Here is a 72,089-nt window from a genome sequence, read left to right as displayed (position 1 = left end):
CCAGATAAAATGGCTTAGTGAACTAACGCAGGAGGAACAAAAACATTCTGAGGGATCATAAGTACTGGAATACTGGAAAAATAAAAGGAAATTCTGGAACGATATAAGAAGAGGTTGTATTATTCATCATTGAGAAATCGAGCGAAGGGCAATGTTAAGTAAGCCATTTGGAAAATTGGCGAATAAATTGATTAAAATAATGAGGATAAGCTGATTAGTGATTAGATTTCGATTCAAGTTTGAATCCAGATACGGCCCAACTTTGGGATACAAAAATGTTGTTTGAGTATGAAAGGCGTGTGATCACCAATTCAAGGGCAATGGTATGTAAAATATTGTTATGAATTAGGGGAAGAGGAATATCTAGATCCAGGTAGATCTGCATCGGTAGGTACTCGACTGTCGTGATAGGGAATCTACCTGCAATAAGTTCTAGGTTTAGCCGTATGTCGGAATAAGTTGTATCTGAGTCCCCGCCACGAGGGGGCGGGTCATGCTAATTAGTACAGGGATTATGGGTAAAATTCCCTCGTGTGTTGTTCCCTCTGTGAGCAACCCAGTGTCCCTTATGGCAATGCACTCATATACATTAGATAGATCCATTAATGCACACATTAAATAATTCCCCGCCGCCACAATGACTTTGGAAGAACCAACAAGCAATAGCCACGCCCAGGAGAACGTGTGATTGGTTGGGGTAAGAAGCTGGCCACTGATTGGTGAAAGGAAGGTGGAAGGAAGCGGCACACTGATTGGCCACCGACCATGGACACCTCGGCCAATCAGTGTGGAAGGCGCGAACATTTGGCCAATCAGTGCGGAAGGCGCAAAATCACTACTTAAAAGCAGGTCGCTGATTAGAGGGCAAGGGCCGGTGATGCCAGAAGGCGGGAAAGACCACAAAGAAGTGAGGGACTGGTTGGTGGAGGAAGAGAGCCGACGTCACACCACGGGTTGAAAAAACGACTAGCTCGTGGGCATTCTGGTCTTCCCTGGGTTCTTCGTGGGCTATTGGTGCTTGGTGTTGGTCTTGGTGCTCTTGGTGCTTGGAGCGAGGCTTGGTGCTACGAGCAAATGGGACCTCGCGTGTGACCGACGAGCGGGCGAGCGAGGCGTGCCACTGAGCAGACGAGACCGGGGCGAGCGGGTGGCTCGGGGCCTGGCAGCGGGTGAGCGGGGGCACATCGAGGCCTTTCTTCACGCCAACCGGAGCCGCGTTGGACGACGGACGCTGCACATCCAGACAGATAAGTACAGACGCGCAAACAACGGTTCCTTTAATTCATTCTCCCATCGTGTGTATTTGAAGTGTGTGTGAAAGAGCACTCAATAGGGGGTTTAGTTTGTATCGTCGCGTTCCATTGTTCTCGGGTTCCGTAATAAATCTTTCTTTCTTGTACATTTTACCCCCGTGTTCGTTTTGAGTTCATTCCCTACAGGATCGGAGCTGCCGGTGAGATTGCTACAGGTAAGAGCTTTGGCGCTTCTTCCTCTTCCTTCTTCCTCCCGTGCTAGCATAGTCGAATCCTTCATTGAATAAACGCCTCCATTAAAGTTCGTTTGGCCATTCGCGAGCCCACGGTATTAACCGAGGGCAATCGCGCGACAATATATACAACCATGTTGTGGGGACAGACATATATTCGGGGTAGTTCACATGTTTTCCGATTGGGTTGAGATGTGAACATGTAATGAGTAAATGTAATTAATGTAGCAAAATAATATGTAAATTTGGGACATTTAAAACTTGTGAAAATATGTTTCCAGTGTTCCAAAGAATAGTTGGTGGGGGAAGGACAAAACGGATTCCTAGACACTGGAAAATTGTGACCAAAATTGAGAGCTCTTGGGTTAATGGGATACAAATATATGCATCTACAAGTTGATGGATAAATATAATTTTAGCTCTGGATGATACTGAAACTATGAACAATGTTGGCAATATACAGGGAATGTGACTTGTTGTTTTTGGGGGCAAACATGTGGGGTAAAACAATTGGCTAAGTTTAAAAGATAGAGATGTTTTACAGAACTCTTATGATTATTTATCTATCTATAATTCCAGTAATCTCTGTGTGTATGTATGTTTGTTTGTCTGTGACCGCTGTTTCTCGACAACCACGGGTCCGATATACTTTAAACTTGCCAGGTATATTGCTGGGGACCCGAGGATGTGCCTTTTCAAGGTTTCATATTAATCGGACAAGTAGTTACCGAGCTATGTCCAAAAAACGATTCAACCAATCAGAGAGCAGCGAGCTATCACGTGTGCCGAACGTGCCGAACAGACTCTGCCTCGGACGGCACATTTGAGAGCATATTCATTTATTTCACGTTGGCAAACTATGTTGGCGTTCAACTATGTTTTAAAACTAATTAAAACTAATTTGCGATTCTTTCGCTTTCCTGCGCGTTTGTGCACGCTATGGCGATTTCTTTACCAAACTCCGCAAGCCGTTCGCTTTGGACCAAACCATTTCATGTAAATAGAGGGGGGGGGGATTGTCACCGTACTCGCAAGCCGTTCGCTTTGGACCAAACCATTTCATGTAAATAGAGGGGGGGGGATTGTCACCGTACTCGCAAGCCGTTCGCTTTGGACCAAACCATTTCATGTAAATAGAGGGGGGGGGATATAATTTTAGATATAGATATAGTACGGGCATGCCCTAGTATAAATAATGGACTATTCCATGGCTTGAGAAAATAGTTGATTTTTAATAAAAAGGAGAGGAGGAAAATACAGATCTTGGCAACAGAATTTGTAAAATAATGAATATTTGATGAGAAGAGAGTTATAATGGGTTAAAAAATAGTGAATTAATTAATACTGCTAAAACCACTGTGTTTGAAAATAGCTGTGTGATGATATTGAGGAAAATAATTGGAAGATGTAATATTGTCATGTAATCGTTGCAGTTATTGATATTTATTTACTTAGTTATTTAGTTACTTAGTTATTGATATTTAGTTGCTGATAAGGCTGATATTTGGGAGAATTGACCTTGCAACTCGAGGAAATTGTGTCCCAGGGCCAGTTTGGGGAATATGAAATGGACATACACTTTATGGATGGAATGGCACTGGAATTTTATAAAGCCTTAACAAAAGTTGCAAAAGGTTTTACACAGGTTAAAGAGCAATGCCCGAACCAGCTACAGAGCAGTGCCAATCTTGACCAACCAGGTGACTGGGTGGTAGTGAAGAATTGGAAACAGAGCACCGCACTACAACCCAGGTGGCTCGGACCTCACTAGGCATCCAAAGAAAAGTTTTTGTTTTTCAGCAACGGAGATCTCCAGAGGCACACCATGTTGCACACCAGCAATGGGGGAATTAACAGGTTTCATGAATAAAGATCAAAGTGGGATAGATTTGGGAAGGTCCACCTGCACAAACAATGTTGTAAATGTCCCTCAAGAGAACCCAAGCCTGTTACAGATTGAGGCCAAGTGTCGCCAAGGACCAAGAGGATGGGTTGGATTGGGAAAAAGCTTCAGTCACCACATGTCATCTCACAGGGATAGGCATCTTTGACCATTTCAGTGTATTTTTGGGTTACTGCAAAATTATTTGGGGTCTTTAGGGTCTTTTTAGTCTTCAGGGCCTTTTGTATATTAGGGGTCTTTTGGATCTTCATGGTATTTTGCATCTTCAGGGTCTTTTGGGTCTTTAAGGGTATTTAGGTGCATTCAGGGGTCTTGGTAGTCTTCAGGGGTCTTGGGGGAATTAAAGGGTCCTCAAAGATCTGAGGGGTTTCAGCAGTTTAATTAAGAGGGTAAAATCAGAGGGTATGAGATGTCTTTCAAATCATTTAGTTTCTCCACATGGATTCATGTTTGTCTGCGGGGACAAGGCATACCCATACCTGCCAGATGATTGGAAGGGGACATGCCATTTCGGTTCAGTGATACCGGAAGTCCTTTTAGTGGATAGCCTCAAGAGCCCTCAGAGAAGGGTTCGCAGGGCAATGTGGGACGGGGACGGACAGACTACAATTTTTGGAGATGGATGGGAAAAAGCATTGGGAATATTTGGGCATAACAAATTGGTTTTCAGGATGGTTCAGCAGGTTGTTTTTTTTGGGGTTCTGAGAGGTCTCACCATAATAGTGGGACGAGTGTTTGCTGTGTTTATAATGAAGCATCTTCTTCAGATGTGCTTGGAGAGATTCTTTTCGAGCTCTTCAGCGCAAATGGCCCAACTGGAGATGGACAAGAGCGAGTATGGGGACGGGGAACTGGATGATCCACCCGTCACTCTAGATTCCGACAAATCCACATTCATGGACGATCCCGACGCTAGGGGCGTTTCTCTCTTATCTTTTTATTTTCACGCCTTGTATGCCAAACAAGAGCGAATGTGCAAGAAATTAACGATCTCATGTTAACCCCAGAGGAACAACACATTCAATATCTCATGAAAATGGAGCTTGATTAACTGGAAGAACAGCAAGGATTGTTGTTGTGGGAGGCGGAGGGAGCCGGTCCTGCAGGGAAGGTGGCAGGCCCTCCAGCAGGGCACATCTTCGTCGAACCAGCCGTTCTCATTGCGGATTGAAGAGTTCATAAAGTTCCATAAACATTATTGTTCTTAGATACTAAAAATTAATTAATACCTGAACAAGAGAAGGGCTTGTCAGAGTCGGTATAATGGGCTATAAATCTCATGTCAGATTGATATAAAAACGTATATATATTTTATTCACATGTGGAATTATATTTCCCACTGCATCTTGGTTTACCTGCACGCGAAGTGATCCCTGAGGGAAAACGCATGGGCCCATTGTTTTAAAGCTAATTCTCCCTTGAATCTCGTTTAAAAGTAACCAGGACACATTCCTGGACCAAGCTAATGACTTGTTTTCACCATCTCTGTGTCTCGTATCTCCCTCGCGTATCGGACAAGAATTCTTCAAGCAGCTGGCTTTCGTATAAATTCGCTCTCTTATCATTTCTAATGACTTTCAACTTTCTTTAACCTCCGGGTGAATTAAAACACCTGGTGAAATGCTATGACGCATATGACCGGGGCGTTAGTTCAGTGGAGATCTGTTATCTCCTGCCTGCGTATTTAAAGGCAGTGCGCTGGGAATGAATTAGAGTTCGTAACTGGTTTCATTCATGCCGGTTGGAATTCCCACATGCGCTTATACTTTACTCATTAAACCAGTGTTTATTCTCAAGTGAAGTGTCTTGGTCTCTTGTTGGAGCAGCAGACACCGCATCTCAACCACCACACCAGTAATCTAAATTGGTTTGTTATATACAATGCCATTTCCACAGAGTATATTGGGAAATAGAGACTCTCAAACTATATCTTCATGTATCCAATTAATCTTGAGTTAAGTACAGAAAATTTTCAAATGCAACCGATATCCTGTTGAGTTACCATCAAAAGGTCCGTTTGGGTGCACACACTTTTAATTAATTTGCAATTCTACAAGAATTGGAACGAAATAATTTCGTTGAAAAAAATAATAAACAAAACAAGTGAGCACAGTTTGATGTGTGCTCTCCGTACCTTCGAGCAGCTGAGCAGCTTTGCTTGCCTCTGCAAGAGGAGAATCACATGGTTCCTGCTTTACATGCTCATTAATCAAAGCATTCTGGGAGGTCTGAAGAGAGTTACTCGGGAAGGTTTCTCCCATCACCAGAGGATCTTCTTCTGCAAACCATGTGACATCAGTTGATTACAGGATCGAAAGGTACAAAAGTTTCATCATTGTGAGGTTTGTTTTTTTACGGCACAGCCCATTGGGCAGAGCCATCTAGAACAGTGTTTGTCCGTCTGTATGTATGTATGTATGTATGTCCCCTCAAACGTACACCAATCAGAGCTGAGAATCTGGCCACATGACAGGGTGATGTGATTAGGTCTGATGTCATTACGGCCGTGCAGCGGCTGACTCTCCACACACCGCCATTTTGATCTATATGCCGTTCAGGCCGAACATGTTATCGCGTGATTCCCCTTGGTTAATACTGGGAAATCACAGATGAAACCGAGCTTAATTGGGTGACAATCAATGGCGGATTTGCTAAACACGCACGGGAGGAAGAAAGAAAGAGGAAGAAGAAGCGGCAAGATTTACCTCACGGTCTGCGCGTGCCAGCGTCTTCACCCTGTGGAAATTAACTCACTAATGAAAACGGAATTATGTACAAAAGGAATATTTATGACACGGAACCCGACAACAAAGAACGCGACAGTAAAAACTAAACCCCCGCGTGAAAAACGAAACCCCCGAGCACCAGGAGAGGATGATCGTTGGCGCCCTACCGTCTTTCCAACGTCCACCAAGCAAAAGTCCAAATGGGAACGAAAAGCAAGAAGGAAAGAGGTCCAAACGGGAGAGAAGGGGGGAGAGGTCCAGGCAGGATGAATCCAAGAACAAGAAGCTTCTAAAATGCTGGTGAGCGAGTTGTTTTATCGCACGCCATCTGACGCGAGGTCTCTCCCTCTCCCAATCAGTGCGTCGCCTCCTCGTGGACTTTAGCGCCTACCGCACGTCGCCGGTGTTTCTCCTCCAATGAGCGCCTCGCTTGTTGGTAGTGCTTTGCGCCCTCCGCACTGATTGGCCAAGTGTCTCGCGCCTTTGGTGTTACGTCATTATGTGGCACGTCATTGTGGCACGTCCCTCATCTTCCCTACTCTCCAATCAGCGACCTGCTTCCAACTCGCCCCTGCCACCTGTCAATCACGAGTCCTTCGGGGCGTGGCTATTGCCTGCCTGATCGATGTTTACTCATCATGCCGGCGTTGTGCGCGGCCACTTCCGGTCTGTTAGTCCCCAAGTCATTGTGGCGGCGGGGGAATTTAATTAATGCGGTGCTCTATTGGGCCTAGCTAATGTATGTGATGTGTTGCCATAAGGGACACCGGAATGATCACAGAGGAATTACCGAGGAATACATACCGAGGAATTAGCATAAACCCTAGAACTACTTAACATGTCCCATTCCTCGTAATGGGGATGAAGATACACCTTAATCCGACAAACCAGGCTCGAGATGTCATTGATTTACATACACCGATGCGATTCTTCTTCTTCGCGACATCGGAGCACCTACCTATGCAGATCTACCGAAATCTATATATCCCACTACCCCACCGACATAACAATATCGTTGAAACTGTCATATATCGCAATCGCCATGCTCTACTATTACGTCTTTCATTCAGTGTGAAACACAAACAAACCGATTGTTAAAATGATCATCAAATATCGAAAGCATCAGCGTTATGTCTCTTCCAACAATACGGTGCCGTACGTATAGGCCTTCGGCGTTATGCTTCACCTTCGGAGCGCTTCAGACAAATTAAGCCCAGGTTTCTTGATACAGTAGTGTATCGTTTCAGCAGTACTGTTTTCGTAATAATAATAATAATATAGTAAATATAACCATAATACTTCAATCCCAATGTCGTGAATGGAAGGTTAATGGATTGAAGCGGAGTATGGTTCCTGATCAATGATAAGTGGTGTTTGGCACGAATATTAACAAGCGTTATGCCTAGGTCCCCCGTCGGTGAAGTGATGCGAGTTGACAAAGTGGAAGACGCAAGGCGGCCATCTTGGATTTTGACGTGGTGACCAAATTTTCAATAGCGTTCTTCCTTATGCCTAAATACACCCACACACCAGATTAGAAGTTGGTACTTCGCTTATTTTTCAAGATATTCCGCTCACAAGGTTCAGACATACATGGCGGCGGCCATCTTGGATTTTGACGTGGCGACACAATTTTCAATAGGGTTCTGCCTTATGCCTAGATACACCCACACACCAGATCATAAGTTGGTACTTCGCTTATTTTTCAAGATATTTCGCTCACAAGGTTCAGACATGTATATGGTGGCGGCCATGTTGGATTTTGACGTGGCGACCCAATTTTCAATAGCGTTCTTCCTTACTAGGGCATGCCCGTACTATATATATATCTAAAATTATATCCCCCCCCTCTATTTACATGAAATGGTTTGGTCCAAAGCGAACGGCTTGCGAGTACGGTGACAATCCCCCCCCTCTATTTACATGAAATGGTTTGGTCCAAAGCGAACGGCTTGCGAGTACGGTGACAATCCCCCCCCCCCTCTATTTACATGAAATGGTTTGGTCCAAAGCGAACGGCTTGCGGAGTTTGGTAAAGAAATCGCCATAGCGTGCACAAACGCGCAGGAAAGCGAAAGAATCGCAAATTAGTTTTAATTAGTTTTAAAACATAGTTTAACGCCAACATAGTTTGCCAACGTGAAATAAATGAATACGCTCTCAAATGTGCCGTCCGAGGCAGAGTCTGTTCGCCACGTTCGGCACACGTGATAGCTCGCTGCTCTCTGATTGGTTGAATCGTTTTTTGGACATAGCTCGGTAACTACTTCTCCGATTAATATGAAACCTTGAAAAGGCACATCCTCAGGTCCCCAGCAATATACCAGGCAAGTTTCAAGTATATCGGACCCGTGGTTGTCGAGAAACAGCGGTCACAGACAAACATACACACAGAGATTACTGGAATTATAGATAGATGCCGCGATACACCCACACACCAAATAAGAAGTTGGTACTTCGCTTATTTTTCAAGATATTCATCTCACAAGGTTCAGACATACATGGCGGCGGCCATCTTGGATTTTGACGTGGCGACCCAATTTTCAATAGCTTTCTTCCTTGTGCCTTGATACACCCACACACCAGATTAGAAGTTGGTACTTCGCTTATTTTTCAAGATATTTCACTCACAATGTTCAGACATATATATGGGGCGGCCATCTTGGATTTTGACGTGGTGACCCAATTTTCAACAGCGTCCTTCCTTATGCCGAGATACACCCACACACCAGATTGGAAGTTGGTACTTCGCTTATTTTTCAAGATATTCATCTCACAAGGTTCAGACATACATGGCGGCGGCCATCTTGGATTTTGACGTGGCGACCCAATTTTCAACAGGGTTCTTCCTTGTGCCAAGATGCACCCACACACCAGATTAGAAGTTGGTACTTCGCTTATTTTTCAAGATATTCAGCTCACAAGGTTCAGACATACATGGCATCAGACATACATGGCGGCGGCCATCTTGGATTTTGACGTGGGTTGCACCCACACACCAAATTTGAATGTGGTCCTTCGCTTACGCACGCACACCCGCACGCACGGACGGATGGACGGACGGACAGACGGACGGACGGACGGCGAGACGGACGGACACACGGACGGAGGGGAAAACCATAGTCCCCCTTTCGCTCCGCGGTGCGACGGGGGACAATAACCACGGAAGTAAGGAATTCGCCACGGTTTTTTGATGGCGATATCATTTTCGAAATAATGATAACGTACGTTAATATTATAGTAAATCTAATCGTAACATTAATCCCTTGGTAGTGACTGCAAACGTACTGGAATTTAAAATACTAGGGCATTGCCCGTACGTGGGTGCCCGTTCCGTGGCCAAAAAAAAAAAAAAACGCTACCTGTACGCTCTACCCCGCCCGTACGCCCGTAAACAAAAAAAGCAACGCTCTTCGCTTCCGCCCTTCGCTCTGACTGAATTGGGAGAAATAATGCGCATAAGAAATCGAATTACGTACCGTAATGGCGGTCAGCTCGTAACGCGCTCAGCTCCGCTCGTCTCACATCGGCCACGCCTACGCAACAGAGCGTTCTGTGATTGGCTGCCGGAAGATAAGTCGTCACTGTCCGGAAGTTCGCAAATCGCAGTTAGGATGAATCGTTTTAATTTAATCGCAGTTTGAATTCGTTTTAAAACATAGTTTAACGGCAACATAGTTGAAAAGCCTTGCCTTGCTGCAAACAGCTGCTGCAAACAACAACAACATGGAAGGCTGCACTGTCCGGAAGTTGGCATATCGCAGTTACGATTATTTTAGTGTTAATGGCCAATTATTCAATTAGCGCCAACGTATTTTGGCTGTTTGCAATTTAATCGCAAGGAAAAGTAGAAAGAGAAGAGGGAAAAAAAGAAAAGCCTTGCATTAACGCATTAACGCTTGCATTGCATTAACGGTTCGGCACACGTGATAGCTCGCTGCTCTCTGATTGGTTGAAGCGTTTTTTGGACATAGCTCGGTAGGTACTTGTCCGATTAATTACAAACCTTGAAAAGGCACATCCTCGGGTCCCCAGCAATATACCTGGCAAGTTTCAAGTATATCGGACCCGTGGTTGTCGAGAAACAGCGGTCACAGACAAACACACAGACACACAGACACACAGACACACAGACACACAGACAGACACACAGAGATTGCTGGAATTATAGATAGATATAATGATCTACATATTAAAGAAGCGGCAGTTTTGTGACCTTTACGTCATTACGTCTATGATGTCATTACGACGGCTGCTCCACTGACCGACATTTTAATTTACAAGTGGGCCTGCACCAGCACACTACGGGAGTTGCAGAAAGGGGCATTCCTCTGAGATATATAGATTACAGTCGATCTATGGTTGGGTCTCAAGAACATTGGGTGTGCTCATTTACCAAGTTTCTTGTGGAGAGATAGCCAAGTGGTTTAAGCATTCGAGTAAGCACGCCATTCAAAACCGTTAAGGAACAGTTGGCTTGGCAAGCTGCTTGGTAAATGTGCACACCTCCAAACCTTGTGGGGTAGATTACAGTAAATCTTCCCTCAGTTCTGCAGATAAAACTTACCTCATGGATGTCGAGATTCCTCCAAATTTCTTTGTTTAATGCTATAAACAGCATTAGCGACTGTTTAAAAAGATAATTATTTGTGTTTGTGGTTTATAATATTTTACAAGCCCGACTCCGCCGCTGTTAGACTTTTGGTCTTGTTTTAAAGTACAAGGTCCAAGGCTGGAAATGGAGCCAGCTGACTGACACACACTGACACACACACACACACACACACACACACACACACACACACACACACACACACACACACACACACACACACACACACACACACACACACACACACACACACACACACCTTTCTGTCAGGTACTTCTCCAAGCATATTCAGTTTCTGCTAGAAGCTTAATGAGCCATTTTGGGTAATACGCCCTTTATAAGTTCACATGCGCTGAGGATCGTTATTCCCAGAGGTTTTTCTGTGAAGGTGCTCCGATCACTCTGGGCGGTTCGATTTTGGACAAACTGAAGAAAACAGGACGAGAATAAGCCATGAATAAAGTGTTGTGGTTTGAAATTATATGTTCTTCCGAGTGAGGATAACATGGCTGGGATGTTCATTTGGATAAATACTGCACTGATGAAAGGGAAGCTTGCATGGTGGGAAACACAACAGGTACCAGGTATGACGGAGCAAGGTGTTTATATTCTGGAAGGAAAGTGTTTTATTAATTATTCAAGTTGAACTATAACAGGAACATTGTTGTTGTTGTTCAAACCTTTGACAAGCGAGGAGGAATCATCCAAAAACTCGGACTCCACCTTCACCTTCACAATAAAATCTGAAAATAAAAACATCACATTCAAACTCAACTTTAAAGAACATTTCTAAACAAAATCACAATCTCACAATAGATATTCAGAAAATTTGTACTTTTCAATCCCATGAAAAATATCTTTTTGAAACAACTTGAAAACAAGTGCAGATACATTCAAAGTACACCGCCCCCATGCAAAATAATTAAATATCCTACAGCGCGGCATTGCCGGAGCACCTCCGGCGCCCGGCAATACCGCAGGGCAGCTCATAGAGGCTGCATTGGGAGGGAGAGGTGTACAATAATTGATTGATTAATTGTATAATTAAAATCAATAAAAGATTATCACAAAATATTTTCTTAATCAATTGGCTAATAGGATAACGAAACCACTCATGCTTCATCCGAAGATGTATCTTTAAAAAATTTAATTAAATAAGTCATTAATAAAAAAATTAAATAATAAATTGATTGATCAATAAATAATTAATCGATTAAATGATTAATCAATAAATCAAAAATATCCTTGATAGCCACATCACTTGGTCACTCTCATGTCCAAATATTAGCTTCCGAGCTCAAAAGGTGCCTGAGATATTGGCCAAATGAGAAAGAAAATAAATAAATAATTAATAATGAAAATAAATAAATAAGAATCATTAAAAAATTAAATTATTAATCAATTCAGTCATAGAAAACATAAACCACCACCATTTCATCAGAATCTGTAACTTCAAAAAAGAAAAATTTTAGTCATTAATCGAATAATTAAATAATTAATCGATTAATTGATTAATTGATTAATCAATAAATCAAAAATATCCTTGATAGCCACATCACTTGGTCACTCATGTCCAAATATTAGCTTCCGAGCTCAAAAGGTGCCTGAGATATTGGCCAAATGAGAAAGAAAATAAATAAATAATTAATAATGAAAATAAATAAATAATAACCATTAAAAAATTTAATTATTAATCAATTCAGTCATTGAACACATAAACCACCACCATTTCATCAGAATCTATAACTTTAAAAAAAAAAATTTTAGTCATTGATCGAATAATTAATCTATTCATTGATTAATTAATAAATCAAAAATAGCCTTTGCAGCCAAATCACCTGGTCATTGGCATGTCCAAATATCAGCTTCCTAACTCAAAAGGTGCCTGAGTTAATGGTCAGAAGAGAAAGGAAATTTAATTAATTAAATAAGTACTTAATTAATCGCTAATAATTAAATAACTCCTCAATTTATTGATTAATCAAAAAACCAAAAATACCGTTTTTGACAAAGGACTTGCTCACTATTGTGCCGAAATTTCAGCTTCCTAACTCAAAGGATGGCTGAGATATCGCCCGGACAAACAAGAAAGAAAGAAAGAAGAAAGAAAGAAAGAAAGAAAGAAAGAAAGACAAGTACATATACATTCAAAGTACACCGTCCCCATGCCAAATAATTAAATATCCTACAGCGCGGCATTGCCGGGGCGCCTCTGGCGCCCGGCAATACCGCAGTGCAGCTCATTGAGGCTGCATTGGGAGGGAGAGGTGTACACTAATTGATTGATTAATTGTATAATTAAAATCAATAAAAGATTATCACAAAATATTTTCATAATCAATTGGCTAATCGCATAACTAAACCACTAGTGCTTCATCCGAAGATGTATCTTTGAGAAATTTAATTAAATAAGTCATTTATAAGAAATTAAATAATTAATTGATTACTCAATAAATAATTAATCGATTAATCAATAAATAATTAATAGATGAAATGATTAATCAATAAATCAAAAATATCCTTGATAGCCACATCACTTGGTCACTTATGTCCAAATATTAGCTTCCCAGCTCAAAAGGTGCCTGAGATATTGGCCAAATGAGAAAGAAAATAAATAAATGATTAATAATGAAAAGAAATAAATAATAATCATAAAAAAATTAAATTATTAATCAATTTGGTCAGAGAACACATAAACTACCACTATTTCATCAGAATCTGTAACTTAAAAAAAAACATTTTTTTTGTCATTAATCGAATAATTAAATAATTAATCGATTAATTGATTAATTAATAAATCAAAAATATCCTTTGCAGTCTAATCACCTGGTCATTGGCATGTCCAAATATCAGCTTCCTAACTCAAAAGGTGCCTGAGTTAACGGTCAGAAGAGAAAGGAAATTTGATTAATTAAATAAGTACTTAATTAACCGCTAATAATTAAATAACTCCTCAATTTATTGATTAATCAAAAAAAAAAATACCGTTTTTGACAAAGGACCTGCTCACTACTGTGCCGAAATTTCAGCTTCCTAGCTCAAAGGATGGCTGAGATATCGCCCGGACAACCATGAAAGAAAGAAAACAAGAAAGAAAACAAACAAGAAAGAAAGAAACCAGAGTGAAAACTGAGTACTCTCTTTCAGCGTGCGTCACTGCCCTTTGGTGCCCGGCAATGACGATAGTCAGCGCCTGGAGATGGCAGAGATAAGTGCGGTGTACAATAAAGGAGGGAATCGTTTTGTAGAATCCGAGGGAAGAAGAGGAGGAATCGATCGAACCCGATCAGGAGATCGACACGATCTTGTACGAGGGAACCCGATCAGGACATGGTGTGATTCTCCATCTAAATTATTATTTATTTAAATAGTACACAGCACGCACCCCGCACGGGAACGAGCAGTACGTACCGGGTCCAGACTCTTCATCCCCGGGAGAGCGTCCCGGACTGACCCCGTTTCCTCCATCTGAGTCGCTCCTCCATCCCGGGGGGTTCCCGTCGTATATTCTTACCATTTGGTGGAGTGGAGTAGAGTGCAGTAGAGTGGAGTAGAGTGGAGTGGAGTAGTATGGAGTAGAGTGGAGTAGAGTGGAGTGGAGTAGCGTGGAGTGGAGTGGAGTAGAGTAGCGTGGAGTAGCGTGGAGTGGAGTAGAGTGGAGTGGAGTAGCGTGGAGTGGAGTAGCGTGGAGTGGAGTAGCGTGGAGTGGAGTGGAGTAGAGTGGAGTGGAGTAGCGTGGAGTGGAGTGGAGTAGAGTACCGTGGAGTGGAGTAGAGTAGCGTGGAGTGTAGAGTGGAGTAGAGTACAGTGTACTTGGTACAGTACCGCACACTCCAATAACCAAACCACAACGTGCGAGTTGAGACCGCGCATCACGTGATCTATGAACCGAGTGAATTTGAACAATTCCACTCCGCAGATTCGCCACAGATCGAACATTTTGTTTGTGGAGTGGAGTGTGTGGAGTGGAGTAGAATCGAACAAAAAAATAAAACGAACAAGAATCCAAGGAGGCTATAATGTTTCCAGGTAAGGACCAGGTCGGACTCGATCACGAGAAGCGAGTCGAAGAGATTTTCCTTTTATTTCTCAACAAAACGTCACGAAATAATTACTGCTCCCTATTAAAACCGAGGGAATGTTTTTAACGACGTCCGAGATCTGTGGCGAATCTGCGGATTGGAATTGTTGAGATTGCTGAAAACCTCCTCAGAGATCGTATGAGTTCATGACCTTCACTCAAACGCTGGTGTTACACTGTACAACACTGTACTGTACACGAAGGAACAAGCTCTCTCCAGAGAGGAGCACGTAGCGAATCCCGACGGAGGAAACTCGGGAAGAGCAGCAGGATTCAAGGACAACATCGAGGGAGACTTGGACAATTGAGGGATGCGGGAATGAATGAGGGGCAGGGGAGGACGCAGGGGTCTGAAGGTCAAAAGGTCAACATCGGCCATGTTTCTAAAATTGTCAATTTTCATCCCATAGACTGAAAATTGAAGAGGATTTGCATATCAGGACAGTGAATTCAACCGTCAATTATTTTTGAGGTCAACATCGGCTAAAAGGTCAATATCGGCCAAAGGTCAATAGTTCAGGTGAAATTTCTAAAATCCTCAATTTTCATATGAGTGACTTGCAATTGGACGAGAACTTGCATATCAGGTCACTGAATTCAACCACCGATTATTTTTGAGGTCAACATAGGTCAAAAGGTCAACATAGGCCAAAGGTCAACAACTTCGGTGGACTTTCTAACATTCTCAATTTACATCCGATTCACTCGAAGGATGTGCAAGATCAGTAGAGTCGAGGGTTGCCAGAAACTTCTCCACCTTATCAGGTGTAAAAGACACACCTTCTCAGATTAAAAAAAAAAAAAAAAAATAGGGGCAATAACTCTGGGCGCTCACCTGGTAGAATTAAGCAGTATACTACACTGACTAAAGGTATTTTAAACCAATTACTATGGTTGCTGGAAGACAGGGCAGCACGTACAATCATACCAACGTAATTATAAGATCATAAGACTTTAAACAAACAAAGCAAAAATTACCTATTCAATATTATGTAATAAAAATGATAGAAGTACATTGGGCATCTTGGCATCAATACATGGCAAGATTAGTGAGACGTTTGTGGGCATGAGGAAATAAGATGAGGGCGTGGGCACAAGATGATGTGGGTTGTGTCCATGACACTTCACACATGTTAACAATGCGAGTTGTGCAGTCGCGCTCTGAATGTAGCATGAGCGAGAGTCTAAACGGTCTAAAGGTCTGAAATTGTCTAAGAGATCTGAAAGGTACAAATGTCAAATTAAAAAGCCGAGATGTAGTCACGGTGCAATAGTACATAATTAATAGACGTACCCACAATCCAATGCCACGTAATTAAAAAGTTGAAATAAATAAAATACAGGGGCGTGTTCAGTTATCAAGTAGCTCGCTGGGACTTACCAAGCCAGCTGTTCCTTCTCAATGGTTTTGAATGGAGTGCTTGCTTGAGTACTTAAACCACTTGGCGAGTACTCGACAAGGTCTGGCACTCCGCCCTGCTCTCCAAACTCTCCTCTTATGGTATCCATGGAAATCTCCACGCATGGCTGGCAGACTTCCTCTCTAGTCGTAGTCAACGTGTGGCCCTGAATGGGTTTCTCTCATCTCCTCTTCCTGTTCAGGCTGGAGTTCCTCAAGGCAGTGTTCTGGGCCCTGTGCTTTTTCTGGTCTTCATCAATGATCTCTCCAACTCTCTGGAAAATCCTCTATATATCTTTGCTGATGACTCCACTCTCTGCCGCTCCATATCCCAACCCTAGGATCGGTAGGCAGCATCCTCATCACTCTCTGCAGACCTGGACAATATCACAAACTGGTCAAACAAGTGGAACTTGTCTTTCAATCCTGACAAATCTCACACTCTCACTTTGTCTCTCCGAAAAGACCGACTGGACAACCCTCCCATCTACTTTCTGAACAATCCTCTTGAAGAAGTTCTGTCACTCAAGCTTTTGGGTCTCACGATCTGCCATGATCTTTCCTGAGAAAACCAAATTTCCAAGCTAGCCTCCAAAGCCAGTCACCGACTGGGCATCCTCCATCTTGCGAAGTCCTTTCTGGGCACACCTGAGCTCCTCACCACATACAAGGCTTTCATCCGCAGCTCAATGGAATACTGTTCTCCCCTATGGGCCGGTGCTCCTGCCTCACACATAGCTCGGCTTCACGCTGTTGAAACCAAAGCGTTCAGAATCATTGGAATCTCCCGCGATGAAACTAACTCTGAGGGCCTTTCACTCGCTCACCGCAGGTTGGTGGTCTTTCTGTTGGTGGTCTTTCTGTCTTCCACCGACTCCTCTCCGGCCTTGCTCCCTCTGCTCTGTCTGTGCTCTGTCCCCCAAATATTCCTGCAGGATGCACATTGCACAAGATCTGCCAGCAACCCTCTTTGGTTAAACTGCCAAAGCAAGACTCTCTGCTCACCTTCACTCTTTCATTCCTCTTTTCTCCCGCCTCTGGAATAAACTCCCACACTTCTTCAATCCCACTACTCCCTCCAGGTCTTTAAAACAGCGCTTCACCACCATCTCTTATCTTCCCCCATCCATAACCTTGATCTTTTATATCCCCATTAATCCATCCCAAACCCACCCCCTTCAAATTCCCTGTTTTCTTTCCTGAAAGCCTCTCTAGTGTCCATCTTGTTTATCCTGTGTACCCTGACGCAGCCCTCCCCCTTCCACAGATCTACCGACGTCCCTGTTCTCCACTGTTGTAGTGCTTGTGTGCTTCCCTCTCTTTCCCCCTCTTGTCTCCCGTTCCCTTTATTGTATGTTTTATGTGTCCGTGCATGTTTTCATGTTTAATGTGTTCGCTCTAACACGAGCCTCGACTCTATACAAAAAAAAACAAAAAAAAACGAACGCACTCCCATCCTCACATTCAAACAGTACATAATTAGTATATGTACTCGTATGGGTTGACCAAGGCTTCACCGTGTTTTTATTTTATACATCCTTAATATAGTGGAGCTAATGCGTAAATGGCTATATATACGAGCAGATAACCCGGTTCCACTGGGATGTTGTAACGGAATTCGTTTCCAATAGTGTTGAATATTCAGAGTTTTACAGGAATGTCCGTTGACAGCATAATGGTTATGTGTGACCTCCACGCAATGTAAGATGTGATTTCAGTCCTCAACCTCCCCTCCCAACCCAAAGGCTTCAATCCACCTCCTACCCTGCACACTCAAGCCTTCAAACCGCCCCCCTCTTCCCCTGTGCCACCACAACTCCTCAACCCAGACACAACAACTCACCCTCTCCCCACCCCCCACCAAAATTCAGTCTTTTGGGTCTTTTAGGTCCTCCAGGTCTTTGCGGTGTTCGGAATCTTTAAGGGTAATTTGGGCCTTTAAGATATTGGGGTCTTTTGGATCTTCGTGGTCATTTTGGTCTTGTGTGTTTTGAGTTTTTAAAAGGGTTTTTGTGGTCATCAGAGTCTTTAGAGTCCTCGGGGTATTTTAGGTCCTCTGGGTCTTTTGTATGTAAGGGTTTTCAGGGTCTTCGAGATCTTTGGGGTCATGGTGGTCTTAAAGGGTCTTCAAAGGTCTAACGGCCCTCAGCAGTCTAAAGGGTCGAAATGTACATTCCAATAGTACGTAATTGATAGACATATAGTCGCACCATTAAACAGACGGAGGCTTCACAGACAGATAGACGGCTTCACCAACCGTGTTTTTCGTATATATATATATACAGTATATATATATATATATATATATATAAGTTCAAAACACACCTGGTCACAAGTGTGCCGCACTGACCGGGTCCTCAGTCGAGGTCCTCAGCATCATCCCGTTTCGGCCCTTCAACCTCGATACGGTCAGCTAAGGCGGGCCAGCAGGGGCACATACACATCCACATGCAGCAACTACACCTGGATGCTTACATACCCCCACCCCCAGCCAGTGCGAAAGCAGACTACAACAACACCAACACCTCCGCATCCAGAATCCACAGCACCAAACAAACATGGTGGTACACTCAAACTCCCACCTTTATACCCTTCACCACTCACCAACAAAACACATCAGATCATTCATACACACACACACACACAATACCAACCACCCAACCACCTACGCTTACAACATACACCACTCAACATACAAAAACACACACTCATGCAAAAATTCATTCATGCAAAAACACACACCCTCACCCACTCACTCATATACACAAAATAAGAAACACAACATATATACACACATATTTCCACATATATATACACAAAGAATTAAGTTAAGCACCCCTACACAACGAATTAAGGTAAGCACCCCCTAATATATATTCTTTGTGTATATGTATACATTGGCATATATTCTAAGGTATGTGAGATCAAATAATGATTGGTATGACATTAGCAATTATCCATTGATGAAATTGAGTGATCAAAGTGAAAAAAAGTGATTGGTTGAGTCAGTGATCCGATCACGTGGGTCCTACACACGTTATTGACGCAAAGATCGCTAGAGGTCTTCTCAGAACAATGACTGTACGTTAGAAAACATAAACGTCATCCACACTGTCCGTGATGGACCTATAGCTCCATACTTAAATTGAGGTGAAAATATGCCTAAAATTCCCAAAAAATTTCACCTTAAATTATTCAGAATAAAATATTGAAAACGGCATGATTGTTATGTTTTTATGTGACCATAATATCACTTCTCCAGAAAATATAGCAATATCATGGGTATATTACACTGTTTTGACGACAACAAACTTGTAATGTGCGAGGTTGTAAAAAAACGGGGGGGGTGCTTAACTTAATTCTTTGTGTATATATGAGTGGATAGACAGATAGACAGACAGATTGACTGAATAGTTTTCTTATTTTTTTACTTCCTGTGTATGTGCAAACCAACGACTCTGAGCATATACACCCTGTGCACAACAAAAATGAATACAACTTGAGATTGTATGAACAACCATTTTAAACGTCCGCATGCACCGTGTGGACCCAAAAGCTCTTAAATGAGGCATCATTCAGCCTTGCACATGCTGTGGTTACAACCTATACCCTGGTCAGACACAATCAGGCAACTTGCATATGTACAGTGGTGGCCAACAATATTGGCACCCTTGCACTTTTTTCAAATAATGCACCATTTCTTCCAGAAAATTGTTGAAATAAAAAAATATTTTGGTATCCACAGGTACACAGGCACTCTACATATATCGGTTAAAATACATTTACTTCTTCATGCAGCTGTGTGAATCAAATTGGCACCCCTTTATATGAACTTTTCTAGAGCATTACTTGGTTCCTCCTAAGAACATCAGGGTAGTCCAGCATGCACATGCGCCACGTTGTCATTAAAGGTTTTAGGTTTGTCAAACTTCATTGGATTTCCACCAAATTTGTTGTAGTTGAGTGTTCAGCCACCCCAGTGACCAACAAATCCGAAAACAGAAATTGAATTGAAGTTAAAATAAAGCAGTGAGGCCGATCTAAGCAAAAAGTGCATTTTCTCCAAAGGAATTCCTTTACAACGTCATAATTCCCGATTTATATGCAATCCGTGTACTTTCCTACCACAAGCCAAAAGCCTATACACTCAGGCATACAATGATATCCATAACTTTAACCCAAACCTTCATTTAGACAACTTTATTCGTTGAAAATGCCACGGCCTAACAACTATCCAAGATCATTGGCCTCAAGGCCATATTTTTTAACATTAATAAAACAAAAACTGGAAACCTCACAAACACACAAGACCTACCTTATTCTTCTCCGGACAACCTTGTCTTTCCAAATATCCACACGTATCCGGAGGAGTGACACAGGAAACCTGTTTCATGATGGTCGAAACCCAGCTCATGTTCCGTGTTAGTGAGTGAACAATCTCAATTGGCCGAAACAAAATGGCAGCTTTAGAACCCAGCGATGTCACAGTGGGCTGACAAAGATGGCAGACTGCCATTTTGGTCAGGCTTTCTTTTTTGTTATGATCACCTCATTAACCCTTTGAGTACGGATGACGTCCAGTGCCGCAACCCGCGGAAAAGTTTTGTGTATGGATGACGTTACTACACGTCATCGACTAAACCTATAAATAGATCGTCAGTACGGAGTTGCATTCCCGTACCAAAATGCCAAATTAATCCCATACCGGGGGTATTTTTTATCAAAACAAAAATCCCGTACTCAAAGGGTCAATCATCTTCAAAGATGGTGTTCAAACACACCCAACCACCTAGTTTTCATTAATGTGCTTCCCTTGGAGGTCGAGAGGTATGCATGCAAAGTTTGGGGTCACTAAGTTTCATGGTTTTGGAGTTATGGAGGACGTACACACACACACACGGACACACACACACACACACACACACACACACACACACACTGCCTTTTCTTGATATATATATATATATATATATACTATATATATATATATATATATATATATATATATATATATATATATATATATATATATTTTGTGCCTGTTATGTTTGCCAAACTCTCATATCATATGGTGCTGCAGTCACTTCTCCTCAACTCACCCTGCCCCTTTCCTTCTCACAATGCCTTCCCCTCCCCTCACGCTGTCTTCCCCTGTCCTCCTCTCCTCATGCTGCTTTCTCCTCCTGTCACACTACATTCCCTTCACCTCCCATCACACTGCTTTCCCTTTCCCTCTCCCCACGCTGCCTTCCCCTCCCCTCATGCTGCCTTACTTTCCCCCCTCCTCATGCTGCCTCCCCTCAAATCCTTTCCCCTCACCTCTCCTACACCTACTCTCCTCCCTTCCCCTCCTCTAGTCCCCCACCGTACCTCTCTCCTCACACTACCTTAACTTCTCCTCTCCGCACGCTGCCTCCCCCTTCTTTCGCCACAACCCCCTTCCTTCCTTACTCCACCACCGTGGAGTAAAAGCTGAAAAAAATTCCAAAATCTTAGCTTATTCCACACAGTAATCCTAAAATGGCCCGGCCAATATTATTGGCACCTTTTAGAAGTTGTTAGAAATATTTAGATTTCAAGTAGGTGATTCTCCTTTACTTTGAAAATGAACTCACCAGTGGTGAGTTGCAGGTGCCTGCAAGAAAAAAAATCTCTCATTCAACCAGTTTGAACAGAGAAAAGGAGTCATTCTGCTGTTTTGTGTCACTGTGTGTACCACAATGAGCATGGAGAAAAGAAAGAACCCCAGAAAACTCTGGTTTTGATGAGGAGGTCAGACACAAGATTGTAGCCAAGCATGGACAATCTCAAGGCTGCAAGTCCATCTCCAGAGACATTGTTGTTGCTGTGTCCACCATACGCAATGTTATCAGGAAGTTTAAGGCCCATGGCACTGTAGCCAACCTCCCTGTACATGGCTACAAGATAAACCTTGATTTAAGATTGCAGTGAAGGCTTGTTCGAATGATGGAGAAAGCACCTCGATCAACTGCCAAACACATTCAAGCTGACCTTCAGACATAAGGTACGACAGTTTCAACTCACACCATCCGTCACCAACTCAATGAAAGGGGGTTCTATGGTAGGAGATCCAGGAGGACCCCACTGCTGAGAAAGCCCAACTGGAGTTTGCCAAAACACAACCGAACAAGCCAAAATCCTTCTGGGAAAATGTCTCCCAGAGTGGACAGATGAGACCAAATTAGAGCTTTTTGGTAAAGCACATCATCTCTATGTTTACAGAAAACAAAATGAAGCCTTTAAAGAAAAGAACACCTTCCCTACAGTCAAACATTGTGGAGGTTCAGTGATGTTTTGGGGTTGCTGTGCTGCCTCTGGCACTGGGTGCCTTGAATGTGTAGGTTCAGTGATGTTTTGGGGTTGCTGTGCTGCCTCTGGCACTGGGGGCCTTGAATGTGTGCATGGAATCATGAAATCAGGAGATTACCAAGGCATTTTGGAGAACAATGTTCAACCCAGTGTCAGAAAGTTGGGTCTCTGTCGAAGGTCATGGGTCTTGCAGCAGGACAATGACCCCCAAACACACTTTAAAAAGCACCCAGGAATGGATCAAGACAAAACGTTGGACTGTTCTGAAGTGGCCAGCAATGAGTACAGATCTAAATCCCATTGAACACCTGTGGGGAGATCTGAAAACAGCAGTTGTGGGAAGGCACCCTTCAAATCTGGAAGAACTGCAGCAGTTTGCACAGGAAGTGGGTGAAACGGCCAGTAAAGAGATGTAGGAAGCTCATTCATGGTGATAGGAAGCTCTTGACTGCAGTTATTTTGTCCAAAGGCTGTGCTACCAAATATCAAGTCTTGGGTGTCAATAATTTTCCAATGCCATTTCTTTTTATTTTCTGATTTAAAAGGATATATTAAGTTTTGAATCAAAAACAAAGGTTCTGTAATATTAACAGTGAAATAAAGAATTGTGAAGACCAAATACTTTTGTCAATTTCAACTTATTTTTAGAGACAATTGTGAGTTATTTGAAAAAAGTGCAAGGGTGCCAATATTTTTGGCCATGACTGTACATATACGAGTACACCCGGTCACTACGGGAGCGGCAGGGGGTCATGTTATTATCCTAAATATTATTACTATTCTTGGGAAAAAGTCAGGGGCATAGAAAAGGCCCCTTTATATATGGGGATGTGCCATGTGGCAAAGTATAGAAAAGAATGGACATTCCAGAGCTTGGAGAAAATGCCAAACAATAGAAAATAAGGGACATGAAAAAAATCTCGTGTGCATGCTGGACTATGCTCATAAAAGGTATTAAGTTAGTCAATGTGAAGTATGTGTGAAGGGATATAAGTGTTAAAGTATTTAAGATTTAAGATATACAGTACATTCAGAAAGTATTCAGACCCCTTCACTTTTTTCACATTTTGATTTGTTGCAGCCTTATGCTGAAATCGTTTAAATTCATTTTTTCCCTCATCAATCTACACTCAATGACCCATAATGACAAAGAGAAAACAGGATTTTAGAAAGTTTTGCAAATTTATTAACAAGAAAAAAACTGAAATATCACATTTACATAAGTATTCAGACCCTTTGCTTTTTTTTTTGTTTTGTATACAAGATCGAGGCTCGTGAAAGAGCTAACATTAATCACACAAAAAGTCAAACCGACACATAAAACACAAAAAATAAGGGGAGCGGTAGGCAAGATGGGGAGAGAGGGGGAAGGACACAAACACAACATTTGAGAGCAGGGACATCGGGAGAAATGTGGGAGGGGGAGGGCTTGGGGGGAGGTGGGAGAGGTATAAAACATATGAACACTGCAAGGACTTCCAGGAAAGAAGTTGTAATTTAAAAAAAAAAAAAAAAAAAGTGTATCTGGGGTGCATTAGCGGGGGTAGAAAAGATCAAGGTTTTGGATGGGGGAAGATAAGAGATGGTGGTGAACAGCTGTTTTAAAGACCTGGAGGGAGGAGTGGGGTTAAAGGGAGTGGGGGAGTTTGTTCCAGAGGCGGGAGAAAAAGGGAATGAAAGAGTGAAGGTTAGCAGAGAGCCTAGATTTTGGCAGTTTAACCATAAGAGGGTTGATGGCAGATCTTGTGCGACCTGAAGGAATATTGGGGGGACAGAGCACAGAGAGAGCTGGGGGAGCAAGGCCGGAGAGGAGTCGGTAGAAGACAGATAGACCACCAACCTGCCTGTGGTGAGTGAGTGAAAGGCCCTCGGAGTTAACTTCATCGCAGGAGATCCAATGATTCTGAAAGCTTTGGTTTCAACAGCGTGAAGCTAGGTGTGAGGCAGGCTAGGTGTGAGGCAGGTGTGAGGTCCAAGCTAGGTAGTGAGGTCCAAGCTAGGTGTGAGGCAGGAGCACCAGCCCAGAGGGGGGAACAGAACAGAACAGTATGACACTTGAAATTTAGCTGATGTGCCTCCCATTTCTTTTTATCATCTTTGAAATGTTTCTACACCTTGATTGGAGTCCACCTGTGGTAAATTCATTTGGTTGGACATGATTTGGAAAGGCACACACCTGTCTATATAAGGTCTCACAGCTGACAATGCATATCAGAGCAAAAACCAAGCAATGAGTTCGAAGGAATTGCCTACAGAGCTCAGAGACAGGATTGTGTCGAGGCACGGATCTAGGGAAGCCTACAAAAAAAAATCTCTGCTTCATTGAAGGTTCCCAAGAGCATAGTGGCCTCCATAATTCTTAAATGGAAGAAGTTTGGAACAACCAGGACTCTTCCTCGAGCTGGCCGCCCGGCCAAACTGAGCAATCAGGGGGGGAAGGGCCTTGGTAATATAGGTGACCAAGAACCCGATGGTCACTCTGGCTGAGCTCCAGAGATCCTGTGTGGAGATGGGAGAAACTTCCAGAAGGACAACCATCACTGCAACACCCCACCGATCTGGGCTTTATGACAGAATGGCCAGACGGAAGCCTCTCCTCAGTGAAAGACACATGAAAGGCCGCTTGGAGTTTGCAAAAAAGCACCGAAAGGACTCTCAGACTGTGAGAAACAAGATTATGTGGTCTGATGAAACCAAGATTGAACTAAACATGTCTGACGTGTGAATGAAGATGCTACAGGAATGTGGAATTTATTGGTTTCAAGCTTTCGCATTCACCATTTCTGCATTGTCTGTTTGCGTATGGCCTCCCACCCATGCGTAGCACGGGTACCTCACTAGTATATACAAAATAAAGTTTTTGTTTGTTTGTTTTTTGTTTGTCTGCATGCGCTAATCTCCTGAACGGTGAAAGATAGGAGGAAACCTCTGAAACAAAAAATGTCGGGACGGGCCCCGGGAAGGTTACAGGCTAGGTGGCGGGGCCGGTCGAGGCCGCCTCGGCCGGGCTGGGCCCATTTCACAATAAATCTTCTTCTTCTTTCAAAATTCTCGAAGTACAACTTATGCACTTAATAGGAATATCTGACTGATTGCAACACATGCTTTCAAAATTCTCTCTCGCGGGTCCCGACAGAAGAAAGAACAAGGAATCGTTGAGCATTAACTGATACTGGGCTCGCATCAGACCTATGTACAGAAGATTCAATTCATTCAAAAAGAACCCGGGCAACGCCGGGTGCATTCATCTAGTGTATATATATACATACACACACACTGTATATCCAATATATACTCCAACCCCGTCCCCTCCCTCCTCACCCAAACAGGGGGAAAATGTTGGTTCTGAGATAAAAGCTCGGCAGGGAGCGAACGTGAGTGAGCGACAGCGAGTGCCTGTCAAGTGGTTGGTCTCAGAACCAACATTTAGGAAATATGAAACACCTTAAACCATGCAAAAACAAATTCAACATTTCTCATAAAATCCAACCATGAGAGCAAGAAATATTCTGTTCAGAGATATGAAATGTTGATGATAAAACGGCAGGAAGTGGATTTAATTTTTCGAAAAATCATTTTTTGGGATATACAGTCACGTGAAAAAGTAAGTACACCCCATGTAAAGTTTTGACTTTTTCAACATATTTCAACATACAGCTATTTGATCTTCATTTCAACAATATTGATAGATAAAGGTGATATAATATAACAAATATCATGAAACATTTACATTTTGTAGTCCATTGTATAATTTAAATAAACATAAATGCAAATTTCGCATGTGGAAAAAGTAAGTACACCCTTGGCTCTAATAAGTGGTATTGCCCCCTTTGGGAGAAACAACCTCAAGTAGGCGTTTCTTATAACTGTCTACCAGTCTCTAACATCGACTGGGAGAAATTTTTGCCCACTCCTCCATGCAGAATTATTTCAGCTGTGCGATGTTTGAGAGGTTTCTTGCATGCACAGCTCGTTTCAAATTCCCCCACAACATCTCGATGGGATTTCGATCCGGGCTTTGACTTGGCCATTCCAGAACCCTCGATTTCTTTCTTTTCAGCCATTCCTTGGTGGATGTACTGGTATGTTTACTGTTTAGGGTCATTGTCATGTTGCAAGGTCCACCTTTGGTTGAGCTTCAACTTTCCGACAGATGGCCTCACATTATCCTCAAGCACCCTCTGGTACAATGAAGAATTCATAGTGGATTCTATGATGGTGAGCTGCCCAGGCCCTGATGCAGCAAACCTGCCCCAAACCATAATATTTCCACCACCACGCTTTACAGTTTGTATCAGGTTCTTGTGGTCAAATGCTGTCTTTGGTTTTCGCCAAACATGTCTTCTGGTACTGTGGCCAAATAGCTCTACCTTTGACTCATCTGTCCAGAGCACATTGTTCCAGAAGTGCTGGTCTTTGTCTATGTGTTCATTGGCAAACATTAGTCTTGCCCTGATGTTCTTTCTGAACAGCAAAGGTTTCCTCCTGGCACACCTCCCATGTAGATCAAATTTGTGCAACCTCTTTCTAATGGTAGACTCGTGCACTTTGACATCAACAGTGGCAACAGCTACCTGTAGGTCCCGTGATGACATTCTGGGGTTCTTCGAGACTTCCTACAGCATCTTGCGGTCTGCTCTCGGGCTGAACTTGCTGGGGCGGCCTGGCCTGAACAAGTTGGCAGTTGTTTGGAATCTTCTCCACTTGTGGATGATCTTCCGGACAGTCGAATGATTGATTTCAAATTGTTTGGAGATGTTTTTAAATCCCTTCCCAGACTCATAGGCATCTATAACCTTCTTTCTGAAGGCCTCAGAGAGCTCTTTTGATCTAGGCATGGTGATGCCGCACACTTCAACAACAAAGAGCAAACCAAACTAAATGTCTGAGGTTTAAATGAGACAGGTTCCTCCAAGATCCACTCTAACGATGTTCTAATAATTTGCACCTGAGCTGGTGCACCAGATTCTAATTTTAGGTATTTGAAGTCGTGATAAATGTAGGGGTGTACTTACTTTTTCCACATGCGAAATTTGCATTTATGTTTATTTAAATTATACAATGGACTGAATGAATGAATGAATGATCGTTTTAAGGCCATTTTCCCCGCAAGAGCAGGGGTTAGCCTTGCGAGCCCCATGACAATCATGGTTCCCTGTTTGAGGCAATGTTTTTATGGCCGGATACCCTTCCTGACGCCAACCCTTGGTCACGCTCTTACGATGCGCAGGGATACGGTGTACCTATTCTAAATCGGGGTACACACCGTGATCATTCATCCCAGCAAGTTGTTACTCAATTTGCCGACCTCGGAAGGATGACAGGCTGAGTCAACCCCCCTGGCGTTAATTCAGCAATCGACCGGGATTCGAACCCAGGATCCTAGGATCCCAAGCCGGCACCCTAACCGCGAAGCCAACACCAGGCTAAATTATACAATGGACTACAAAATGTAAATGCTTCATGATATTTGTTATATTATATCACCTTTATCTATCAATATTGTTGAAATGTAGATCAAATAGCTGTATGTTGAAATATGTTGAAAAAGTCAAAACTTTACATGGGGTGTACTTACTTTTTCACGTGACTGTACACATCTTAAAATCAAACCCTCTTCATACTTCTTTATTCATTTACCAAGAGAGATAAAGCTTAAAAAGGCAGTTGTTAATGTTCAAAATAAAGATAAGTGCTGTCTACGGTGCGTTTCCTGCTCACCTACGTCCTCGACATTTAAACCCCTGAAAGAGTATATTATAATAGAGAATATGAGACCATCATAAATTTTAAAGATCTAAAGTTCCAAATATCTTAAACAGATATTCCAAAAATCAGAAAGTGAATTCTGTATCTATTAATGTAAATGGATTAACGAATACAAAGTTAAAGTATTTAAAATTTCAGATAACTACGAGTATAAAACTGATGAAAGACACATTGATCTTCCTTATTATCTTATAAATCTGAAGAAAATTCACCAGCCAGGTCATCCAAACCAGTCCAATATCCAGTGGTACAGCAAGAGGCCATTTTATGGAGATAGACTCTTCTTCAGAAATAGAAGAATCTGGAAGTGATCATGAGTGTTGAGAATTCCTCAGTGTGATCATCGTGGTGTGTCTGCATCATTTCCTCCAGTTAAACTTTTATCTTGCTGTTGGGCTTCTGGTATTGAGCTGTGGTCTAAGTAACAATCCCATTGCACAGCTTCTCTTTCTGTCATTAGTCTCACCCCAAAGGGGATGCGAGACTATTGCAATGACACTGTCTGTGTGTGTGTGTGTCATTGGTTGTTATCCCCATATGCGGGTTTTAGGAGGTGGGAGGAAGTTCCCCCATAACTCTAAATCTCCACCTCCTTTTTTGGGGGAAAGGATAGTTATCCATGAACCAGATCGTGAAACTTCATTCTCATAGCTTTGTTCCAAAGGATCTCTTTATAATCCACACTGAACCTCTGGCAGCCTCCACCTGTAGCTCGTTTGTTGTGATATTCCCTGGAATAATTTTAAATGCTCAGTGGGGGTTTTCTTGATCATCCCTGATGTTCCGACTATCACTGGTCCAATTTCAGCTTTCGTCAATTTCCAAATCCTCTTGACCTCATCTTTCAGATCCTGGTATTTGAGCATTTCTTGGTCTCTGAAGCATTTAGTCGAGTTTATATCCAGTGTGCAATTTTTGATGTTGAGATAAAGTTGATAAACGAGCAAAGGCCTTGTTGCACACATAACACCTGTGGGGTTTCTCCCCGGTGTGCAATATTTTATGATCATCTAAAGTTGATGAACGAGCAAATGACCTGGAGCACACAGAACACTTGTAGGGTTTCTCTCCGGTGTGCAATGTTTGATGACGCCGTAAAGTTGATGATTGAGCAAATGACTTGGAGCACACAGAACACTTGTAGGGTTTCTCTCCGGTGTGCAATATTTTATGAGTATGTAAAGTTGATGAACGAGCAAATGACTTGGAGCACACAGAACATTTGTACCCTTTCTCCCTGTGTGTGTTCTCTCCTGTGTGTGTTCTTTGATGGTCTCTCATTGTTTTCCTGCAAGCAAATGACTTATGACACACAGAACACTTGTAGGGCTTCTCTCCCGTGTGTGTTCTTTGATGGTCTTTTATTGTTTTCCTACCAGCAAATGACTTATGACACACGGAACACTTGTAGGGCTTCTCTCCCGTGTGTATTCTTTCATGCTCTCTTAATGTTTGCCTGCAAGCAAATGACTTATGACACACGGAACACTTGTGGGGCTTCTCTCCCGTGTGTGTTCTTTGATGGTCTTTTATTGTTTTCCTACCAGCAAATGACTTATGACACACGGAACACTTGTAGGGCTTCTCTCCCGTGTGTATTCTTTCATGCTCTCTTAATGTTTGCCTGCAAGCAAATGACTTATGACACACGGAACACTTGTGGGGCTTCTCTCCCGTGTGTATTCTTTCATGACGATGGAAATGTATCAACTGACCAAAGGCCTTATGACACACGGAACACTTGTATGGCTTCTCTCCTGTGTGTATTAATTTATGAACGGATAAATGTGATGACTGACTAAATGCTTTATGACATAGAGAACACTTGTATGGTTTCTCTCCTGTGTGTATTCTTTGATGAGTGTATAAACTTGAGGAGTGAGCAAAAGCTTTGCAGCAAAGGGAACACTTGAAAGGCTTCTCACTCGAATGGATTAGTTCATGTATTTGCAACGCTGAAATAACAGTGAAAGCCTTGTTGCACACGGAACACTTGTAAGGCTTCTCACCTGTATGCATTCTTTGATGCTCATTAAAATTTTCCCATTGAGCAAAGGCTTTCGGACACAATGGACACTTGAATGGCTTCGCACCTGTATGTACTTTTTTATGAATATTTAAAGCTAATAATACAGTAAATGATTTGTCGCACACAGAACACTTGTGTGGTCTCTTACTTCCTTGGATATTCTTGAGGGTCTCTGTACAACTTTTACAACTGCGATTGGAAGACACGCTGCTAATGTTGTCAGTTTCTTCACAAATGGTCCGAGTCGTGTGTGAATTGAAAACTTCCAGGTCAAACAACTGCGAACAGTTGGAACATGAAACCAGTTCCCTTTGTTTCTCTGCAAAGACAAGTCACAAAAGTTCCAAAAAAATTCAAACTGTCTTTGATAAAGTTAATATAATTGACAAATATTTCACACTAATTATATTTGAGCAAACAACAAAACACATTACTGGAGGTTATTCAATTGTTATGGACAGTATTCAATCAAAAACACTTGCTCCGATGAAGGGTTCACATCTGAAACGTCAGTTGCTCCTTGCTTCTCACGGCAGTTATCAAACTTCAATGAACATTCTGTCGAATTCAGAATGGAATACAGAATGTAGTGTTACAGTGCCTTCAGAAAGTATTGACACCCCTTGACTTTTTTTTACTTTTCATTGTGTTACAGCCTGAATTTAAAATGGATTAAATTGAGATTTCTTTGGTCACTGATCCACACAGAATACCCCATGAGGTCAAATTGAAGGTTTTACAAATCAATAAAAAATGAAAAGCTTAAATCTCTTGAGTCAATAAGTATTCAACCCGCGAGTATTCAACCCAATAAGTATTCAACCCAATAAGTATTCAACCCGCGAGATCGAGACAAAAAGTCTCGTGAGATCACGGCAAGGTCACGTCTTTTCGAAGCTGCTCCATGCGCTCACGCTCTCGAAGCTAAGTGATCTTTCACAATCGTGTTTTTGTCGAGACTGTATCTATCTTTCGGTGTGTGTACCTATAGCGTATCTTTTGGAAAATTTTCGGTGATAATTTTTCGTACATGTATACACAATCGTCGGTTAATGGTATCGAGTATTTTCTGCGGCCTAGTACTCGTAGGCTTAGACTACCGTACCGTCTCCGACCTTGTGGTTTTGTTTTTCTCTCAGCGATTCGTCGAATGCGCTGAAATTATTTTCGTTCTCTGTTTCGTACCAGTCGTTCACCCCGTACCTCCTTGTTTAATATCTGTACTCACAAAAAAAAAAAAAAAAACCCCAAAAAATATTTCCTTCCCAGGTCTTATTCGTTTATTTGTTGTTCTTTTTGTTCGTTCGTTCTTCGTTCGCGATCACGCGGTTAGAAATGTATAATCTCTCCCCTGAACAACTATTTTCTCTCATCTATCTATAATTCCAGTAATCTCTGTGTGTGTGTATGCGACCGCTGTTTCTCGACAACTACCGGTCCGATATACTTTAAACTTGCCAGGTATATTGCTGGGGACCCGAGGATGTGCCTTTTCAAGGTTTCATATTAATCGGACAATTACTTACCGAGCTATGTCCAAAAAACGATTCAACCAATCAGAGAGCAGCGAGCTATCGCGTGTGCCGAACGTGGCGAACACACTCTGCCTCGGACGGCACATTTGAGAGCGTATTCATTTATTTCACGTTAGTAGTGTAATAATGTTGCTTCTGGGACACCTCCGTTTAACATGGGAAATCCCTATCTAATGTCATTTACCCCCTTGTCTTTTTCAAAAATCATAAACACCTCTATTTCTCCCACCCTCATCTTTATGAACCTTTTGTCTGTAGTACCTATCCTTAATGTTGTTCATTAGACCACTCAAACACTACAAATATTTGTTTTCTCTTATAGACCTATCATCCTTCTTCTACATATCATCTGGCAGATTAATCTTTGACCCACTCAAACATTGACCCATTCACTTCCATATTAATTCTTTCCCTCCCTCATTGCCCCTAAACACCTATATTTCTCTCACCCTGTTCTTTACGAACCTTCTAACCTTTTGACATGTTATCCTTATTCATTAGACCACTTAAACACCTGTGATCCTTCTGACCTCATGGACCTTTTAACCTTTTACTCTTAATATCATCTGGTGAATATAACCCACTCAAACAACGACCCTACAAATATTTGTTTATGCGTGGGAAATAATTTAATTCTCCTACAACTCTCTTCACCATCTAATATATTAACAAAAAATATGTTTGAGTTTGGTTCTTTATTAAGATATTTTAACTGAGCTAAGATAAAATGGTAAACCTCCCTCAATGTTCTTGTTTGAGCGCCTCCAGTGCCACATACCATTTTTTTTGGTAAGCTCCGCCCACTTTTTGGTAAACCACGCCCATTTTTACTAAGCCCCGCCCACTTTTTGTTAAGCCACGCCCACTTTTTACTAAGTCCCGCCCACTTTTGCTAAGCTCCTCCCACTTTTGCTAAGTCCCACCCACTTTATAAACTCTTCAGCATTGTATCATTTCCAGGTAATACATTACATCATTTTCAGGGAATTTCCATCACATCATTTCCAGTTAAGACACGCCCAGGGAATTTCCACAGGAAGACACACCCAGTCCTTATAAAAGGCACCGACCACACAGGCTTTTTCAAACACGCTTTCTGCTTCACTTGAGAATGGACTACTATGCCGAAATGGAATGGGATAACTTTGCTATTCCATGGAGTCCTACTACCTGTGTAGAACTCAACCTTCAGATTGATGAACTGGACTCGAACCTCTTATCAATGGAGGTAAGTTTGTTTATTTATTTATTTATTTATTTAATTTTTTTTTTTTTTTTTTAAGATGAGACTCGTGTAAGAGTTAACAAAGTTTATTTTAATATTCATAGAGCTTGATTTATACAAATAAAAAATATTGTATTAAATTAATACATTGTTATTTTCTTTCACAGGAAATTGTATCTGAGATACGAAATGAAAATTCTGCTTTTAACACAACTTGGGATGAAGTTATTTTTTTGTTTGAAGACATTTTGAACAACCAAGACCCCCAGAACGAGTTCTACCTTGATGACCCAGCCAAAGAGTTATACCTTGGAGATCCACAAAATCCTGAAAAAGAGTTTTACCATGATGATACTTGTTGTGAGTTATCAAAACAAAACCCACTGAACAAGTTCTACCTTGATGAGCCAGAATACAAGTCATACATTGGAGACCCACAAATTTCTGAAAATTGGGAAAGGAGAGTTCTCCCTGATGGTCCGCAGTTATACTATGTGAGACACATCATAGAAACCCTAAAAAATTGGGCAAGGAGAGTTCTCCCTGATGGTCCGCAGTTATACTATGTGAGACACATCATAGAAACCCTAAAAAATTGGGCAAGGAGAGTTCTCCCTGATGGTCCGCAGTTATACTATGTGAGACACATCATAGAAACCCTAAAAAATTGGGCAAGGAGAGTTCTCCCTGATGGTCCGCAGTTATACTATGTGAGACACATCATAGAAACCCTAAAAAATTGGACAAGGAGAGTTCTCCCTGATGGTCCGCAGTTATACTATGTGAGACACATCATAGAAACCCTAAAAAATTGTGAAATGGGAATTCTCCCTGATGGTCCGCAGTTATACTATGTGAGACACATCATAGAAACCCTAAAAAATTGGGAAAGGGAAGTTTTCCCTGATGGTCCGCAGTTATACTATGTGAGACTTATCACGGAAACCCCCAATATTTCTGAAAATTGTGGTTTTACCTTGGGGACTTGGAAAGATGGTTATATTTTTGGAGACTCGGAATGGGGGTTTTGTTTTGATGACTCGGAATGTGATACCTATCTTGGAGGCTCAACAGGAATGTGGTTATACCTTGGGAACTTGGAAAGTTGGTTTTATTTTGGAGACTCTACCTGTGGGGTTCCTCTTGGAGACTCTTTGGATTCTAAAGCAATGAACAATGTTCTTTATTTAATGACGCTTGATTTAAGCAATATCAAGAAAGTTCGAGGAAGAAAATGCTGGAAAATTCTTTCTTCCCATTTCTACTTCTTCAAACTTAAAAGCCTTGAAAGACAGAATTGGAGGAAGAGGAAAAAAAAAAAAAGAAATACGTATTTAAAAAAGAAGAAAAGAAAGATTATGTTAGGGTTTGGGTGGGATTTTGAATGTGAGGGTTAGGGATGGGGTTGGGTTAGGGTTGGGATTTTGAATGTGAGGGTTAGGGTTGGGGTTGGGTTAGGGATGGGGTTGGGTTAGGGATGGGGTTGGGTTAGGGATGGGGTTGGGTTAGGGATGGGTTGGGTTAGGGTTGGGATTTTGAATGTGAGGGTTAGGGTTGGGGTTGGGTTAGGGATGGGATTGGGTTAGGGTTGGGATTTTGAATGTGAGGGTTAGGGATGGGTTGGGTTAGGGATGGGGTTGGGTTAGGGATGGGGTTGGGTTAGGGTTGGGGTTGGGTTAGGGATGGGGTTGGGTTAGGGATGGGGTTGGGTTAGGGATGGGGTTGGGTTAGGGATGGGGTTGGGTTAGGGATGGGGTTGGGTTAGGGATGGGTTGGGTTAGGGATGGGTTTGGGTTAGGGATGGGGTTGGGTTAGGGCTTGGGTTGGGTTAGGGTTTGTATATTATTATGACTCACTCGCACATACACACACACACAAAAGTTAAGCCCCAACTAAAAAGTTGTGGGATTCTGTGTTTGGGGTTCACAGATTTAAAAACGTATCCCCATTATACACACACAAAAGTTAAGCCCCAACTAAAAAGTTGTGGGATTCTGTGTTTGGGGTTCACAGATTTAAAAACGTATCCCCATTATACACACACAAAAGTTAAGCCCCAACTAAAAAGTTGTGGGATTCTGTGTTTGGGGTTCACAGATTTAAAAACGTATCCCCATTATACACACACAAAAGTTAAGCCCCAACTAAAAAGTTGTGGGATTCTGTGTTTGGGGTTCACAGATTTAAAAACGTATCCCCATTATACACACACAAAAGTTAAGCCCCAACTAAAAAGTTGTGGGATTCTGTGTTTGGGGTTCACAGATTTAAAAACGTATCCCCATTATACACACACAAAAGTTAAGCCCCAACTAAAAAGTTGTGGGATTCTGTGTTTGGGGTTCACAGATTTAAAAACGTATCCCCATTATACACACACAAAAGTTAAGCCCCAACTAAAAAGTTGTGGGATTCTGTGTTTGGGGTTCACAGATTTAAAAACGTATCCCCATTACATTTTATTTATTTATTTATTATTTTCAAGGGTATTATCTGCTTACTTGTGTTTTTTGTAATTCTTGTGAGTAAAATGAACCCAAGATTTCTTCTCCATTTAAATCATATAATTTGTAGGTCCAAGGGACTGTATCCATTACATCAATGATTTTAAATAATTCACGAGTCCATTTTTGTGTATAACCTTTCTCAAAATGACTTTTCCATTTGTATATTCTTACAATATCACCAACTTTAAACTTGGGCTTTCTCAAATTAATCTCCTTTTCATATTCTAATTTTGTAAATGTTTCTGATGGTTTTGATTGTGTTGATGAATGAACTGTATTATTGTAATTATCTACAATATCCTGAATTAAATACACCCATTTTTGAGAACCGAGTTGTGTGAATTTTTTATATAATTTCTCTTTTAAAGTACGATTAAAACGCTCAATAACAACTGCCTTTCCTTCATTAAAGGTGCTGTATAATTTAATACCCGTCCCCTTAAGAAATTTCATGAATATTTTGTTATAGAACTCTGTTCCCTCATCAGTCCATAACTTCTTTGGTTTCCTTTTATCCCGATCAAATATTAGCTTAAAGGCTAACATTAAAGTATCACCCCTTTTATTTTTTAAAGGGACAACCCAGGCAAATCTACTCCTCAAATCAATAACGGTTAAAGCATACCTGTATCCCCTGTCATTATTCAATTCAATTAAATCAGCGGACCATATGTGGTCAGTGTATTTAGAATAAACCTTCCTTCTTTTAAACTTTGTGATTATAGGTTTGTGTAATTCTTCAGCCAAAAGCTCCTCAGTCTTGATGGCATCATTAGAGCCTAATAGTTTTTTGAGGAATAACCAAGACCAAGTTTCAATTTAGCATTTATCAAATTTCTCACAATAAACCTATCAACTTTCTCTCTCAACGTTGGATTTTGTATCAAAGACAAATTATACAACATTTCGCTGTCGGCTTTATGTTTTTCAGTCAACGTAGTGGTTTTCCCATAAGCAATATCATGCTTCATACACACTTCGTCAACCCTATTTGTAGGTTTAGACCAAGGTTTAGGATTGTCAGCCTCATCTAATCTTTTATCCAAGTTTGTTCCTGGACCACAGAAAGAATACCCTGGAAGGTGTAATTCCCCTGGAATTCCAGTTGTTGTAAATTTACTTCCTGACAGAAACTTTTGTATGTCTCCTCCTCTTTTAGGAGAGATGAATTGGCACTTTTTAGAGCCACATACTTGACATATTCCTTTTTGATAAACTCTATTATTTTTAGCTTTAACATAAGAGATATTTTTAGATTTAGTTTTCTTTTTACATTTGAGACAATAACTCATATTTATTTATCAGAAAAATTCCGACAGAGTATCAAAACCTTTTTGGTTTTCAACATATACATTTCAATCTTTATTTTTAAAACATAAAGAATCCTAAGGAATGCCTTCACTCTCTCCTCCATTTATTTACAAATAAAAACTAACTAAAGTCAATGACACCAACATCATCAATCACATAATCTTTTCCTTCTTCTTCTTCTTCTTCTTCACCACTTTCTCGTTTAAATCTCCTCCCTGAAATTGAAGACATTGACGTTCTTATTTTTGAAACCATTATCTTCATAAGAGTTGTTAATTCTTTAATTTCCTCTTCGGTGCGTTGAGATTGATTTATTTGCTTTAATACACTCAATCTTTTATGAATCTCAGTGATTTCCATCTTTTTATATTTTTCCTCCCTCTCTCTTTGCTCCCTCTCCTCCTCCTCCATTTTCTCCCTCTCCTCCTTCTCCTTTTTCTCCCTTTTCTCCCTTTCCTCCTTCTCCCTTTTCTCCCTTTCCTCCTTCTCCTTTTTCTCCCTCTCCTCCTTCTCCTCCTTTTTCTCCCTCTCCTCCTTCTCCTCCCTCTCCCTTTCCTCCTTCTCCTTTTTCTCTCTTTCCTCCTTCTCTTCTTCAACTCCTTCCTCATCCCTTGCTACCCTCGAGTTTGAACCCCAAAGAATATTATACATATACTCATCTGGATTTTGAGATATTCTTGTATCTATAATTATTTTTCTCATAATAGGATACCAATAAGATTTGTTGACGATTTCTAAAAGAGTTTTATATTTCATAACTTTGAGAAGTTCATTTTTATTTAATATTTTAAACAAGTCTCTATTTGTGGGTTTAACAATATCAGTATAAGGCCAGTTTTTTATGACAAAATTCCCATGTATATGCTCCAAATCATAAGGTATGTAATACCGAGCACCCTTTTCTTGTAGGTATCCTTGAATACAAAAATTATAATTCTCTTGTAGTCTTCTTCCTGCCATTTATGTATCAGAAATATATGTGAGATTAATATTATGACAGGTAATACCACCCCATCTTCCCACTACCAAATCGGTTTGTATTCCTCGGCTTTCTATCCTTATCTCATTACCTTCCTTCTTTGTCATGCGAACCATCGCTATACTATCATATATTTTTATTTTCTTAAAATCACGTATTTGTTGTTTACTAATTGTACTTCCACATAAATCCTTATCTTCACCAAGTGGATAATATTCTTCTTTACGAGACTGATTTAAATCATGTAGGTCTTCTATGTTTATTGAAAAAGACCAATTATACCCTAAATCAGGCATATCATACCCCCATTTATTAATTCGCATATTAACTAAATGTCCTTCTTTATAAAATTTAATTGTAAGCAGGTAGTTAAATTCAATGAGGAAAGGTGTATGGTCAGTATAACCAGGTGTTGTGGTTGTAAATTTTACTTGTTTCACAAAACGTGCTGTTTTCTTTAAAGATATATATTGTGATAAATCACTGAATCTAATCAAGTCATTCGCATCTGTAGGGTTTGGATAATTGATTAATTTATAAGTATTCTTCATATTAATATTTTTACTTACACTATATTTTTGTCGTTCAGCCTGTGCCTTTGTATAATAATTTGATAAATCAATATCCTGAGAGGATTTTCCAAAGATAGAACCATCTTTTCCAACATAGGTCATTTATATTAGATAAAAAATGATATCATAAAAATTTTCATTATTGTTGAGTTGAAATAATACATATAAACATAATTGGCCACAACATTTAGAATTAATTTCTTGAACTTGGAATGTTTGATAAACACCATTCTGTAAGAATTGTATTACTTCAACAGGTGGTGGCATACCATAACTATCAAAATAATATTTATCCTGACTATTATGAATACAAACCCAATGAGAACCATTCTGTGTGTCTAAATTCATAATAATATTCTTTGTATTCTTATTTATATGTGTTAATTCATCTCTCATACAAATAACCACATTATCAATTTTTAGTGTTTTACAATACTTAGCTAGTTCTATATTTGACGTTGTATTCTTTCCAAATTGTTTAAACCATTTATCCATTTATTTATGAGAAAGATACAATCCATTACCCCGTTTAGTTAGTTTAACACCCGCTTGAGCGATAGAGGAAAGCATATCTCCAACCAACAATCTAGCTTTATCAGGTAGACTTTCAAGTTTTTGAGCAAAATCTACAATTACACCACTTCCACTAATTTGTTTCTCCAACTCCTTGTTATGTCTTTCCAATTCTTTTTGAGCTTTTAGTTGTGCCTTCCTTTCGTTAGCAGTTTTTACCGCTGCTGAAATACCACCAGTCAATGCTCCCGCCGCACTTAAACCAGCAAATAAAGGAATTAGAAACGGGAGAAATCCTCCTCTTGACTCGTCTATTGAATATTTCTTTAACATAGGTTTCGTCATTTTAATTTTAAGTGATCCAACATCATTTAGTGTTTTTACTTGTGTGTGTGTGAGTAAAACATCAATTCTTACAGCTCCTTTTCTTTGAATTGTATTAACATTAATAATACAAGGCTTTTGATTTTGAATACAAGATGTTAATTTATTAAGATTGATTTGATTAACATATACCCCAACCATTTATTTATGAGAAAAAACCTATGTGATATTAATCATAACACCATTATCTGTATTAATCTGTAATTCTGTTTCCTCCAAAAGCAAACAATATGCATTAACCTCTTCACTCTCCCCTCTTTCAATGTATAGAGAAGTATCCACTCGATTAGACTTTATAGTTTCCTTTTGAGAACTCAGGTCAATTGCGTAGATTGTATAAAGTTTTTGAAACGCAACCATATCCAAAATAGGATCATTATTACCATTACTTTCACACACCTTTTGGTAGGACTTGTAGGCTTCCGCATAATCATTTTTTTCCCAATCAATTTCCAATCTATCTCGCGGATAAAATGTGCCATCAAGAGAAACCCGAAGTTGTTTCACCTTTGCATTATCACTCAGGGCATTATTCTTATTAGTACCGTCCTCTCCATCTGGTTTTTTAAAAATGAGCCAGAGGTATCGTGGCTTTCCTTGAAGAACACCTAAATTCCAAGTGTAGGTAGTGTGTTCCAGTTTAACGTGTTGACATCTTCTTTTAAGGTATGATACATTTAGCGGTTTCTTTGAGTTAAGTCTTCTATTTAACATCTCTTCCGTTTTAAGATTAGGAGTATATTCACTGATATACCAACACAAATCATTAATAACAAATTTATTATTTTCTCCAAAAGCATTTTCATCCCCAAAAAGCAATCTATTTACATTATCATTCCTTTGTAGTTGAAATCTAATTTTAAGCCCATACAAAACTTTATCATAATCACAAAATCCAAATATACCTTTCAGAGGTACTGCTACGGTAAAACTATTCTCAGCTTTTGCGTCATCATTATACATTGACTTCCTTTGACTATAACCAGGGTCTGCGTTTGTACCCGTTGACATATCAGGAATAAAACCCTCAACAGCTCCCTTACCCATTCTATCACTAAACGAATATAGTGTAAATTTCATCATTTCAGATGTAGCAGAGACATAATCAACCGCTTCAACCTCTTGTGTTCCAATATACAGGCGGACACTGTCAAACATTTTCCAGAAGAAATCATTTACGAGTGTAGCATTAGTATTATTCGCAGCCTTAGTGAATTTAAATTTACACAGCAAGAAACTATCAGCTATATTCAAGTAAGTTTGTTGATTATTTATTTCAAAACTTTTTGTTCCGTTTGAATTCCAGTCTGTTCCTGTTATAGCATTTACCTTAAAATAGTCTTCCTTTTTAGTGGAGTTTGAAATGATAATCGTATCATCCAAATCATAGATACTATCAATCGCTTCCATACTTGTATTTATATAGCATTAAAATTGTTGAAACCCTGACCCAAGTATTTTAATGATTTTTTGTCGTTCTTGTGAAGATAGTTGAGTTTTACCTTTTTTTATTTCTTTGATTGCTTGTAATTTATGAGACTCCTTTTGAGCATCTTTTATACTCTTTATAGCACCCGCAACGGAGCCCACGGCAGAAGCAGTTGAACCAATTAGGTCTTTATGTTTAAGGATGGTTGAACCAATACCCATTAGAGTATCAATTATCCCATCTCCTTTATTTCGAAATTGATGACCTACACCTCGTTGTCTCTTAGGTTTATAGTATCCTCTACCCACATACCTTGTATAGTCTGGTGAAAGGAACATGCCCTCCCCTGTAATTATTTTATATTTTCCCAACTCGTGTTTTCTCACAATAACCATTATTTATTTATTGAAAAACTTCACGTAGGTGAATTCTGATGGATATAATTTCATCATTAAAGGATATCATACGATTATCTTGGTCGGTTATCCTAAAATTTACTCTGTATATGGTTTTTCCTGACACAGGTAAATAGACAAGATTTTTTGGTTCCATATTAAATTTATAACCAATCGGGGTTGAGTATGCACTGAATGAAAATATTGTATTTGTTCTTATTCCATCGTTATAAGCACCATCAATCAAATCACAATGAATTAATACTGAATTTATACCGGAGGATATTTGGATAACATTATCACTGTAAAACGTCCCGTTATTTTCAATCTTTTTTGAAGAGAAACCCAATAGCTCTCTAAACGAATTTTCAATCGTGAAATCAACTTTATAATTATTTTTAAGTTTAATAGTTGATTTTGAAGTGTGTTTTTGAATATCTATTACAATATTTTTTGGTTCATCACCTTTTTCTTTCATAAGGCGAGAGACTTCTGAAGATATTTGAGAAATCTCGTAAGCTCCAGGTGAAACGGTTATAGTTTTATATCCACTTCCTGGATTATAACTAAACTTGTTGTTTTTCTCTGTGATATTAAAAAGGGTATTGTAAGTTTCCATTGACAACAAAGATGCCTCATATGAGGTAAGGGGGTCAAGTTGTAGTGGGTAAGGGAATGAAGCTGTGTAATCGCTCGTTGTGAAATTAAAACTAAGAATTGTGCTTCTCATCTTATTTAATATCTAATAAAATATCTTTGTATTGACATTTATTAATTATTTTCATGTTCATCAACTGATCTAAAATGGCTGAGGATTCATTAAAACAATTGTTGTTTCCAGCCTTCTTACTACCTAACAACAATAATAGCCTATTAACTAATTGTGATGGGTCATTTGGAAGAAAACTAACACCCGAACCAAGCTTACTTAAAGCATCAATAATATGTTTCTCCTTCTCATTCTTCTTACTTTTACCAGCAACAGAAACTCCATAATCAAGTGCATTTAGCAACTCAATATATACCCTATCTTCCTCTCTTTCCATATCAAGTGGTTCCTCAAAATATTTTGAACCGCTGAATCCGGGGTTTGTTAGAAGAAACATTAATCTTGGAGTTAATTTAACATTTGGTTGAGTAGAACTCAAGAACATCAATTCATCATTAAATATCAATACCTTTTCTTCCACAAGATGAAACACTGCTGGTTCTTCTGTTGGAATGAGACCTGCTCTGGTTTTTGAACCCGCCGAATATTCATTGTTTTGAAGAGCTTCCACAACATAATTAGGGGGTTGATTTACCTCCTCAAGTTTCCGAAATAATCCCTCGTCATCATATTCTAATTCACCAAGTTCTTGTTTTGTTATCTGACTAAAATCTTTGAGCATTTGAAGTTTTTTCGGAGTAAATTCTACCGTGGGAACTGTAGGGTGTTGAGTTTTCAAAAGTGGTTTAAAGAATTTCTCTTGTTTTCTTTCAAAGGCTTCTTCACCAGTTAGTTTCTGTCTCCGTTTCTTCTTTATCTCTTCCTGTTGTTTAACAACTTTTGAAACTAATTGTTGATGTTCCTTAAACTTTCTTTCTCTTTCTTCAGTATTCATTTTCTGTATTTATTTATTGAAAAATATCATTTAGTATCTCATCTTGTTTCACAACAATATATTTATATTTTCCAATCGTGTGTTTCATATAATTTTCAAATTCTTTTTTACTACATAACGTAGAGCAATTATCTCTCCAAAAATTATTTACATCTATTGAATTTAACTTAAATAAAATAAAAGTATTGGCATTGTTTCTTATTGAGCGTCGAGGGAGTTGAAAATATGATTGACTAAGATATATACAATTACAAGAAGAATGTCTCCCTCTTGTATAGTAGCTATCCATTACTGTTTGGTTTCTCTCATTAACACAATCATCAAAGATGACAAGGTTCTTTTTTGATTTATCTAAATCTTGAGGTGAAGGTATATCATCCGTATTATCACTGAGAATACAAGTTATGGGTTTCGATTTTGATTTCTGTGTATCACAAAATAATTGTATTATATCATCAATATTATAATCATTTAGTTTGTTTTGAAGTTTAAATAAACCGATAATGTCTTCCTTTTTAAGACCCGCATTAAAACCCTGTGAGAGTAGTTGATACTCGGGTTGAAAACTTGACTTTGTAAAAATTATTAAATTATCATAATCTAAAAAATTAGAACCAAGGAGCATCTTTAAAAGTAAACAGGTTTTTCCACATCCGCTTGAACCAACTATTAGACATCTCAATGAATTTGGAATGTTTTTATGGTTATTAAATTTTATCTTATTTTCCCAAACGGGTAAAAAATCATTCATTTATATATTTGGAAAACAAGTTATCCAACTTTTTTTGAGCTATTTGAGAAACTCTATATTTTATCCTGAGTTCGGGTTTAATTTCAAAATAATCCATTATTTTATTTATATAGTATCTTGTATTAACATTTCCATTAAAATTATTTTGAATAATAAATATCATTAAACCCTTATACATTTCCTCAATACAATTAGTCTCTTCCCTTGAAAGAAATGGTGTATTATCATCACAATACTTAACATTCATCTCTCTTATTAATCTTGTAAAGTAATTCATTTTTGGTTCTAATTTAAAAGAGTTATATATTTTTTTATATTTCTTATTATCATTAATTAAAATTAAATCACAGAAAATACATTGTTTATATGAATCCTCATCATTAAGCCCCACTCTATCACAAGCCGGACAATTCTCTAATTTATCATATGGAGAGTCTGGAAATTCTAAATATCCTTCAGAACTTATCATATTTATGTGGTAAATTTTTACTTAAACTAAACGCAAGTTTATTCATTAATAAATACAATGTTTCAAAGCACAAAAGACAAATTTCAATCAATCTCTACTTCGGTGGAAGATATAGAAAAATATGTCAAAGATGTTAAATTGAACAAAGATAAATATGGAAATTTTTGGGTAAAACCAGTTATGGAAAATAACATGAGCCCCTCTATTTCATTTAAAGGAAGAGCTCTAACTATACCTGGAAAGACATCCATTAAAGTAAATCTAACAAAAGTTTCTCCTCTACTCCTGGCAATTTATTCAAAGCTTGAAAAAGTGATTGACCACGATACTTTGAAAAAGAATGATAAGACCATTAATAATTCTAGAGGAGACATTTGTATTTTCTTTAATAATCCAAAGGGTGTAGATCTAAGTAAAATGAATGATGTTAATATTTCTGGTGAAATGTCATTTCGTTCTATGATAGTTAGAGATTATTTAAAGATAACTTTTGATATAAAAATTGTAGAGATTGAATCTGTTAATGAAAGAAAGTATATAGATATTGATGGGAATATTTTTCTTGCTAATTAAATATGAGTCAATACAGCAGTGAAGATTTTACTATTTCATTGAACTCAGACGATAGTGATGATAGTATTTCATTGAACTTGGACGATGGTGATGATAGTATTTCATTGAACACAGATGATAGTTATGATACTAATAGTTTGTGCTCAAATGATAGTTATGAGAGTAGCTTTATTGATGACTCTGAGTATGATTCTGAGTATTCATGTGATAGTTATGACTTAGATGATTCTGAGTGAAAAAGTGTTTTAGTTTAAGCACAGTGATATATATAAAACGGAGCTGTAAAGCTCAAAAGTGTTTTATTTTAAGCACAGTGATATATATAAAACACCACGTTTTCTCACGCTATAAATATGGTTTATTGTGATACTTGCGAGAAGGAAGTAAAATATTATAAACAACATATTCTCACCGCAAAACATACATACAACATTTTAAACAAACTTTCCCCTCTTCCACCTGAAACAAAACACTGTTCTACATGTAATAAAAATATCCTCAAGAAAGGCTTCAAAATACATCTTAAAACAAATCTACATTTATCAAATTTTATCACAACTAAAAACTCTGATGGAGCATTCAAAGGACATATTAAAATAAGAGTCTTTAACTTCAAACCTCCTGAACCAGAGTCTATAGTTGATGCTGTAGAAATAGTTAAACCTGCTGTTCAAACGTTGATTGAAAAAACACTAAAGGAAATGAAACCACTTAAATTTTATATGGGAGTAAAATTAGAAATGACAAAGGATGAAGGAGTTATAGATGCACCATACATGAGAACTGAGCCACACTTTATATCTTCATATCAAGATTTTAAAACATCAGGAGTCTATGATGAACTTATTAAACAAGAGCAAGATGTGGATAATTCAATCGTAGGAAGTGGATTCAATATAGGAAAAATTATTTACATAGACATTCATATTCTTAAATCAGATCCTCTAAAAGCTTCTTCTTACATTGATTTACCCAGTGTTATCAAAAATAGAAAAGCAGTTATCAATATCAAAAATAAAGACAATAAATGTTTTCTCTGGTCTATTTTAGCACACTTACATCCTCCACATTTTCATGATGAAAGAGTATCTCATTATAAAAAATATGAGAATACATTAAATACGAAAGATCTAAAGTTTCCGATGACTTTAAATGATATTCCTAAATTTGAAAAGATGAATAATTTATCAGTTAATGTTTATGGTCTAACAGAAACAAACAACATTCAGGTTTTAAAGCTTTCTGACAATTGTAAACAAACTCATATTAATCTTCTATATTTTAATTCAGACGAAAATTCACATTATACATACATCAAAGATATTGCTAAATTAATAAAACCACAAGTCTGTAAGAGAACAAATAAAATATATATTTGTTTGCGTTGTCTTAACTTCTTCAATTCACAAGAAAGATTAGATAAACATTCAAATTATTGTGGCGAACATAAATCAACGGTAATCAATATGCCTAAAGAAGGCTCAAAGATCACATTCAAAGATGAAAATAAAAAGATCAAACATCCATTTGTTATATATGCTGATTTTGAAAGTATTTTAGAAAAAATTGATACTGCTTCTCAAGATCCAAAAGAATCATACACAAATAAATATCAAAAACATACTCCTTGTGGTTTTTGTTATTATATCAAATCATCCGTTGGTGATAAATATAACAAGTTAGAGATGTATAGAGGCTCAAATACCCCAGAGGAGTTTGTGAAACGACTAGAAAAAGACTGTGTTCGATTAACCAAGATAATGAGAGAAACCAATAAACCAATGTCCTTAACAAGTAAAGAAAAAAGGGAATTTATAAAAAACAATGTCTGTCATATTTGTGAGGAGAAAATTGGTAAAGGTCTAAAGGTTAGAGACCATTGTCATCTCACTGGTAAATATAGAGGTCCGGCTCATCAAAGTTGTAATATTAATTATCAACTCCCCTCTTTCATTCCTGTCTTTCTTCATAACAACGCTCATTATGATACACATCTATTTATCAAGGAACTCTCAAAGACTTCTGGAAGTATCTCAGCAATTCCAAACACGGATCAGAAATACATTTCATTCACAAAAACAATTCACACATCTCCTATTACTCATATCAGATTTCTTGATACATTTAAATTCATGGCAAGTCCATTGGTTAACTTGGTTCAAAATCTAAAAGAGTTTCCATGTCTTTCAGAGTATTTTTTAGATAAAGATTTTCTAACACAAAAGGGAATTTACCCCTATGACTATATGGACTCATTTGAGAGATTCAATGAAACACAACTTCCTTCAAAAGAAAATTTCTATAACAAATTAAATAATAGTCATATATCTGATAAAGATTATGTACACGCACAAAATGTTTGGGAAAAATATAACATCAAGAATCTTGGCGAGTATCACGATTTGTATCTCAAAACTGATGTGCTTTTATTGGCCGATGTATTTGAAGCCTTTAGATCTGTTTGTCGCACTGGATATGGATTGGATCCTGCTCACTACTACACAGCACCTGGATTGGCCTGGAGTGCGATGTTGAAAATGACAAAACAAGATTTGGATTTGATAACCGATGTTGATATGCTTTTGATGATTGAAAAGGCAAAAAGAGGTGGAATTTCACAAGTCTGCTCGAGTAGATACGCAAAAGCAAATAACAAATATCTTCCAAATTATGATCCAACGAAAGAGAGTTCTTACTTGATGTACTATGACGCGAACAACCTGTATGGCTGGGCAATGTCTCAGGCTCTTCCTTATGGAAAACTTAGATGGGTAAAGGAAAAAGACTACAAAAACGTTTTACAAGATGTATGTATCTCTACACAAAAAGAATTGGATGAAGAAAAAGTTGGTTATTATTTTGAAATTGATTTAAAATATCCAGAGGAACTCCATAACCTACACAAAGATCTCCCATTTGCTTGTGAGAAAGAAAGTCCAAAGAAAGAATGGTTGAGTGATTATCAACGATCGTTTGATATAGGTGAATCAACAGAAAAATTACTTACTACATTATATAACAAGAAAAATTATGTTCTACACCAAAGAAATTTGCGACAATATTTATCAAAAGGTCTAAGAGTAGAGAAGATCCATAGGGTTCTAAAGTTCAATCAAAGTCATTGGTTAAAGGGGTACATTGATTTTAATACACAAAGAAGAACAGAGTCAAAAACAGATTTTGAGAAAGACTTTTATAAATTGATGAATAATGCGGTCTTTGGTAAGACTATGGAGAATGTGAGGAAAAGACAAAATATCAGACTATCAACATCTTGGGAACAAGCATCAAAATTAATTAATAGACCGAGTTTTACTCGAGCTGAGGTCTTTACTGAGAACTTTTGTGCGATCCATTTGATTAAAGAGAGTATTGAAATGAACAAACCTATTTATATTGGAACAACAATTCTTGATTTATCAAAGTCATTAATGTATGATTACTTTTATAATAACTTGAGGAAGAAATATCAAAATGATGTTAATCTACTTTATATGGATACAGATAGTTTTATTTTGAAAATTAATACCAACGATGTTTATTCAGACATGAAAAGAGACATTAATATCTATGACACGAGTAATTACAGTCCAGAGAGTGAGTTGTTCTCTTCTAAAAATAAAAAGGTGATTGGAAAGTTCAAGGATGAATTAGGAGGAAATGTTATGAGTGAATTTGTGGGATTGAGGTCAAAGGCTTATGCTTATAAATACATTGTGAATAACGTTGAAAAGACTGATAAGAAGTTAAAAGGTGTAAAGAAAAATGTTATTAAAGAAACAATAAACTTTAAGGATTATTATAACTGTTTAACAACAAAGAAAGAAGAGTTTAGAAAGATTAATGGAATAAGAAGTTATAAACATCAATTATATTCAGAAGAGATAAATAAGAAAGCATTGGGGGCTTTTGATGATAAGAGGTTTATTTTAGAAAATGGAATTGATAGTCTCCCTTATGGTTATATAAGTATATAAGTGATAAGATATATATATAAGTGATAAGATATATATAAGTGATAAGATATACATAAGTGATAAGATATATATAAGTGATAAGATATATATAAGTGATAAGTTAAAAAAGGGGGGGGGTTGGGGATTTTAACGGGCTACCGCCGCCTTTTTTACTATTATATAAATGATAGAACCAAGTACCAACCAGACTAAAGAGTGGAGGTGTAATCAACCTTGGTATATAAATGGTAAACATAATGAATGTGAAAAATATCAAATAGGTATAATTGAAAAGGCAACTGGTAAAAAAGTTCACAAAACAAATAAGAGAATTAATTTAAATACCGGTGAGTTGGGTAAAAAAGATAAAAATATTTTTGAGTGGACGGAAAACTTTGATGGTTGTCAGGAAAATATATACATTAATTTAAAAATGGTATGTGGGAGAGGAGGCGCTCAGACAAGAACATTGAGGGAGGTTTATCATTTTATTTTAGCTCAGTTAAAATATCTTGATAAAGAACCAAACTGAAACATATTTTTTGTTAATGTATTAGACGGTGAGGAGAGTTGTAGGAGAATTAAATTATTTCCCACACATAAACAAATATTTGTAGGGTCGTTGTTTGAGTGGGTCAAAGATGATTCACCAGATGATATTAAGAGTAAAAGGTTAAAAGGTCCATAAGGTCAGAAGGATCACAGGTTCACACAGAAGGACCATTGTTTAAGTGGTCTAATGAATAAGGATAACATGTCAAAAGGTTAGAAGGTTCGTAAAGAACAGGGTGAGAGAAATAGAGGTGTTTAGGGGCAATGAGGGAGGGGAAAAATTAACATGTAAGTCAATGGGAAAATGAGAGTGTCCCAGAAGCAACATATATACACTACTCGTAATCCACCTCAGATTTGCAATTTGATCTGTAGTACCTCCTCCTCTTCTGAAACCTGCTAGCTCAACGGGTTCAAAGCACCAATAAGAAAGATCCGCTTCTCATTGCACTGGTTCTAGCATTTGATTATGCAGTTGATACATCTCTCCACTGTTACCATTTCCAAGATTGTTCACTCTGCATTTGTGAGGATTAAAAGGCAGCTGCCATACAGATGACAAACCCGCAGCTTGAAGCAAATCCCGCTGCAGTGAGTCTGTCAGAGATATATTCTGGGCAGGACCATAGATTTGTGTGTCATCTGAACCAAGTGTTGTGGTTTAAAGTCATACGTACTTCCAAGTGAGAGGATAACATGACTGGGATGTTCATTTGGATAAATAACGCACTGATGAAATGGACGCTTGCATGGTGGGAAACACAACAGGTACTAGATATAAAGGAGCAAAGTGTTTATATTCTGGAAGGAAAGTGCATTGTTATCATTCAAGTTGAACTACAACAGGAACATTGTTGTTGTCTTTGATCAGACCTTTGATAAGCGAGGAGTAATCATCAAAGAACTCGGATTCCACTTTCACCTTCACAATAAAATCTGAAAATAAAAACCACATTTAAACTCAACTCTACGAAGCATTTCTAAACAAAATCATCATCACAATAGATATCCAGAAAATTTGTACTTTTCAATCCATTAAAAAAGATATTAATGAAACGACTTGGGAAAGTAAAGCAACGATGAGCTTCTGCTTACGGGAATTAAAGGAAACCCAACAATTTCTCTTGGTAAATATTTACTAATTGTCTCCCCTTATCCCAGAATGCAACCCCCTCCCTAACCCTCACTAGTAGACCTGATGAGAATACCTTTGGCTACGGCTTCCCCTTCGCTCCCACCTTTTGTTCATATGTGTGTCGTACCGTCCACCAAACAGCGATGACTCCATCGACATCTCACTGTCTGATAATATGGACCAACTTCTATCTACCCATCCCAACTCTCTCTTCCTAATATGTGGTGATTTCAATTGTCACCATGCCAGTTGGCTGGGTGTGGGTACCTCTCTCACCAGCCATGGCTCTTCAGCAAAGGACTTCTGCGACTCACTGGGACTGACACAATCTGTCAATTTCCCGACCCGGATCTCAGTCAACGGAGCATCTTCTCTTCTGGATTTGGTTATGACAAACTTCCCTGAAAATGTCGGCTGCTCTTCTTCTGCTCCAATCGGCTCATCTGATCATGTGCTTGTCAAAGTGGACATCTCTCTGGCCATTCTCAGAGAGCCTCCTCAGCGTCGACGAGTCTGGCATTTCACTCAGGCCAACTGGCAGGGTCTTCAAGCAGCCATCAATCATCTGGACTGGTCTCCCATCTCTACCGCCTCTGACATCAACTCATCCTGGGAATTCTTTCAAAGTAAATTGCTCTCTCTCATGCACAGATTTATACCATCTCGTCTTCAGTTGTCATACCCTTCCTCCCGTCCATGGTACACGGAATCTTGTGGTGAGGCTGTTGCCCTGAAACAACTTGCTTTCGTCTCCTGGAAAGCAAATCCAACGGAAGGAAATCTCATTTCCTTTCACAAAGCCCGAAACAAGTGTGTGTCCACCCTCAGGAGAGCCAGGAAACAATATCTCACCATTCTCAAGACCGAACTCTCTTATCTGTCTCCCTCTTCCAAATCCTGGTGGTGTCTGGTCAAATCTGTTTCTGGTGTTTGTTCCCCCTCCATCCCCTCCCTCACCTCAAACGGCTTAACGGCTGACTCCGCACGTGAAAAAGCTGAATGCCTCAACTCTGTGTTTGCCTCTAAATCTTGTGTCCCAAACCCATCCCTCTCTGTACCCACCATACCCAGTCGTACCCTGCTGCTCCTGGACTCCGTGTCCTTTCCTCCTGACAAGGTGGAAAAGTTTCTGTCAACCCTCGACTCTGATTCTGCAACTGGTCCTGACGGCATCAGCCCACGGGTCCTAAAATCATGTTCTTCTGCTCTTTCACTCCCTCTTTCTGTTCTCTTCACCCTCTCTTTTGCTCAAGGTCATCTGCCATCTGCTTGGAAATCAGCCAACATCACCGCTTTGCACAAAAAAGGTGCAAAAACAGATGCCAGCAACTACAGACCAATCAGCCTTCTCCCAATTATCAGCAAAGTCATGGAATCCATCATTGCTTCAGATATTAAATCTTTCCTCTTCTCCAATGACTTGATCTCTGATCATCAATTTGGTTTCAGACCTGGTCACTCTACTCTGGACATGCTGCTTCTGCTTTCTCAACAATGGATGGAGGTCCTCAACGCCAAACAGGAAATTAGAGCTGTCTCCCTTGACATTTCACGTGCCTTCGATACGGTCTGGCACCCTGCTCTGCTCACCAAACTCTCCTCCTTTGGTATCCATGGAAATCTCCACGCATGGCTGGCGGACTTCCTCTCTGGTCGTAGTCAACGTGTGGCCCTGAATGGGTTTCTCTCATCTCCTCTTCCTGTTCAGGCTGGAGTTCCCCAAGGTAGTGTTCTGGGCCCTGTGCTTTTTCTGGTCTTCATCAATGGTCTCTCTGACTCTCTTGAAAATCCTCTCTATCTCTTTGCTGACGACTCTACTCTCTGTCGCTCCATTCCTCATCCCTCAGATCAGCAGTTTGCAGCCTCCTCACTCTCTGCAGACCTGGACAAAATCACAGACTGGTCAAACAAGTGGAACATGTCTTTCAATCCTGACAAATCTCACACTCTTACAATGTCTCTCCGAAAGGACCGACTGGACAACCCTCCCATCTACTTTCTCAACAATCCTCTCCAAGAAGTTCTGTCGCTCAAGCTTTTGGATCTCACTATCTGCCATGATCTTTCTTGGGAAAACCACATTTCCAAGCTGGCCTCCAAAGCCAGTCGCCGACTGGGCATCCTCCGTCATGCGAAGTCCTTCCTTGGCACACCTGAGCTCCTCACCACATACAAGGCTTTCATCCGCAGCTCAATGGAATACTGTTCCCCCCTCTGGGCTGGTGCTCCTGCCTCACACCTTGCTCGGCTTCACGCTGTTGAGGCCAAAGCTTTCAGAATCATTGGAATCTCCTGCGATGTAGTCAACACCGAGGGCCTTTCACTCACTCACCGCAGGCAGGTTGGTGGTCTTTCTGTCTTCTACCGACTCCTCTCCGGCCTTGCTCCCCCAGCTCTCTCTGTGCTCTGTCCCCCCAATATTCCTTCAGGTCGCACAAGATCTGCCTGCAACCCTCTTATGGTTAAACTGCCAAAGTCTAGGCTCTCTGCTCACCTTCACTCTTTCATTCCCCTTTTCTCCCGCCTCTGGAACAAACTCCCCCACTCCCTTCAATCCCACTCCTCCCTCCAGGTCTTTAAAACAGCTGTTCACCACCATCTCTTATCTTCCCCCATCGAAAACCTTGATCTTTTCTACCCCCGGTAATTCACCCCAGAGTCCTTGCAGTGTTCATATTGTTACGGACACGACTTAGATGTTATGGTGGGCCGAGCGGAATGGCCGCCGTGTTCGCACAAGTTACCCGATTACACTCGAACGTTGGCCGAATCGCGCTATGCTAAATCAATGAAGGAAAAGGACACAACGGCTGGGATTAAGGCAACGACACAAGGGGTACAGTTCTCAAGACCTCCGGAGGAGGATATAATATTGATTATGCAGAACGGTTAGATTACACGACAAGAGGTAAAGCAAAGTAAGATGGGCACTTATACACGGTCTTATCTTATTCCCGACAGACCACAGACAAACGGGACAAGACTGACTCACACGGGGATTGATGGCAGGGGAGGGCAGGCAGTCGATGGCTCAAGGTGCACCTTGGCTCAGGGGCAGAATCGACTCGGTCCGGTCCAGAGATGCGGGAGGTATCTCTCAGCGCTAGGAGGTGGCGTCCTTTCTTCTTCGTAGCTGAGGCGCATCTGACGTCACCTCCGTCTTCCTGCGCATGTCCAGCGGGGAGTGACACGCCCTCGGCTCGTTAGCTCCGCCCCAGATGGAATCGGTCCGCCGCTTCTTATTGGGTGCGGGGGGTTACCGGGCTCCGCCCTTGACGAGGAGCTGACAGTGAGCCCCTGCGTGGTAACCCCGTCGGAGCACATGTTCAATGGCGGCTAACCAAGCCGGAGTGAGGACGCACACTCCCCGCGCCGCCGCCCCGCCGCCGCCGCTGTTGTTGTTGTTGTTGGTGTTGTTGTTCCATGAGGAAGAGATGCGGGGAGGTATTGGGAGGTCCTAAACTTACTAACGGTGCCATACAATCACATTCTGGTGCAACGAAGAGTCAGAATTAATGGAAACGAGTCCTTAACTGACATAGACTAAGAATAACTAGCAAGATGTCCTATAGTTGTCTACGTGAGATGCGGTGAACCTGGGCACGACATTTAATGGGGGAAAAAGGGGAAGGTCGGGGCTACAGAGTGTTGTTTACAGACAATGGGACTAGGGAATGGGGGATTGGGGATAGTTGGGGAGTATTGGGGAAATAGGGGAATATTTACAAGCGGATATGGATGGAGGCCAAATCCCATATCCGCAACAATGTTTTAATCCTCTCCCACCTGCCCCCAAGTCCTCCCGATGTCCCTGCTCTCAAATGTTGTGTTTGTGTCCTTCCCCCTCTCTCCCCATCTTGTCTGCCGCTCCCCTTGTTTTTTGTGTTTTGTGTGTCGGTTTGTCTTTTTGTGCGATTCATGTTAGCTCTTTCACGAGCCTCGATCTTGTATACAAAAAAAAAAAAAAAAAAACCCCTTTGCTAAGACACTCCAAATTGAGCTCAGGCGCATCCAATTTCCTTTGGTCATCCTTGAGATGTCTCTACAATTTGATTGGAGTCCACCTGTGGCCAATTTGATTGATTGGACATGATTTAGAAGAAAAAAAACACACCTTTCCACATAAGCTCCCACAGTTGACAGAGCATGTCAGAGCAGAAACCCTCGCATGTATTCCAAGGAACTGTTCCTAGAACTCAGATATAGAATTGTGAGGAGGCATATATTTGGGGAAGGGTATAAAACAATTTCTAGAGTGTTGAAATTTCCCAAGAGCGCAGTGAGCTCTATCATTAGAATATGGAAAGAATATGGAACTACCGAAACCCTTCCTAAGGCTAGCCATCCAACCAAATTGATCAACGGCGGAAGAAGGACTTGGTCAGGGAGGTGACCAAGAACTCAATGACCATTCTGACAGAACTACAGATTTCCTTGGCTGAGATGGGAGAACCTGGCAGAAGGAAAACAGTCTCTGCAGCACTACACAAATCTAGGCTTTATGGGAGAGTGGCCAGACAGAAGGCACTCCTGAGAAAAAGGCACATGACAGCATGCCGGGAGTTTTGCAAAAAAGGCACGTGAAAGACTCAAAGCTTGAGGCAAAATATTCTGTGGTCTGATGAGACAAAAACTTAACTCTTTGGCCTGAATGCAAAATGTCTGGCGGAGACCGAGGACGGCTCATCACCCATGTAACACCATCCCTACTGTGAAGCATGGTGGTGGCAGCATCATGCTATGGGGATGCTTTTCAGCAGCAGGGACTCAGGGACTTGCAAGGATAGAAGGAACAATGAATGGAGCCAAATACAGGCAAAGCCTTGAGGAAAACCTGTTTCAAAGTGCAAAAGACTTTCGACTGTAGCAAAGATAAATGTTCCAACAGGACATTAACCCCAACCATACAGCCAAAGCAACACTGGAATGGCTTCAGAACAAGAACGTGAAAGTCCTTGAGTGGTTGCAGCCAAAGCCCAGACTTGAATCACGTTGAGAATCTGTGGAAAGACTTGAAGATTGCTGTTCACCAATGCTCCCCATCCAACTTGACAGAGCTTGAGCAAATCTGCAAGAAGAATGGGAGAAACCACCCAAATCGAGATTTTGCAAAGCTGATGCAGACATACCCAAGACGACTCAAAGCTGCAATCGCCACAAAAGGTGATTCTCCGAAGTATTGACTCGGGATAGAAAACTTATGTAAATTCCATATTTCTGCAGTTCTTCTTAATTATTTTGTAAAAAATTCTAAAAACAAAATTCCACTTTGACATAATGGGGCATTATGTGTCGATCAGTGACAAAAAAAAATCTCAATTTAATCCATTTTAAATTCAGGCTGAAACACAATAAAATGTGAAAAAGTCAAGGGGTGTGAATAATTTCTGAAGGCACTGTTTTCCTGTTCTTTGAAACAGAATGATTTTAAGAGCTCTGCCTTCTCCACGTTCCAGAAAAGAGGTGACGCCTCTTTGGGGTATCAACCCATGAGGGACAAGAATTTCCAACACTCTGAAAAAGTGTTTTTTGCCAGTGAGAAGAACGAAGGGATAACTGGCCTGTTGTAGAATTCACAATCGACTTGCAAATGCCTTTGAAAGCTCACATGGAGATTTAGTCTCTCATAGACACGCCAACGGGAATGATGAGACCCACAGACCCTTCTCCAGCCGGATGTGAAGAATGAACCCTTTCAAAGGTTTACCCACAAAGTAAATAGGAGAGTTGGTTTGTCATTTCAGGAGTATGTACAACCTGCATTCAAACTCATGTTTCAGGTATGGGACGAGTTTCTAATTTATGTTGGTTATCTCTGAGAGATGCAACCACTGTGTAAATGGGCTGTATTTTCATGTCAGAGGGTCTGTGTAAGGGTAAGAAACATTTCCAGATAAACGGTGAAGTCAAAATAGTAATCGGGATTTTTTTTGCATGCAGAGTCAAGGCTCGTGGAAGAGCAAGAACACAATATATCAGGAAGCAACAGAACAAAAGGAACAGCAGAAAGAGTCGAGAAATACCAACAGCAGGGTTGAAGGACAAAATCGAGGGAGACTTGGACAACTAGAATGGCACTTGTTAGAGCACATACCTCCGCCAAGCTGAACAGTTCACGTTTTATATCCCACCAATAGGCCGTATCTGCACACGGACCTGAAACAAAATATAATAGGCTAGTTCTCATCACCGACCCAAACTCATTCATCTAGTTTTGTCACAACCCATCCTCAACTTTTTGAAATATCATGCTATATATTGTTTTGGCCACCATCTTTCTTTCAAAGGTGAAGAATCACTTAAAAATAAATAATTGTCGTATCCGGATCCGGATCTTCACCAAAATCTTATCATTTCGTCCTTGTTGCACACCCATCCTCTAAACCAAATTCAGTCCCAATACATCCTTAATTTTTGAGACGTACTGCTCACAGATAGACACACAGACAGGGGTGAAAACATGACTTCCCTGAGGCTTCAGTGGCGGAGCTAATCGGCTACGGAGATTTGATGAAGGATTTATGGCAGTCCACCTTGCAGGAGACAGTGCTATGAATTGACTTAGATTTGTGAGCTGTAAAAAATTTTTATGTTCAAGGCTCCAGTCACAGCTCCAGTCACAGTCACAGACTTCCGATTTGTGTTCTAAACATAACATTCGATTTAAAGAAGCTGTTCCTCGATCATAAACTGATAGGGATGGAAGGACATGAACCAATTGCTAACAACACTCTCGAAGAACGTCAGTCACTCAAACTCTTGGATCTCACTCTCTCTCAACCATGATATTTATTGGGCAAACTACATTTTGAAGTTAATCTCCATAGCCAGTCGCTGACTGGCCATCCAACATCGTGTGAAATCCTTCCCTGGCAAACCTTTATCCACCGACAAAGCCTTTTTTTTTTTTTGTATACAAGATCGAGGCTCATGTAAGAGCTAACATTAATCACATAAAAACAAACGGACACACAAAACATACAATAAAGGGAGCTGGAGAAGATGGGGAGAGAGAGGGAAGCACACAAGTACAACAGCAGAGAACCAGGACATCGGAAGATCTGTGGGAGGGAGAGGGCTTGGGGGGAGGAGGCATGGGAAGGTGGGGGGGAGGGGAGTGGGAGAGGTATAAAACACATGGTGGCCACTGCTAGAACTTCCAGCCAAGACTAGAACAAAACAAAACACATGGACACTGCTATAACTTCCAGGAAAGAAGTCGGTATTTCAAAAAAAAAGTGGATCTGGGGGTGAATTAACGGGGGTAGAAGAGATCAAGGTTTTGGATGGGGGAAGATAAGAGATGGTGGTGAACAGATGTTTTAAAGACCTGGAGGGAGGAGTGGGATTGAATAGAGTGAGGGAGTTTGTTCCAGAGGTGGGAGAAAAGGGGAATGAAAGAGTGAAGGTGAGCAGAGAGTCTAGATTTTGGCAGTTTCACCAGAAGAGGGTTGCTGGCAGATGTTGTGCGACCTGTCGGAATATTTGGGGGAGCACAGATAGAGCTGGGGGAGCGAGGTCAGAGAGGAGTCGGTAGAATACAAAGACCACCTACCGGTCTGCGGTGAGTGAGTGAAAGGCCCTCACAATCAGCTTCATCACGGGAAATCCAAATACTTTATTTAGATCTTTAGGATCCAAATACCTTGCAGAACCTAAAGACCCCATGAGAGCCCTTAGACCAGTAAGACCCTATAAACAACATTAGACCTTCCATCTGATGGCTTTCGGCAGTAACACTTGAGGGTCACCAGACATAATCAAAAGGCTCCCCATTGGTAAACCGCCTCAGTACCAAGCGAAGAGGGCACAAAATATAGTTAAATAATAATGATAGTATTCTTTCAATTTTTGCTCATTTTGGTTAGTAGCAAAACAAAAAGTCGCAAGTGGCAAAGAGAAAAGTCCCACGACAACAATTTCACCCCCAATTTAATCAAACGGGATTTTTTGTGATTATAATATGTATTGCCAAACCTCAGGGACGTTTCAAGATATCAGGTTGAAACTGACAGATTAATTTGTATGTATGTGTCGTACAAGTGAGTAAAATATGGTCAAACTTAGTCAAAGCTCAAGGTCAATGCCATCCAAAACATGTTTGTTCGGCTGTTTATTTGTCTGTCTGTCTGTCTGTGAGATGGATATCTCAAAAGGTTATGGACGGATTCCGTCAAAACTTGGTGAACAGGATCGATGTGTGACAAGGACGAATTGATTCGATTTTTGTGAAGATCCGGTTTCCAGAAAGGAGAATTAATTTTTTTAAAGTAATCCTTCACCACTGAAAGATGGCTCCAAAAACGATATATAGCATGACATTTCAAAAACGTGTGCACAGATTATGACAAAACTTGGTGGATCAGTTGGGTAGATGACAAGAACAAGCTGGTTCTATTTTGGCTTGGGTACGGATGCAGATCCGAACCTAAGCCAATGTGGCAGACAAAATGTAAACTGTTCAGCCTCGCGGAGATATACGTTCTACGGAGTGCCATTCTAGTTTCACATGTTTACATTGTCATAAACTTGTCTTTCAAACCTGTAATATCCCAGTAATCTCACTTGATTTATTATTTCCAATGCTATTTCCAAAATGTGTATTGGTGAAACAGACTTTTCAAACATTAGATTTATGTGTTCAATAAAGACTTAGTAAAGGCCAGAAATACAAAGTACAGCAATATTTCTGGGTATATTATAAACTACAAATATCCCTGTCCAGTGAAAACAAGCCCACTTGGTTGACCACAATTTCATGGATCTGTTATTCCACAGAGTTTGGAACGAAATAATTTCCTTATTAAGCAGAACAAAAAAAAAAACAAGGTCATGCAGAGCATGATGCTTGCCAAATCCACACCCCCCCCCATGCCCCCCAAAAAAGGTTGCAATTGATCCAGCAAATTTTCCATTTCAACAAGATCAAAATTGCCGATCTTGATCAAATCTCGGGTCAATTGGATGAAAATTGATGATTTTTCAGATGAAAATTGATATTAGAAGTTTGACCTTGAGTTGACCTTTGACCTTTTGCCCTTAAATAGTTGGTTTCCGAAATCAGCGATACACGATGTATTTGCTGTTTAATTTTTCAAGTTACAACAACAACAACAATAACAACAACATGCATTTTAAGGCCATTTTCCCTGCAAGAGTGGGGGTTAGCCTTGCGGTCCCCATGACAATCTTCTCCATCTTGCCCTATTTTCTGCATCTCTTCTTGTTTAACCCCCTTGCCCGCATTTCTTCTTCGACCATCTTTAGCCAAGTCTTTCTCGGTCTTCCCTGTCCTCTACTTCCTTCTACATTCATTTCCATCACCCTTCTCAACCAGTCACTTTCATCCTTCCTCAACACGTGACCAAACCATCTCAACCTGTTCCTCTTCACAGCATCAATCACAGGCTCTATTCCCATCATCTTTCGCAATTCATCATTTGTCTTCCTCTCTCTCAACGACACTCCGCACATCCACCGAACCATTCGCATTTCCACCCTTTCCAGCCTTCGTTGCTGCTCTACATTCATGACCCATGTCTCGCTCCCATAAATCATAACACTTCTCACACATGCAGCATACACCTTTCCCTTCAGCTTCAACGACACTCCCCTCCTCATCAGCACGCCACTCAGTTCCCGAAACTTCTTCCATGCACATCTCACTCAAGCAACCGTTGCCGAGTCTGATCCACCTTCTCCATTCAGCATGTCTCCGAGGTAGCAAAATGTTTTCACACCTTCCAGCTTCACACCGTCTCCAAGATCCAACTCAACATTTCCTCCATCTGCAGCTCCCTCTGTGCACACCTTACATTTGAATGTAGCTGCCACACTGGTTAATGACCCTCTCAGACAACTACATTTTTGATGAACCCACTCAGCGCACATTGTACATTGAATTGAGGTCACTCCGACACCCTTCCTCCACACAGCACATGGCCACTTCCCAGTTCTTTCCACCTCACCACATGCTTTACCACTTGCCATCACCTTCATCTTTCCTATATTCACCTTCAGACCTTTTGTCTCCATACATTCCTTCCACTTATTCATCTTTTCCTTCAGTCCATCCATACTTTCCGCAATCAACACCAGATCATCGGCATACAACAACTCCCACGGTAAACCCTCCTTTACGGTCTGAGCCAGCACCTCCATCACAGCTACAAATAGTAGTTGACTTAGTACCGACCCCTGATGCACTCCCACCTTCACCTCAAACTCACCACTGTTCCCGTCCTTCGTCCTTACAGCTGTGCGCGCTCTTTTGTACATTGCCATCACAACTCTGATCAACCATTCCTCCACTTCTAACTTCCTCAATGCCCATGTCAATACTTCGCGTGGAACCCTATCGAATGCTTTCTCCAGATCAACAAACCCAAGAAACAACTTCTTCCTCTTCTCCATGTACTTCTCCTGCAACTGCCTCACAATAAAGAGCGCATCTGTTGTTCCTCTTCCTGGCATAAATCCAAACTGCATTTCGTCGATCTTCACCTTCTTCCTTATCCTCCTCTCCAACACCCTTTCCAATACCTTCATTCCATGCTCCAATAACTTTATCGCCCGGTACAAGCCACACTCCAGAGGGTCACCTTTCCCCTTGTATAGAGGGACGAGGGTACTCAGTTCCCAATCCACTGGAATGCGACCTTCTTTCACCACCAGATTACAGATCTCTGCCATTCTCTTCACACCCCAACTTCCTGCTGCCTTCAACATATCTCCCACAACCCCCGTCGGCCCTCCCGCTTTTCTACTCTTCATTGCTTTTATCGCTTCCTCAACTTCCTTCTCAGTTATCTTCTCTGCCGGTCCTAAAACTGGGTTACTCTCTATGTTGCCATCCCATTCATTCTCTGTATTCAACAGTATTTCCATATATCTTTTCCATCTTCCTTTAATTACATCTGGGTCCACAACGATTTGTCCCACTTCATCCTTCAAGCAACTCACCCCGATCACATCACACCTCTCTTTCGCTATCTGCTTTGCAATCCTGAATACCGCTCTCTGACCCTCTCCCGAATCCAAGCGTTCTCCGAACATTTTCCTCCATGTCTCCTGCGCCTTTGCTACCTCTTTCTTTGCAGCCTTCTTGGCTGCCTTATAACTTTCATGCTCTGCTTTTTCTGCTCCCGTACCCTTCGCCTTCTGCCACTCCTTGAACTTCTTCCTCTTCTCGTCAATCCTCTTTCCAACTTCATCATCCCACCACCATGTTTCTGAGTGCCTCAGTGGTCCTTTTGTCCATCCACATACCTCACCAACGGCTCCCAACAGACTATCTTTCATTGACATCCAACCACGTTCAAGCTCAACCACATCATCCTCTACCCTACTCAGCCTCTCTTTTAATGCCTCCCTTACTGTCACCTCTTTCAACCTCCACACCTTCATTCTCGGTTGATACTTCACCCGCCGAGCTCTCCTCGCACCTTTCACCCTTATGTCGCAGACAACCAAGTGGTGCTGTGAAACAGCCTCCTCCCCCGGGATCACCTTTGTGTCCCGGAGGTGCCCCCTATCTCGCCTACGCACCATCAGGTAGTCAACAGTTGTCGTCGACCCACCTGACATGTATGTAACAAGCTTATTATCCCCTTTCTGGAACTGAGTATTACAAATCAACAAATCAGCTCCAACAGCAAACTCCAAAATCCTTTCACCTTCTCCATTTCTCACACCATATCCGTAACCCCCATTAACTCCCTCAAAACCGCCCATACTCCTTCCCACATGTCCATTTAGGTCTCCTCCTACCACAACAACTTCCTCATCTTTCACGTTTTCCTTCAGCTTCTCTATCGCACACCAGAACTTGTCCTTCTCTTCATCGCTCCGACCAAACTGCGGAGCATATCCCGAGATGACGTTCACCAAGAGCTTTCCAATCATCATTTTCACCATCATCAACCTATCACTCACTCTAGTCACACTCACCACACTGTCTACAAACTCCTCAGAAAACAGGACACCAACACCATTCACGCCCTCCAGGCACCCTTGCCACACAAACTTGTATTTCTGTCCCTGCCTACCCTTCACCATTCTCACACCACTTCCCTTCCATCTCGTCTCTTGCACACAACATATGTCCACTCTTCTTCTGATCAATACTTCCACCACTTCTCCTGATCTCCCTGTCATTGTCCCTACATTCCATGTCCCAAACCTCAGAAACCGATCTCCACTTCGGGCTGTACCCTGCCCATATGTAGTTGTAATTGTCATGGTTCTCTTTTGAGGCAATCTTTTTATGGCCGGATGCCCTTCCTGACGCCAACCCTCTTAGTCGCCTCTTACGACACGCAGGGATACGGTGTACCTATTCTAACCAGGGTACACACCGGGTAATTTTTCAAGTTAATAGGATGAAAATGGATTATTTCTTCAAATGAAAATTTATGATTTTTGAAGTTTGACTGTGAGTTGACCTTTGAGTTTTTGTGACCTTTTGACTTCAAGAATAGTTTGTTTCCCAAATTAGTGAGCCACTGTGCATTTGCTATTTAATTATCAAGTGAACTGGATGAAAATTGATGGTTTTTCAGATGAAAATTGATGATTTTGGAAGTTTGACCTTTGACCTTTTGACTTTAAAAATAGTTGGTTTTCCTAGTGACTCAATGTGCAAATGCTGTTAAATTTTCAAGTCAATCGGATGAAAAATGGCGATTATATAAATTTGACCTCCAGATGACCTTTGACCTTTCACCTCAAAATCAATAGGCTTCTCAATTGTGACGACCTGTACAACTTGGTGAAGTTACATGACGATCGGTTTAGAATTGTGACCTGTAGGCCGGCGACAAATAAACACACCGACAAATAAACAGAAAGACAAAATAACAAACGCAATCGACCAATATACTTGAAAAATCTTCGATTTAGCAAGTAACGTAAAGACGTCAAGCAGAGCACGACGCTTGTAAAATCACCCGCCCCCCCCCCCCCCCCCCCGAAAAAAAGGTTGCAATTGATTCAGCCAATTTTCCATTTCATCAAGATCAAAATTGTCGATCTTGATCAAATCTCGGATCAATTGGATGAAAATTGATGATTTTTCAGATGAAAATTGATGATTTTGGGAGTTTGACCTTGAGGTGACCTTTGACCTTTTGGCCTCAAAAATAATTGGTTTTCCTATTTATTGACTCAATATACAAATGCTGTTCAATTTACAAGTCAATCAGATTAAAATGCCGATTTTTGAAATTTGTAACAGTGACAAACAAACAAAGACAGACAGAATAACAAATGAATGTTTGATTTTGCAAGTAACAAGTAAAAACAGTGTGATGTGTTCTCCATGAAGCTCGGCTTACTGTCGAGCAGCTGAGCACCTTTGCTGGACTCCATGGGAGGAGAACCACGTGGTTCCACCTTTACATGCTTATTGATCAAAGAATCTTGGGAAGTCTGAAAATAACTTTGGAATGTTTCCATCATCCCTGGATGAACTTCACCTGTAAAACATTTGACAATCAGTTTCTTACTCTGGAAGGCATTTATGTTATTGCAATTATCACGAGAACATTATTATGTTCATTATTACCCTGCGCGCACGAAGCGAAATGCGGGGTTGGGCATTCGGTTGCGTACATGTGTCGTGTGCCGTGTGTGCATTAAAAAAATTCATTTTCCCGGCAACCGTTGGTCCGATTGACTTGAAATTTTCACCATAGGAGGGCCTCCTCCTGTAGAAGATTTTAATGATTATTATGACGTCATATGTCACGTGGTACAGGCGCCATCTTGGAAAAACTTCGCACCTCTATATCTCTGAAACCACTCCCTGGAAAAAATTGAGACCTGGCTCATTGTCAACTACTCCCCATGGGAAATACGATATGTTAATGATGATGTCATCGGTGCCTCCGTTATGACATCATAATTCGACAAATACAACACTTATCCATCCGATCATTATTTTTAAAATTTCAGCAACTGTTGGTCTGATGGACACTAAATTTTCACCATAGGAAATATTCCTGTAGAATATTTTAATGCAAATAATGACGTCATAAGTCATGTGGTACAGGCGCCATCTTGGAAAAACCGAAAAATGTTGCACCTCTATATCTCTAAAACCACTGCATGGAAAAAATTGAAACGTGGCTCATAGTAAATAACTCCATATGGGGAATAGGTGTTGTTAACAATGACGTCATTGGTGCCATAATTATGACGTCATAATTCGACAGGGACAATGCTCCAATCAGTTAGAAATGTGTTGATCAGTTTGAAATATGGTCTGGCAGCCATATTGGACCAAAGAAGAAAAAAAATGTTCAAAAACAGAAGAGTTGGCTCGCAACAAGTTGACTGCGCAGGATAAGTATTCTATGAATACCACCTAGTTATTGTTGTTCTGCAGACCTTTGACAAGCGAGGAGTAATCATCGATGAACTCTGACTTCACCTTTACTTCGACAATAAAATCTGAAAATAAAAACATCCCATTCAAACAGCTTCAAATCACCGCTCTAAAGAAACAAAAATTACAATACAGCTCTGGACAGGAAGAGTTTACCTTTCAATCTCTAGAAAAATATGTATTTGACACCACCTCAAGTCACCATTACTTTCACTCAACTCAGGCTGGGAATTCTTCCACAGAAACCTAACCTCTCTCATTCACAGATTAATCCCATCTCGGCTTCAATTATACTACCATTTTTGCCACCCATGGTACACCACTGAATCCTGTGGTGAGCTAGTTGCTCTGAAACAACTTGCTTTCTACCCAGTCGTACCCAGCTCCTCTTCGACTCTGTGTCTTTTGCACCTGAGAAGGTGGAGAAGGTTCTTTCAACCCTCGCCTCTTGACTCTTCCACTGCACCAGACGTCCGAAAAAGCTGCTCTGTTGTTCTTGCATAAATCTCAAGCTGGCCAAACACTTTTGGAAGCCTGATAAATGTCACTCTCACAATCTCTCGCCATAAAGGCCATCTGGAAAACCCCTTATCTGCTTTCTTAACAATCCTCCTGAGGAAGTTCAGTCATTCAAACTCTTGGATCTCACTATCAGCCATGTTCTTTCTTGGGCAACCCACATTTCAACATTGGCCTCCAAAGCCAGCTATTAACTGGGCATCCTCCGCCGAACAAAGTCCTTTATTGGCACACCTGAACTCCTATCCACTAACAAAGCCTTCGTCCACAAGTTGACGGGCTGACTCCCTTGCCTCATCTATTCCTCAGCTTGATGCTTTGGGAACCAAGGCCTTCAGGATCATTGGAGTCTCCCATGCTGAAGCTGAGTCGATGGGTCATTCTCTCACATTGCCATTGCAGACAGGTCGGTGGTCTCTCTGTCTTCTCCCACCTCCCTTCAGGTTTTGCACCCTCTGTTCTTTCCGTGCTTTGTTCCCTCTGGTCCTAGTCCTATTCCTGATCTTCATCAATGATCTCCCTGACTCTCTGGAAAATCCCCTTTATCTATTGGCTTATGCTACACCCTCTGCCATGACATCCCTCATCCTTTAGACATGTAGGCTGCAGCATCTGCCTTCCCTTCAGAACTTGAAAAAACTCACTCACCATCAGCCATGATCTTTCTTGGTCCAAAGAACATTTAAAAGTTGGCCTCCAAAGCCAGCTGCCAACTAGGTATCCCCAGGTGTACAAAGTCCTTCCTTGGCACAACTAAACTCCTATTTACCTGCAGGGATTCATTCGCAGCTTGATGGAGTACTCTTCACCCCTCTTGGCTGGATCGACTGCCTTACATCTTGCTCAGCTAAGCGCTGTGGAAACGATGGCCTTCAGATTATTGGAATCTCCTGCATTGAAGCCGAGTCTATGGGCCTATCACTTCACAGACAGGTTGATGGTCTCCGTGTTCTACCACTTCCTTTGTGGTCTTGCACCCTCAGCGCTTTCTATTCTTTATCCCCTCACCCCTCCCCCAATACGTGCAAGGCTTACACAATCCACCATCAACCCCTTTCTGGTGAAACGGCCTAAATCCAGGATCACTACTCACCTTCACTCAATTGTTCCTCTTTTTCCCCACCTGTGGAACCAACTTCCACATCCTATTCAATCTCATTCTTCCCTCCAGCTTTTCAGACAGTGTTCACCACCATCTCAGATCGTCCCAAACCCAAAACCATGATATTTTCTACTTTCGTTAACCCTCCTCCCCCTCCCCACCCCAATCCCTCCTCTTTCCAGTTTTCCCTTGTGAGACTTCCCTTCTGTATCCATCTTGTCCACCACATGCATCCTCTCCTGATGCCCCCCCCCCCCCCAATTCCTCCCCACACCCATTGTTTATCCACCTCCCTCTGTCTTGGCCTTCATGTCTGCTGTTGATGTTCCCCCCTCTCTGCTGTTCCTTTTGTCCTTTTGCATCGTAATCCTTTCAGTGTACTAGTACTAGCTTTTAAATGAGCCTTGACTATACATACAAAAAAAAATTGTGGGTTTTCTGATGGAGAAGGAGGCATTAAAAAAACAATTTTGAAGGTTTTTTTTTTTATATTGGGAAGAGCTTTTGAAGGGAGAAATATTTTATTCAGTGAAGATTCCAAAAAGGGATATGGTAGCTTTCAGTTGTTTTGGAGTGAAGAAGACTTTTGTTGTTTGTATTTTTTTGGGAACAATGGTGGGAAAAAGATTAAGCTGAGGGATCAGAAGTAGCAATACCTGGAAGAAAACATGCTAAAAAGAAGCAGGTGCGGTCAAAAACAGAGGCAGTAGCAACAACTCGAAGAGCCCAGTGCTACACGAGTCGGACAGACTTTACCCGGGACACATAATTCGACAATGCAACACATGATGAGGTTAAGCACAGAAAATTGGACAAAAACACAACCAGCAACACAGGAATGAAAATAAAAACATTAAAATACAACTTATCTGGTCTGGGAATCTTAGCTTTGTTAAACTGGAAGGATGAACTCACGAACCAGCAACGCACGTGGAGCAACCCGGAACCGGAAATAAAATTGCAATAGAGTTTGGTACGAAATCACTTCCTCATTAAAATAATAAACATGTCAAAACAGTGTCATGTGTTCTCTATGAATCTCAGCTTACCTTTGAGCAGCTGAGCAGCTTTGCTGGTGTCCTCGGGAGGAGAGTCACACGGTTCCTGCTTTACGTGCTCATTGCTCAAAGTATCTTGGGGAGTTTGAAAATAACTTTGGAAAGTTTCCATCATCCCCAGATGAGCTTCACCTGCAAATCATTTGACAATTAGTTTCTTAATCAGGAAGGCATTTGTGTTATAAGAACGATCATTGGAAGATTATTACCTCTGCCGCCGAAGGTGGACGAACGGAGGATACATTTTGACACGTCTGTGTTTGTTACCTGCGCAAATCGAAGATTTTTCATACATATTGGTTAGTCGCGTGCGTTATTTTGTCTGACTGTTAGTATATGTGTTAATCGTGTACGGGTCATAATCTTAAACCGATCTTCACGAATCTTCACCAAATGGTCGAGTTTGTCATGAGCAAGAAGCCTATTGATTTTGAGGTCAAAGGCTCAAAAGGTAAACATCGGATAAAGGTCAACAACTTCGGTCAAATCCTCAATTTTGATCCGATGGACTTGATGTTTGAAAACGATTTGCATATCCGGTCACTGGATTGAACCACCAATTATTTTTCAGGTCAAATTTGTCTTCAGGATTTTGCAAGTATCGTGTTCTGCTCGACGTCCTTCTTGTTTCTTTGTTTGTGACCAGGATATCTGAAAACTTTCTGGACAGATTCTGACGAAATCCGGTGGACATGGTGGGCGTATGACAAAGAAGAATTGATTCGATTTTTTTGGAAAGATGTATGAATTTTTAAAATCCGGATACGAGAATTTTTTCATTTCTTAAGATTGTACGTGATTTCACCATTGGAATGATGATGACCACTCCTTTTTGCATCATGATGGCGCATAGGGCTGCCGAAGCAGTTTCTAGGGAATTGGGCACAATCCTGGACGGGTCACCCCTCTGATGAAGGACACACGAATGGCTCATTCATCCAAGTAAGCCGGTACTCATTCTGCCAAGTGCCGACCTCGGAAGGATGACAGGCTGAGTCAGCCCACGTGGTGTTAACTTAATGGCATGACAGGGCCTTGAACTTAGGACCCTGAGACCTCAGGCCAGCCACCTTAACTATTACGCCAACACCAGGCTCACCATATAATTATAATTCCCCATTTATTAATTTCTCCCTTTCGCTTCCTTATACAATCGATTTGTTTGTGAGTTGTTGTCACAATGTGATGGAATAAAACTGAAAATTATGGCCCGGACATCATTTATTCGAGTACCATGACAGGTATGTTGTCTCCATGGAGACCACCATGTTGTTAAGCTGTGTCGAGCGCTCCGTTCCGTTGGAGTGTTCGCTTGAGAACTTTGAATCAGGTGAGTCGCTTGGCAAGCGGTAAGTAATCTCCATGGTAACGGAACACATCATAGCTTAGGAAATATAAATGGTCTTGTAGGAGCGAAACCGATCAGGACATCGATACAATCTTGTATGAGAGAACCCGATCCGTACATCGACACGATTTTGTATGCCACTTCCTGGCAGTGGTTCCATGCGGATTTCGGTCTGTTGAGAGAAAATGGGTTCCTGTTGAGATCGTACAAAAACACAAGTTGAGAGGTCATACATGCTCCGAGCAGGCACCAGTTTGTTCCGCAGGAATCGCCAACATCTCCGATCTTCAAGAATGCTGGCCAATCACACTGGCTGTGCGTGCGAACCAGATATTGGAATGGAAGATCAGACGATGATGAGCACAATGATGCTTCCATGATCACCATAATGTTTCTCCATTGACCCCCCCGCAACCCCCCACTGTTGCGTTTGATGAACAGTTCCGTGTGAGCCTGTTGCCTCCACCAGTCGCTCAGGCCTTGTCGTGAAACGTCCGAGCAAACTCAATCTTTTATTTGATTTTCATTCTGAAAGAGAGAAGATATAAAGTAATTCTGCTCCTGCTCCATGTGTGTGTTTGGTTCAGTGTTTTGTGAAATACCATATATACCGTTGCGACTGGAACGAGATCGTGTGACATCTCACGAGAGCACGCCACACAGCTACCGTCTGACGAATAAAACAGTTATCTTTCAGGTTCTTTAACTTTATCAAACTTTCCCTGATTCCAAGATTTCGATTCAATTGTTTATTTTAGTTCATTATTCTGTTAATGTAACATAATCCATGTCCACAAAATCAATTTAAGGCTTAGGAGAAAAAAGGAAAAGAAGATGGGCAGAGAAATGCAACAAGTAGACAAGAAGGTGAAGAGATGAAAGTCAAAAATGATAGAAATACAGATCGAGAAAGATAGACAGTGAACATGAGGAACGAGTGAAGATTAAATAAATAATTATAAGGAGAAAAATAATTACAATTAAATCGAGCAACTACATTTAAATTTAATTTGGTGATCGAGAAAAAGGTCTTTCTCCCATGGTGATGTTTTTATTATATTTTCTCAGAAACACATCATGTGATGCATATTATTTCCTCACAGAATGGAACCGAACGATTCATGAAAAATGGAAACAAAATGGCGTACACGGCCCACGTGACCAAACCAATTTCAGGGCACGCCATGTCGGGAACGATTCACGATGAATGGAAACAAAATGGCGTACACGGCCCACGTGACCAAACCAATTTTCAGGGCACGCCATGTCGGGAACGATTCCAGAAAAATGGAAACAAAATGGCGTACACGGCCCACGTGGCCAGACCAATTTTCAGGGCACGCCATGTCGGGAACGATTCACGATAAATGGAAACAAAATGGCGTACACGGCCCACGTGACCAAACCAATTTTCAGGGCACGCCATGTCGGGAACGATTCCAGAAAAATGGAAACAAAATGGCGTACACGGCCCACGTGACCAGACCAATTTTCAGGGCACGCCATGTCAGGGCTCTTACCCCCCTCGGCCTCGTCAAAAAGGTGGTTACCCACATCAACACGATCTTGTACAAAGTAACCCGACCCGTACACGGTGTGATTCCCCGTGTAAATGTATTTAAACAGCAAACATCACGTACCGTGTCCGGACTCGTTCTCCTCAGGTCGAGCGATCCTGAACCTGCAGTCCGAGTGAGAATCTTCAGGACCGACTAAGTTCCTTCCATCGGAGAAACTCGAGGATCTCGGAGGGTTCAACCTGTTATACTCACCTGAGCCATCTCCATTCATGGCGAACAGTACGGTACAGTGTAGTGTAGCCCCGTACCGTACAGTACACACGTCACGGGTGAGTGAAGACTGAAGTCACTCAAACAACCCAAGAAAATAATTAATCAATTCCAATCCGCAGATTCGCCACAGATGGATTATTTCGTTGCAAACATTCGGGTTTTGTTTAAAAACTAAAAACGAACAATGATTCCTGATCGAACTGTAAAGTTGTAATGTTAATGATGATGAGGTAATGTTCGATCAGTTTTACTAAAATGTCAGAACCCTCTTCCTCATTCAACGAGCGAAACAAAGCCCCACAATGCACCGCGCACCGGAACTCCTCCTGTTTGCAAAATCAAATCCACACATCGGCACTTCCGATCCAGTGAACGCAAATTAAAAACATCAAACTCATGCAAACAGAGAGCAAACTGAGCCGATACCATCAGGCAAATAAAATGTTTCCAGATTACGACGACATAGCGTCTCCACATATCGACCAGACCTGGCATGGACCGTTGTTAGGGTCTACGAAAGAGACAACACGTGACTAAAACCGACATGGCGGGAAGATTGACAAATTATGTCTGCACAGGCAGTGAGTGACGTCACAGTCGTTGTTCATAAGTTCAACGTCGCATCCTGCAGATGGTCCGCCAATTTTGCTCATGGTGGGTTCAGAATGGCTCAAGGATTGATGGGACACCACAACACACGCTGAAGATTGATGGGACACCACAACAGACGCTGGGCAATGTTGGGACACTGCAACACATGCTGGAAATTGATGGGACACCGCAACACACGTTGGAAATTGATGGGACACTGCAACACACGCTGGAAATTGATGGGACACCACAACACACGCTGGAAATTGATGGGACACCACAACACACGTTGGAAATTGATGGGACACCGCAATACATGTTGGAAATTGATGGGACACCGCAACACACACTGGACATTGATGGGACACCGCAACAGATGCTACAAATTGATGCCACACCGCAACAGACGCTGCAAATTGATGCCACACCGCAACAGATGCTAGACATCGATGGGACACCGCAACAGACGCTACACATTGATGGGACACCGCAACAGACGCTAGACATTGATGGGATACCACAACAGTCGTTGCAGATTGATGTGACACTGCAACACACGCTGCAGTATGATGGAACACCGCAACACACATTGGAGATTGATGGGACCACAATATATGCTGGAAATTGATGGGACATCGCAACACACGCTGGAAATTGAAGTGACACCGCAACACACATTGGAGATTGATGGGATCACAATACACGCTGGAAATTGATGAGACACCGCAACACACACTGACGATTGATTGGACACCGCAACACACGCTGAAGATTGACGAGACACTGCAACACACACTGACGATTGATGGGACACCGCAACACAGGATGGAGATTGATGGGACACCACAACACACGCTGCAGATTGATGGGACACCGCAACACGCGCTGCAGATTGATGGGAGACCGCAACACACACTGACGATTGATGGGACACGGCAACACACGCTGCAGATTGATGGGACACGGCAACACACGCTGCAGATTGATGGGACACGGCAACACACGCTGCAGATTGATGGGACACGGCAACACACGCTAGAAATTGATGGGACACGGCAACACATGCT

At 40.9% G+C, this 72,089-nt stretch overlaps 1 protein-coding gene across 1 annotated transcript; it reads right to left on the bottom strand.

The window, feature by feature from the left end:
• Window positions 1–29,191: 29,191 nt before the first annotated feature.
• Window positions 29,192–70,429, bottom strand: LOC137428540 (uncharacterized). The gene is made up of 4 exons (XM_078777340.1): window positions 70,279–70,429; window positions 67,282–67,422; window positions 30,484–30,654; window positions 29,192–30,363 (listed from the first exon to the last, which is right to left on the bottom strand). Exons 1-4 carry the CDS (start codon window positions 70,427–70,429, stop codon window positions 29,192–29,194), a joined length of 1,635 nt encoding a protein of 544 aa, XP_078633466.1.
• Window positions 70,430–72,089: the final 1,660 nt, after the last annotated feature.

Source organism: Myxine glutinosa, chromosome 5 (assembly GCF_964187855.1).
Source record: "Myxine glutinosa chromosome 5, kmMyxGlut1.1, whole genome shotgun sequence".
Lineage (NCBI taxonomy): Eukaryota > Metazoa > Chordata > Myxini > Myxiniformes > Myxinidae > Myxine > Myxine glutinosa.
This window is presented reverse-complemented; position numbering and strand designations above follow the sequence as displayed.

Coding starts and splice junctions, on each gene's coding strand:
- LOC137428540 (XM_078777340.1), bottom strand. CDS start 70,429: ATGAATGGAGATGGCTCAGGTGAGTATAACAGGTTGAACCCTCCGAGA. Junction 67,423..70,278: donor GGAGAACGAGTCCGGACACG/GTACGTGATGTT, acceptor AATGATTTGCAG/GTGAAGCTCATCTGGGGATG. Junction 30,364..30,483: donor CCTCAAGAATATCCAAGGAA/GTAAGAGACCAC, acceptor TGTGTCCGAAAG/CCTTTGCTCAATGGGAAAAT.